The 59,528-nt window shown below is 46.7% G+C and overlaps 1 long non-coding RNA gene across 4 annotated transcripts; it reads right to left on the bottom strand.

Moving 5' to 3' along the window:
- Positions 1 to 6,128: 6,128 nt before the first annotated feature.
- On the bottom strand, positions 6,129 to 37,802 carry LOC135280966 (uncharacterized). 4 transcript variants are annotated; one of them, XR_010347766.1, is made up of 5 exons: positions 37,496 to 37,802; positions 32,078 to 32,202; positions 19,482 to 19,555; positions 16,142 to 16,587; positions 6,129 to 6,381 (listed from the first exon to the last, which is right to left on the bottom strand). It is a non-coding gene; the product is annotated as an uncharacterized LOC135280966 (long non-coding RNA). The 4 variants fall into 4 exon arrangements; XR_010347767.1 differs by lacking the exon at positions 16,142 to 16,587 and having other exon boundaries at positions 6,141 to 6,381; positions 37,496 to 37,796; XR_010347764.1 differs by lacking the exons at positions 6,129 to 6,381; positions 16,142 to 16,587 and adding an exon at positions 9,284 to 10,982 and having other exon boundaries at positions 37,496 to 37,795.
- Between the last annotated feature and the right edge of the window lie 21,726 nt (positions 37,803 to 59,528).

Raw genomic sequence — 59,528 nt, 5'->3', positions numbered from 1 at the left:
TGTCTGACAATCAGAAGTCACTGCAGTATGCTGGCTGTATAGAAGGTGCTCACCAGCCACTGCCCAGACTGTGAGAATGGGCACAGCCAGCACACCATGGACAAGTGATTTTTGTTTCCCAAGCAGGCAGAGCAGGAGCAGGTACACAGTGAGTTTCAGCTTTTCTCTTCCATCACAGTCCCTGCCTGGTGAAAAACACCCTCATTCCCTGCCCTCCTGCCTGCAGAACAGACAGCAGCCCCAGCCAGCAAGGGAATAAACTGTGAACACCTTTTAGGGAATGATCTCATCCTGAACAAAAGTTAAATAAAACAACTTGATAAATCACCCTTCCCCTGTGTGCACGAGCACACAAAAATCCAGAGTCCTCCTGCGAGCTGAAGTGAGCAGCTGCTTCAGGGTTGGAGGCATTTTTAGGGGGAGAGGAGTTTGATTTTCAGATAGATCCTTAAGTGCAGCCTCTAAAAAATCAGCTCCCATCAAGTCACCTTATGTTCAATCCCTTCAACAGAAGCATCCCAAATGAACTTGTCACTTGTCACCATCTCTTCCAAGGACTCCAGAAGGAGAAACAAGACTCTTAAGGCAGGAGAATACTTTTGCACACCTGGCTTGTACTACTTTAAGGAAAATTACTCTCAAGAGCTAATTAAAATGCATTATTTCCCCCCTCTAGCTGTATAGATTAATCTATTTCATTTTCAAAATCTCATTTTTTCCCATCACTTCAAGTATTCAGGAGAGATTACATTATTACAATCACAACTTGGCCTCAGTCCCAGAACATAGAGATGAAGAGAGAAAAGGCTTTTGTTGAGGACACGCACACACACTCACACACACACTTTAGACAAAATGAAAGCACATTAATCAGCTAATAGGGAGGGGGGGAAAATCTAAAGTCTTATGACAGAAGCATCAAAAATGAAAGATTTCTGCTGGAATGTAGTGTCAGTGTAAAAGAAGAAAGACCAGGGAATCTCATGGAAAACTATGAAGCTTTTTTTTTTTTGCCTTTTTTCTTTCTTTTTTTTTTGCCTTTTTTCTTTCTTTTTTTTTTTTTTTTTTTTTTCTTCTTTTTAACTAGGGAAGACCTTGGTCTCTCAGAAGCAACCAAATGGAAAGGACATTTTTCAAGGGCACAGCAGTGGCCCTGGGCAGTTCAGGCCAATATTATGTTCAGGTGAAATCAAGATAATTAAGATAATATGAAGCCCAAAGAGGTTAAAAAACTACTGTTACTGTAGCTAGATAAAGCAGTTTTACTGCACTGAAAGAGCTGTGAGGGAAAAGAAAAAAGAGAAAAACTACATGGTGTATTAAGATGCTTCATTAGAGAGCAGGTACTCAAACTTTCCCTGGAAGAAACAAATCCCCTGAGGTGAAGGGACGAGATTTTTTTGTCAGTTATGCCACAGTGCTTTCTTTAAAATTAACGTAAGCTCTGGGAAGTTCACACAGTTGAAGGAGAGCAGAAGTGCTGTCCCTGCAGGATGCCTCCTCCCAGCCCTGCCGTCCCCCCTCTCTGCAGATGTTTGGGGAGGGGGAGAGGCTCAGGCTGTGGTTGCACATCTATTAATATCACATCTGCTGCACTCTGAGGTTTCGTGGCAGGACAGATTCGATCTGGATCAAGCACAAACACATTTTTGCTGAATTAGCCCGAGCACATGATGTGATGTGCTGCAGCTTTGAGTTAGCTGGCCACATTATGTCAATCTGAAGCTGACACACGGCTCTGGACTTGGCAAAAAGGTTCCCAGGATCAAGGGATGTCACAAAGCTGTCAAATGCATCTGAACCAGGTGCTGAATTTGTACCAGATCAGGAGTTTCCATCACAGGGATCAAGCTCCTTTGATCCACTGCTGGGCACCTTAAACCCAGGTGTGTCAGCTTGTGAGAGCAGCCTCTAAATCCCAAACCCATGTGTGCGAGATAGCCACCATTCCCCAAAACCCAGAGCCCAGAAGTTAAAGAAAACAAACTGGGGCTAGATCTAAGTTTTATAAGCCTTCCTTTTTCTTACTGCAACAAGGGCTGGTTCCCTGTGGGCACAGGTCAAGGCAGGGATGCTGATGCCTTCACTGTGCCCTGACCCCGCATCTCCCCACAAGCCTCTGGCTGAAAAGCTGTCTCAGGGTAGGGGCAGCACATCAGAGCAGTGAGAAATGAATAAATATTATATTTTGTCGGAAGGATTTGGGGTTTTAAATTATATATTTAGCGAAAACACAAATAATTCATGAGTGTTTTCAAATACATGAATAATTCAAGCTGGAACCGAAATAGCTAAATCATCAGGGCCATCATCCTCATAGAGACATCTAGGATAGGTTATTTCAAGTACATTTCACTGCAGACTGGCACGTGCACAAATTCACTAATAAGCAGCTGCATCCATGCCTTTCAGCTCCCACAAACCCCAGCTAGTCACAAATCCCTGACTCAGGGTGCCAGCCCTAGAGCCGAGATGCATCTGAGCCCTAATTGAGCCATGGCTTTAAGAGCAGGGACAGAACCAGTTTGAAATCCCATTTTATAGCTCCTCAAACCACATCTGAACCATGTGGTACATGTGTGGCATTTAAAGAACAAATTATCTGAGCACCATACAAATGTTCACTAATAGCTAACTCCAAGCTCTAGCAACCAGCATTCTTGCCTGCATATTTGTGGCTGACATTGTGTAGACTTTGAGGCATGTATATTTGTTAATTTGAATTCTGTGTATTTTGTGGGCGTTGAGGGTGTAATGCTGAAACCATAACTTCATTGTGAAAAAGTTTGCACTGTTGTGTATATACGGAAATGTGGTATGAACTGGACAGCCAGATACCTTACCAAGAATTCTCAGAACAAGAAAATCTTAGGCTTTAAAGTGATTTTGTGGCATTGAGGGACATGGTTTAGTGGTGGGCTTGGCAGTGCTGGGTTAACAGTGGGCCTTGATGACCCTAGAGGTCTTTTCCAACCTTGATGATTCTATGAGTCTAAGTACCTTTTAATGACAGTTGCCTTTACCTTTGTCTTGACACCAAGAGATTTAACATTTTTTATTACTACTTCTCAAATTTTGTTTTCCAAATTAACATTTAACTTCAAATCCATTTCAATTAAAAATTGTACTTTAAACTTTACTGCCCATCCAACAGTATCACTTAAGGCCTCTCCTAATTTATTGATACAAATTGAAATCCTATGGTTGTGTTATCAGGTAATCAGAGAAATGTTTGGCCTGCTAAAAGCGCAGTAGTTTATAATTAAGGTTTTAAGGTTAAAATGTTTGCCAAAAAAGAATCCTGGCTTCGACATTTCACTTATTATTCATTAATGTGTAACGCCAGAAGTTTATTCCAGTGCATCCATCATCCCACCTCCAGCTTCCCTCCTGTCCTGGCCTTTACACCTCACCTGGTCAGCCTCCTGCCGGGGAGAAATTCAAAACTGAGCCCTAGAGAACTGGGAATTCAGAATTCAGAGTCAGTAGCTGTTGTCACCTCAAGCTCTGCAAACACTAATGCCAGAGAAAACCCCCACCCCATGGCAGGGGAGTGGAACTCTATGATCTCAAAGGTCCCTTCCAACTCAAACCATTCCAGCAGTCCATGATTCTGGGAAAAGCAGCCACATTTACCAAGAGCTCTGTGCAGTCCACGATGGCAGCTCACCCAAAGTGCTGAGGTAGGACCTGGCTGTCAGCAGCCACCACAGTGCATGGACCCAGTGACAATGGAGCTGAGCATTGCTGGCTGTCAGCATTTTGACAAAGAACATTATTCTGGTTCTTGAAGAACCAGTTCATCACCAAGATACCCCCCATGCCAATGGGGACATGGTGACAGTGTGACAGTGACAGTGGTGACATTGGTGCACCCCAGGAGCAGCACCCCCAACCACCCTGTGTGCTACAGCCAGAGCCCTCAACAGAGGGGGACAGGCAGCTTTTAGAGGGCAATAATTAAGTGAACAGCTGTCCCATATGCCCTCCTGCATCCCACTGCAGCAGAAAGTTATCTGGCATGGGTTACACAGCTGCTCTTTGGCCAGAGACAACACGGACAGCAAGAAAAAAGTTTTTGGAAGGAAGCTGTAAGTCTAATATTTCATTGAGAGGAAATGAAGGAGCTACATTGTGGTATTGACTTATATCTGATGGCATTTCACATTCTCTGCTTGTCACCCCAGCTGTGTCTCTGCTTTGGGAAAACCTGGGGCTCAGAACCACCAACAGAAAAGTATTACATGGCAAATGTCTGACACTGAGTGTGCTGGAGGCACTTCCCTAACCCTCTGATCTTGGGACACATAACAGCTCATTCATTCTCTCTCTCTTTTTTTCAGTTTTGTAGGAATTCCCCCATTGTAAGGAGCCCTTGACCTTACCCCCATTCCTTCTGCTACCGCCTGACATCTTCCCATCATCTGTTAACAGTGTGTGTGTCTTCAGTGAAAAGCAAACCATTGCTGGTGCTCTCGGGCCCCAAAGAAAGGGAGGAAGCAAGAAAGAAAGAGAAACCTCAGCCTCGCTGGTTCTTCCCAGAGATGTGTTGCTCCAGCAACTGGAAGTCAAACAATGATGTCAAGAAGACAGAGCCAAGCACTTTAAGTGCAGCGTCCAGTTGCCTCAGCAACTCGTTCTTAAAGTAAGTGATGCAGAGAGGGTTTCTTTTCTCAGTAGTAGAAAAATATGAGTGAGTAAATGAGTGTAAAGGATGTTTGCCTGGGGCTGGGGGTGTTAATTTAGGGGGCTGGGGTGCAGCACCCTGCCAAAGGGCCAGGGCAGGGAGGAGGAGGAGGAGGATGCTGTTCCCTCCCAGAGGAGCGGAGCAGCTGCTTGGAAAGGAATTGCTTTGCTCTTCCTTTCACCAAAGGAAATGCCAGAGAAGCAAACTCTGCTGCCAGATGCCACATGGACACCAAATGTTCCCCACTGGCTCCCCCCAGCCCGTGCTGCTCCGAGGGGAGGGCTCCTGGTCTGGCTTTGCTCCCTCAGCTGCTGCAGACCCATCTGTCCCAGGCCGTGCTGGGCAGCTCACAGCCTTCAGACAGGGAGGACAGGTGCTGGGGGGTGGGGACCCTTTGGCCACCCCTGAGCTTAAGCCTTTTTCCAGCTCCCCTCCGGCCCTTCCCCAGATTCCTGCATGGCTCTTTTGTTTGGGGCCATCACTTTGTGTCTCCCCAAGAACCGAAATCTGTGGCAAAAGGATGCAGCTTTATGATTTCACTCCAAATATAAAACCTCCCCCAGCCCCTCTGCCCCACAAAGGGCGAAGAGGGAAGGTGGAGTGAGAGCTGTTGGTGTTTCTGGGGGACAGGACATGGCCAATTTTGGAGGTGACAGCCAAGGTTTTTGTTGACAGAGCATTTGCTCACATAGCTTCTCACACGTGGAGCACTTAGCTTCCCAGAGCAGCCACCCATCTGTGTGGATGTGGGAGAAGGAGACACCTCCAGCTCTGGTCCCTGCTTGAAAGACACCACAGATCTCCTGAGGAGCTGCTTTATCCCCACGTGCCTGTAAGGAACAACCTGATTAACTCTTGCACTGATTCATCCTTATCCATTTATCTAACACAAACCATTCCTTACTCCATTAGGCCCTTGCTCTCACTGAGTAATCCCCGGTTGTATCATGCTTTGGAATTAGTCTGCAAGGTCCTCAGGGCAGGGATCATGCCTTGGAAGGTGTCTCACAGACTTTAGGCCATTGCTAAATTAATAAGGATGTAATAAAAGTATTAGAGCTCTACCGAGGGAGGCATTGTTATGCCCCAGAGGCAGCATATCTGGTTAACAACCCTGAAAAGAAATGCCAACAACATTAGCCTCTGCCCCTACATCCCTCCACCTAATGTAAAATTAAATAGCTACAAATTACCTATCTATTTTTCTATCTGCCTAGGCAATTAGCCCATGCTCATTACTGGACATGTGGGGATACATCCAGGCTCACCAAGATGGGAGGCACGACACACAACAAGGCAAGAGGAGATGCTCTGAGGCTTCTGCTCCCTTGTAAAACACACCATTAAACCACAACACATTGGACCATCAGCAGAGGTCAGAAAAAACCTGCAAAATCTGGCAAGAAAAATGTCCAAAGAGCAAGCTGAGAGCCAAGGGCAGCAAACAGGCTGTGAAAGTTTTCTCAAGGGTGTGGGCAGGACAGAGAGGAGCAGCCAGGGATGTTTATTCATGTGGGAAAGGCAAACACCAAGCTATAAGCAAATGTGGCATTTATTTGCAGTTAAACTCGTGCATACATCTCCATGAATAGGAGCTGCACCCGACTGTCAGGGAGCCTGTGCCAATGGGGCATTGTCAAGGATAAATCCACGGAACTGCAGCCAGGGTACAGCTGAGCATCAAACAAAACATCCTGGAAGAAAATTCAGGGTGAAGATTTTCAGTCAGCAGCACAGGTGGAACTCCCCTAGGCCTGAGCTGAATTTGGGAGCAGAGGAGATCCCACACCTCCCTCCATGAAGCCCAGAATGCTGCCTCAAATCCAGTGCTTTAATCCAGTTAAGTTCAAGCCCTCTGCTCTGCTTGACAGTAATGCTATATTTTTAGGGCAGGATCAGAGGTCTGATGAAACCTCATGTTGCCAACATAAAAGTAGAAGGAGCTTTAGTTAATCCCAAGGAAAAATGAAGCCCACCTCTTTCACCCCACACCCCTCCTGAAAAGAAAGAAAATAAATGCAAACCCCACATTTTACTCTCTTGGAAGAGAAAATTTCCTGCTGTCCTCAGATGGTTAAAGCATGCAGCTTTAGTGGGCTGCAGAAGGAATAGCAATTACATACCCTTCACCTCTTGCCAGCTTGGGCTCTTTTTTTTTTTTTTTCCTAAATCTTTCAAATGTTTTTGCTTTTTTTTTCCCCCAGCCCTTCTTATGGGGGGAAGTAGTCTCACCCTTCATGAGAAAGGGTGGTTTAGAGGTAGAATAAAATAAGAGAAGGGAGTTCACAGGCTGCTTCAATGTCATTTAACAAATAAAATAAGAAAGAAAATTTTTAAAAAGAGAGAGAAAGGAAGGCCAGGTCTTCAGTGGAGTTAGCCTGGCCATGTTAAAGGAGCAGGTGTTGTACTGAGTTAATTTATCTGGGAGGGGACCTGAGCAAATCCCAGCAGCCCTGCTGAGAAAAAAGCTTTGTATGCTGACACAAAGCCCTCCCTGCTGCAGCACTGTTCTTGCTGTCTTCCCTTCCCTCCTCCCCAGCTTCTCCTAATTGCAGGGCTAATGTCCTCTGACAAGTGCCTCAGATGGTCCAACAACAGCCCTATCACCCATTCCCCATCCCTGATTATTATTATTTTCACAGCCCAAATCCCTGCCGACCTCAGGCTGCTGCTCCTGATTATTCTCCAGCACAGCCCTGTCTGCTAAGGAGCTGCAAAATATTCCCTCTGCCATGCTGAGCACCCGGTTGCTTGGCTGTTGTGACACTGCTGCAATTTCTGGCATGAGGAGCGGTGCAAACGGGGTTCCAAAGATTCCTCTTTTGAGGCTGCAAGCCCAGGAGCCACATCAAAGCCGGGTGCTTGTCTGATGTTTGCTTGGAACGGTGGAGTTGGAGGGAGGGGGCCTATCTGCCTGCCATGCCTGGAATATGTGAGTTATTGGCACAGCCCCCAGCCACACCACAAGCTGTGTGTCAATTAAAACGGGGATCTGGAGAGCAGCAAGCCCAGGCAAGCAGAGATGGGGAGTAAGTTTATTTATGAAGTCATTAAAATAGGTAGATGGGCTTCATATGAGGTCAAGAGGAACAACCTGACAAAATCTTCTGTTGACAATGAAAAGGGAATTGCATAATCTTAGCATTTCTCACTCCCAAACCCATGCCCAGAAACCAGCATTGCCCTGAGATCTCAGGCTTTTAAACAAAAATCACAATTTCCACCAGGGCCACATCATCCACCCTTGATGCAGGTCACTCTTACAAAGCCCAAAACATAGACCAAATATCTCCAGCAGCTCCACTGTGCTTTGAGGCTTCTCTTCTTTTACTTGGAGAACTTTCCTCTGGGAATAGAGGCAATCATGGCAGCAGAAGGGAAGCCAACACCTTCAAGAGCTGATTTTCCCAGTAGCATCAAGACGTGCCACAGCTTCTCTGCTGCTTGACACCAGAGTGAAATGGATGCTCTGGGAAGAGAGAGGGAGCAGACTCTTCTCCCTGCTCTCAATACCTCCAGAAGACGCACGGAGTGTTGCTGGAATAACCTCATATCCACACCACCTCACTCATGGGTCAGAGCACAGCAGCCACAGGAGGAGACAAACAGGGTGGGAATGGGGTCCCCTGGCCATCCCCAGCTGCACACACCCCTTCATGCTACAGGGACAGGGAATTTGTCACTGTGGTTTGCAGGGAGAGAAGGTTCCCATCCGGGAAGAGCTACCTTGCATCAAAGGATTCCTTCAGTGGGAAGGAGAGAGGGAATCTGGGCAGGAAAGATTTCAGGACACCAGCAAGCAGCAAAGGGCATGCCTTTCAAAAGTGCTCAGGGGGGTTTCATTGCACAAGGCAAAAATAAAAGGCACTCCTTTAAAATGCAGTGAAAGGAAAAGCGTGTTGGGGAGGAAGAGGAGGGGCTGTGGAAAGGGATGAGAGCAGCTGGAGAGGAATTCCAGCGGGACGGATAGACAGGCAGTCACACAGTCTCTTAATTATTTAAAAAATAAACTAACACAGAAAAGGACGTCCTGGGGAGGAGGGGGAGGCAGAACCTCAGGGTACCCATCAATTATGCACAAACCAGCTCAGGGACACTGTGGAAAAGGGTCCTGTGGGCACCGGCACGGAAATGTCACCAGAACTGTGACACAGCACGGTACCTGGGTGACCCTTTGTTACCCCTGGCTCACTCTGCTGTGTAACTTGAGTTGGTATCCGCAGGAGGAAACAAAGGAGCACCAAGGCTTGGCAGTGGTTTGTGTTTCTAACTGCACTGAACCACGTTTTCACCTGGCACTCCCCTGGCACATCAGGACCAGGACAGGATGGAGCCCTCCTGCTTTTTGGAACAGTGACCACAACCAACAACTGGGTGTTAAGTGGAAGCCAGCTGCAGCCAGGTTGGTGCTGCCAGATCAAGGTAAGCCAAGCTGCACGGCAGGAGACACAGGAAATTAATCTGTCCCTGCTTTTCCTGACTGGAGCATCTCCTCCAGAGCCGCAGATTCCAAGTTCTTAACAGGATCATGTCACACACACTGCTCCTGGGAGCTACACAACATGATTTTTCTTGGCTGAACAGCCACCTACAATGCTGGATTTCAGATTTTTTTTTTTCTTCCAAGAGTTCCATTAACAGAAAACCACCAAAATATGACAAAGTGGCAAAAGTATTTCTTCCCAGTTTTAATATTTTTCTTATAACTTGAGCCTTGAAATGATATCCCAATATCTTTAGTAAAGCTCTGGCCCAGAAAGTCTGAAGCTTAAGAGGAGAAGAGCCATGTCAGGCCCAGAGTGATAATCCTGCATCCTGTGTACACTTCTATTGTTTCTTGCTATGATGAGAAAATATAAAATATTCCCTAGAAACCAAAAGCATTAACTTGCCTCATGCACACCATCAAATAGACATTGAACAGTAAGAGGTTTGGCTTACAAATGGGTGCTTCTAAAATTCCAGTTTTCATCCTTGTCCCAGTTTTAAACCACAACAAGCTTGTAAGTATGAAGACCCAAAACCTTACAAAATCTTAACCCACCCAGGTGGTCCTAATTCCTTCTATTTCTCCAGCCTTTATTTATCCATGGACAAAATGGCTTTTCTTTGCATTGAGCTACTCCTTAAATCCTACAGAAACATCCAGCTTGCAAGCAAGAGGGGTGATGTGTGTTTGATAGAAACCACCCATAGAAATGAAACCACAATTTTTACGATAAATCAGCAGATGGGCAAGCACGCAGAAACTGTATCTGCCATAATGATTTATTTAAAATAAACAAATCCAGCTGTGGCAAAATAACGAGTTCCCTGCAAATGCACACACAAATTCTGGCTATTTCATTATGAACATATTAAATCTAGTCCCTCAACTCCAGCTCTTGATGATAATTAAATACACATAGATGTACTGTAGTGGATTTGCTCCTGGTAATTTGCATAGCAGAAAATAATTACTCTGGCAATTAGATACAGTGCAACGTGCTGCTCCTTTATGTGCACCACAAATTTCTTCTGATGTTTTGGCATCACCCTTTAAGAAATTAATGAAGGCCCCCTTCCTATTAATAGCATGCTACAGTGGGTTCATGGTGGCTTTGCCTCATGTGTTTGGAATAACTTTTGTCCTTGTTGCTAGGGCTGGTGCTGCAAACCTCTTGCTGCCTTTAAATAGCCAGCTCCTTTGCTGGCAGCAGAGCTTTCCATTTGTTAGCTATTATATTGGTCATTTGTCCAATTGTGCTGCTCTTGTCCAGTGATCAACCACACAGGGCCAGGGCGTCCTTCAGTTCAAGGGAAATAATCAGTTCGTTCCCCTCCTGTCCAGGCTATTTGTCTGTCAAACACAGGGATGATGACCGAGGAGAAAAGGTGCAGATTTGAATCTGTTTAGGTGAGACTCCTCATCCCAGGCTAAGCTTTAAAGCCCCCAGGCTGAGAAAAGAAGTCCCCAGCCATCAGCAGGAGAAAAGGGAAGGATTAGGTAGAAGAGAAGCATCAGGGAAAGCAAAGCCACAGAACAGATTTGCAGGTCTGAGTTTAGTACAGCCAGAAAGCCCGGCCTTTTCTTCTCTAAAGGCATTTCCCTTTGAACATTGGTCATAAAAGCCTGTGAGAAAGCCTTCTCTCCCTCTTGAGGCTGCTGCCTGAGCTACAGCTGGTCCTGCCTGCAACCTTCCCTGCACTTCAACCCTGAGCCTGTGCTGAAAGGGAGGGGATGCCTTAGGTTACTTCCAGCAGCTCCGGGTCTCCAGAGGGTATCACGGCTTCATTGTTCAAAGATGGGAGGCATCTACAATAAATTTTCATTAGTTAAGAATTTTGATATTTGAGAACCTATTTGCTGCCAGTGCACATCTAATAATAAAGGGAGAACAGGGAAACATGAAAGCCAAAACAGAAACAAGAAATGTGTGTGAGAGGCGAGACCATCACCATGGGGAACTTCTCACCCAGACAGCTCCTGGTCCTGCCTCCTTACAACCTCAGCATTTTTCACTGGTGCTGCTGCTCTTGCCCTGCTGCCCCGTGCTGTCCCAGCTTCTCTCAACACTTGCCCAAGAGCAACTCTCTCCCCTGAGCAACATCCGCCCCCCCCATTTCTGTTGTCCTTCACACTTTGATTTTGAGTGAGGTTTAATCTACTTGCACAAACTGATAAGAGAAAAGATGGCCCAGATTTGAGGGTGACAGCCTGGGCAGGGGAGAGCCACATTCAATTCTCTCTGCCACCGACTTCGTGCCTGACCCTGGGCATCCTATTTCACACCTCTTTTTGTCCACCACTGCCTTCTTCAAAGTACTGCTCAGAGATATTTATGTTTTATTTATGAACATCTATTTACTGTTCCAAACACTCTGAACTTGATGTTGGCCACCAGCCAGTTGAAAAAACTCCTGTCAGTTTTGGCTGGATGTTCATCCCTAGGTGAAACTGCAATTCTGCCATCACCCACAGCCAGACTCGGGCAGGTTTCACCCTCCCTTCCTAAGGGCCACGGGCAGCACTGCAGTCTGACCCAGCCCCCAGGGCACAGAGCGTGAGATGAACATGCAGAGGTGCTGCAGTTCTCCCAAAAGGAGCCCCAAACCCACCTGGAGGCCAGGCAGAGCTGAAGGGTGGGACACGGCCACCCAGCACTTCCCAGCACTGAGACCCCCAGGCTGCCACTGGGGCGTGAAAAGGAAGAGGGAAAATGCAACAAAAGACAAGAATAAAAAGACTTCCATTCCAAAGCACAATTAGGAAGAATGCACCCCTTTTTCTCAGGGTTGGGGTTTTTTTTCTTTTTCTCTCTTTGGCCTGGCTCACGGCTGCCTGCAGATCCCTTTCCTGGTTGCCTAGCAGGGCTAGCATTCATGGCAAGCTGAGGTACACCATGGATGCTCCCTGGAAGCAGGCTGCTATTTCCTACCCAGATGTCTTTTATTTCAGTCAGTGTCATTGCTTGAAGAGAAACAATAGCACTTTATTTCCGTGGTTCTCATCTTTGGATAGTCTAGTGACAACCTTGCCTTACCTTCAGCTCTGTTGTACCCTCCATGAATAGCTCATACAGAATAATTCAAAACAAATCCAGAAGGCTAAACCTGTAAATCCTCCCATTCTGCAGGGCCAAAGGGTTATTTTACAAAGCACAAGCACTCAACCTACACAGTTCTGCTGGAGTGCCCTGTAACAGTCAAGAACAGCTGAAGCAATTATCAATGCCCCATCTCCTCCAAAAGGCACAAACTCCAGGGAAGGAATCAATAGGAAAACTTTACAATACAGAGCCCTTTACTCAAGACACATTTAGGGATAAAGCCTTTAAAAGGCAAAGGAAAAGATGCTAGACTAGGACTTGGACTGAACTCCATCCTTGAATCTGGCTGTGCCATGCAAAATGTAAGACACTGATATTTGTTTCCTTAATCAAATTATTTGGAGCCCACTGACAGAACAGGCTGAATAAGAACTAAACCTCTGAGCTATTTATACCTTCCTAATATTTAACAGAATAGTTTTAACACTGAGATGTGCTAGAGCAGACACAGGGATAAAAGCTTCTGCAAACTTCTAACCACAGGCACCACATTTGCAGGATATCTGACAGGAGATAATCCATCTCCTCCTGATCAGTTTTTGAATGGGATTTGTGACATGTCCACTTGTCACAAAGGCAGGAGAATCAGTTTGCTGATTCTTACACTCCTATGTCTCTAAAAACTGCAATTTTTACAAACTAGAAAGGGGAACTATTCTCCTACACCTGCTGGCTACATGATGGATGGAGAGGCAGCTCAACCTCTCAAAAGGAATTGTCTTTAACAGAATTGCAGTGCAGGTTCCCAAAATACTGCCTGAAAGGTGAAGCTTACCCAAAGCTTTCAAATTTAGAAATTTCACCTTCACAAGCCTGTATTTCACCTGAGATGCTTGTGATTTGTCTGTGCCTTTCATCATCATCCAAGGACCTAACACCTCTGCCACATGAAGCACTAAGAACAGGACGTAGAGAAATATTGTGATTATAAAACTGATTTATTGTTTACTCTCACAGGGCCTAGTTGTTACTTCCACTGAATTCAATGGGAGTTTTGCCATCGACTTCAATAGGGTGGAGCAGAGCCAGGGATTTTTGTCTGTTAATTCCTTGTGGATCATTTACAGCTTTCCAAGCACCACTGCGAAAATAAACTTCAGATTTTAAAAAAACCACACGCACACACAACAAAAAAACCAACTGGAGTTAAAATGTGTATAAAGACCAAAAGAGAACCACTGGCATAATATCCCCACAGTATTTCAGAATAATTCATTATTTACTCATTAAATCAGCAAACGACAGCTCCATTTCTCAGGATCAGCAGTGTGTGCGTTTCTCACGCTGGCAATCAAATTATTCACAAGCCATGTGCATAATTTGCTCTTGAATATATATATATAAACTTTAGATATAATGAGTTGGGCACAGAGACATGTCGAAAAGTGAGCTGGATAAGTGACAGTGCTCTGAAGGAGCCAAGCAAAGACATCCAATGCAGGGGAGGGAATGTCTCTTCTGGGTACCTTTCTGCTGTGGTTCAATTGACAAGCTCTAAGATGCCCAAGGTTCTGGTAAGGGACAGAAAGCAGGCTACAGAAAACAACCAGCCACATTGAACAGATAAACAGGGAGCCAAAAAAAAGGGAGAAAAGGTGAAAACTCACGCCCCCCCTATTTCTTCCACCTTTAAGGTGCCTCTCCAATCTTAAGTGACAAAACTCAACATTAGGACTGAATTTGTGCATTTTGCACACCATTGTCACATGTTTTCAGACAGAGCTCATCTGAAACAAAATAATTTCCCTGCAGAAGCATGGGAAATGTCACTCTTTTCCAAATTTTCACCAAAGAGTCAAAAACTACAGCCCTGGACTAAAATGGGGCAATGCTCCTAGATGAACCTCCACCATCTTTCTGAACTAATTCTCATGTCAACTGCTTGGGAAAAGTAGGACTAAGACAAAGGGGAGCTGAAAGCCTGGGGCTTGAATGGAAACTATAAAAGGAACAAAAGTAGCAGCAACAAAACTCCAAGGACTCCTTTGGCACCCAAGGAGGGAGCTTAAAATACAGCCAGCATCTCTCAGCCTTTTTTCCCTATCTTCGTCTAAAAAAAAAAAGAAAGAAAGAAAGAAAAGAGACAGCTCTTCGAAACAATCTCTTTCTGTGTAAGCTGTTGCCAGAGTCTGAGAGAATAAGCCAGGGTTTCTGTGCCAGCCCATTCACATGGCCAGGTGAAAAGAAACTCATTCCTTTACAGCCTGTGCTGCCCCACACAACATCTGCTGAGAAAGTGGGATGGGAAACACCAAAAAGGGGAGAAGAGAACAGCCGAGGCCTTCAGGTTAGAAGGGCAGCCCGTTCCCACCAGGGAGTCCCTCTTTCACTCGCAGACAACTGCTGCATTTGACATTTCAATGGGAACTGAGGCAGAGCAGGAGGGAGGGCGTGGAGGAGGGGGCGGTGGGAGAGCACATAAAGGGACCGGAGTGAGAAAGGCGAGGAGACAAAAATTCTTAATTTTCTCTTTCATTTCTGCTTTCAGGGTATTTCTTCTATAATATGACAGCCAGGAGAAAGAGGAGAGTTTATTTTAAAATCACACAGATAGGCAGAGAGGGTTGCTCCTGCTAAAAACTTCACGTTGAATCAATTTTATGGGGCTTACAGAGCAAAATTTTTTTTTTTTGGTCATCCCTTTTTTTGTTTGTGTTTTCAATGAGAAGGAAAAAGGATTTACATAAAACAAACAAAAAGAATGAATAGCAGCAAACCCTGCCATGGGCACCAACAGTGGATGCTTTTAGAAGAGTTACATGAATATAGTTTCAGTGTTCAGCATTGTCTGAGGGTTCAACAGACACATTCATCCTGGGAAGTAATTCTGGGGTCCTGATCACTCCATACAAACCCCTCAATGAGAGCTGCATGCTTTTTTAAATCTGCTTTACAGAAACTTTCATCCAGACACATCAGAGTAATTTTGTACAGGCTTCAAAGCAGCCCTGTGCCATGAAAGGGTATTATCTCCATTTTACAGAACAGGAAACTGAGGCCCAGAGGGAATCACGCAGGCAGCATCCAGAAATTAATCACTGGCAAAGCCTGGAATAAAACTGGTTCCCTGGAGCACCACGCTCATCTGCAGTGAATGCAGAAATGGCCTTGGCTAAGTAAGAGTCTCTCTGCTGGGTTTTATGTCAAGCCCAAATATGCAAACCAAAAATAATACAAGCAAGGCTCAAACCAAAATAAGGCTCTCATATCTACAATCAGGGGATGTGGATTCATAGAGAACATCAGTCCATGTGCTAGAAAGAACAGAGGAACCTCTCAGGATCTGGAGAGGGGATACCTGAATGGCCAGGGTGGGAAGAGGACAGAGGAGAGCCCAGGAACAGCTTCTCCGAGGGGAAGCTCAGGGAGGTTAGGGCTGTCCTCAGGACAGTGAGGGGAAACCGGGCTTGTGCTTCCACAAATCCAAATGGGAAATGAGAGATTACATCCACAGTTCATAGATCACAGAAAATGGTTTGGGTTGGAAGTGACCTTCGAGATCATCTTGTTCCAACCTCTCTGCCATGGGCAGAGACACTTTCCACTATTCCAGATTGCTCCAGGCCTCATCCAGCCTGATTGCTTTTCCCTGTCAGAATTCCCATGAATTCCACTTATGGTCAGTGAGGGAGGCAAAAACCCACAGAGTTTGCAGGATTAGCACCACGCTCAACACTCAGCACATGCTGTGCAGCAGCCAGGGGTGTGTTTTATTTGCTTGGGACAAGGGTCACACGCAGCAGAGAATCTCCAAAAAGCCACAAAGCCCTCCATGTCGGGGCCATAACTCAGAAGTGAGGATTAAGAGGTTAAAATGCTTTGTGTTCAGCTGTAATCAGTCTAGAGAGAGTTCAGCATCACTTACCCTTTTGTGTGTCAAAAATAGCCAATCTTTGATCCTTCTTGACTGCTGTGACTCAATATTACTTCCTTTCTGTCTCTGCTCCCCTCTAGACACACAGCAGTGGGTTCCTGTTAAAGGGCCAGCTTGCACTGGGACAGATTTAAGGGTGGTGGAACAAAGCCATGGGTGCTCCTCAGCCACCCTGGTCAGGGTGGGATGTGTCATATCCCAGTCAGCAAGGGCAACCTGGGCCTTCTTCCTACCAGCCTCATGGCTCTACCCATGGCTCCCCAAGCTCTGCCGTGACCATTTTCATTTTTGTTCATCACAAGCATCCATAAAAATCATCCATAAGGTCCATCAGAAGGCACGGAGAGAACTTGACAAGTTATTTTGGAGCAGTTTGAGGGTTTTAGGTCGGAAGACTCCCTACAAACACCTCTGGACTGCGTGTCTCTATTTTCCATCTGCAAAGCAGAAAAAAAAAATTCCCACAGAAGCTACTCACACTGAAACCCTGTGGGGAAGACAAAGCTGCAAAGTACCAGTAAGAGGTTAAATTTCTCCCTGGTGCCTCACAACCAGCTGTCAGGGAGAAGACAGCAGGAGATAGGAAAAAATGAAAGTCCTTCTCTAACTATAAATAAAGTTTCCCATATCATTATTGCAGTTATAAAGCAAGTTAGGAAAGTTTCCTATATCACAGTAGATCCCCTCCCCATCCTTCAATCTCCAGAAGTAAATAATCGAGTGAGAACAGAGCACAGCCACCAGGGTCTCTCAGGTGATGAGGACAAGCCCAGAGGACAAATCCATCCACCTCTTAGCAGGTGGGGCTGAAGCCACTTCCCTGTGGCCAGCACTGAGGGGTTTCACTGCTCTGGCTGCCACGTTTTGTAACACATACTCAGACACCAGATATCCATGGGGTAACGCTGAGTAATGTGCTGGCTGCTATCTGCCTCGCTGAAAGGGTGATAAGAGCCAGCCAGAGATAGTCCTGCTTCCCAAATTAGATAGCTAAATGATCAGGCCCTTGGAAAAATAACACCACCAGCCCTTCCCCACCAATACCTTTCTAGTCACAGATAAGTACTGAGCATTGCTAAGGCAATGTTAACTGCAAGCCTCAGCCCCCAGTCTTTAAAAAGTCATGACTCAGACAAGATCATGAAATTGGTTTAGATTTAATGTGACTTTTTTCCATTAAAAAGCTCATTTGAATGAGCTTTGGGGTTTTTCTCCTCACTGCTGGACTAGAAATGGGTTTTAAAACTGAAAACGTGATCAAGAGACAAGTTGCTGTTCCTGCAGCTGTTGGACTTCAGAGAAATATTTCCATTTGCAGGAAAGGTACAACTTATTCCCAGCCAAGAGATGTGGCGACAACGTGTCTCTGTCAAAAGCATTCCTCAGGCTAAGTGAGCTGCCTTCTCTGCCCTCAGTTCAAGCCAAGTTTTTACGCCCTAGTTCATATATATTCCCCCCAAAATAACTGAGACACACAAGTGTGTTAGCTCAAAGCACTGCTTGATGATAAATTTGCTTTGCTGCAGCAGTTGATCCACATATTCACACCAACAGCTTGTGGTGGCTCCCTTCCAACTCAGGATATTCTGTGATTCTATGAACTGGTTTTGGCCAATAATTTCTGGCAGAGGCAGGGCAGGTGCCTGTGTGGGCACTGAGGAGAAGCAATGACACCTGTACCCCCCACTGCTGGCTGATTCAGGGCACCAGAACCAAGTTCCTGAGATGTTTGGCTGCTAGTTTGAAATTCCTTCCACTGCCTGCAGTAGGGGTTGGTCCCAGAAACAATCAGGGAGGGACCTCAGATGGTTCAGGCTGTTTGAAATCTTGTTTGTGTCCAAGGTCCTGTCCCCACTGACCTCTTCACAGCAAGGAACATAGACATGCCTCAAGAAAGCACTGAAATAGGGTGAAGGGTTTGTTTGCGGAGGAAGGAAAAAAAAAAAAAATATGACCCCCACACATCCAAATTGAAAATCATTAAAAATTTGACAGTAAAAGGACCCTGGATGTGGAGTTCTTGTGACACTCATCAGAATATCTGCCTTGGATATAAAATACTGTGGATCCACAACTCCTAAAAGCAATGAGAAGAAAGATCTGGGGTTCATCACTCACTGAGGACCACATTGATCACAAAGCTGAGATCACACTTCAGCAAAACCTTCCTGAGGGCACAGGAACATTCATGCATTGCACTAGTGCTGGTATCAGCAACTCCTGGAGCAAGGACCACAGCTCTTGACAGCAGCTTGGCACCGCTCAATTTTCCATCCCAAAAGGAAAGCTCAGGTTTGCCAGGTTAGTTCTGGGCAGTGCTGCACCATTGGGAGGCCTGTGAGCTGCAAGCACTGAATTTGGAGCCTTCTCTACCTATGGCTCCTTAGTCACACCCAAGAAATCAAGGAGTGGGAGGGGAAAAAAATCAGAACAAATTCTAAATAAAAATGTAAAGAAGTCACCTGTAAGATGTACAAGGGTACCTTGCCTGCTTGCTGCTACAATTAGCAATATTTTCAACTGAATTTAAAGCAGATGAAAGCCCTGAAGGGTAAAGCCTAGTAAAGCCTGCTAACTTTGCCTCCCACCTACCCACCAGCTCCAGAAATAAATCTTGTGGGTTTGGAAACAGCTCTTTCCCCACCTCTAACCACAGGCTTGACAGTCCCCGCCAAGCCTCTCTGTTTCATTAGTTTCTGGATCTTTCACACACACACAAGTATTCACACACACTCCCAGAGCTGCCCACTTCCAAACCTGACAGGTAAAATTATTCCCTCCTTCTCCAGCCCTCCTAATTGCCTCCCTTGGGTTCTGGTGGAGTGCAAACGTCACTGGCTAAATATGAAGTTCATGCAGTGTCACCCTGAGCCTTTCATTAGAGCAATCTCTGTCTCAGCCTCCACACTGCCTCTCATTTCCCTGCCAGCACCCACGTGCAGCCTGCAACCCTCCAGCCCAACTTTAAATCATTATGCCAATTGCCCTCAGCCATTTAAAGATCGTTTTTTCAGGGAATCGTTTGAAATAGTTTGAAAGTGGATGGTGATTTTTTTTAACTGTATTTTTTCTACAGCCCGTAGAAAAAATGTTTTTGTTGTTTTTTCTCTTGACAGCTCTCTCAGAAATTATTGGTAATTCAAGACCAAATTCATTCAATATCATTAAAACAGAGTCATGACATAAAGGTTATTAAGAGCTTTGCAATATTTACCATCTTAAATCTTCACTGCTGGAGGCCTGTGATCACTCCACAGTCTCTGCATTTCTTTTCATTTTATTTTTTAGAACAAAAGTGAATTTCATGGTGAATTGTCAAAAGTGAATTTACCCTTCACAGAAGCGTTGCCTTCACAAGCTGCTGTTGTTTATGTCTCCTGAAATCCAAATGAAGATCCATGCCACCTGCAAGGAACAGCAATGATTTTAATTGGATTGTAGGAACTATCAAGAGATAAATAAGCAACAAAAATAATTAGTATCAGCAAGTTTTTTTTTTCAAACTGGGACCTGCAACACTTGCTCCTGAGCTCAGGATACAAACCAGGTCTCCCCAAAGACCTTTTGAACCTTGTGATCTTAAAAATTGAAGAATCAGCAGAGAGACAGAAGAAACTGCACGAGAATTGGACTTAACCAGAGCAAATGGAAAAAATAAATAAATCTGACTTCTGCTGGCTGTGGGTTACTCAGAAAACATCAGTAACAAATTAAGATTTATTGTGTTAATGTACAGAAAATTTGTTCAGCCTGATATTTTGCAACAGAGTGAATTAACAAACAGAATTAATTGACTAATTCATAACAAAATAAGCCATCTTCAAATTGTTTAGATTAATGATGGTGGCGAGCAGCAATTGTGTTTGTTTTCCTATCTTAAAGGTGCAGATAATAAAAACAAGGTATGCAAACCCAAGAGCTCAAACCTAGGGTCTTGAGGATATATTTGAGAATCCAGAGTTCTCATTCTAATTTTCAAAGTGTTCTTAACAGCTCAGCAGCTTTGAAAACCAGACCATACTCTTCGTAGCCAGCCAGGAATTTTTGAAGTTTATGATTTAAAAGGACATGACAAAAAGCACTGAAAATGAACAGCTAAAGTATCAAAGCACCCACTGATATCCCAACTGATTTCTTTCAGCAGTTGAATCTGTTGGTTGCAGATTGAACAGGGAGTCAAGAAATCCCATTTCTATTTCCAGCTCTTGTCAGTAATGATGTTTGGCAGTGCTAGAAAAGATCATCTTCAAACCCTTCCATACTGGATATCAATTTGTCAGTGTTGGTTTATGGCAGTGAAGCCTTTGCATTAACAATCATGGAATCATTTAGGCTGGAAAAGACCTCTAGGATCACCAACCCAACCCTGAGCCCAGCACTGCCACGTTCACCACTTACCCACATTCCCAAGTGACACCACATGGTTTGTGCACACTTCCAGGGATGGTGATTTCCCCAGCTCACCCTAAACAAAGGCAGAACCAACCCCTGGAGCTCAGAGCATGGACTGGGTGTAGGGACAGGAATTTTCCAGCACCCATGCCCCAGAGCTTGGCCACAGGGGGATTTTACACCCACCTGTGCTCCTGCTGCCACAGACCAGGCTGCAGAATTCTCCCTCAGACTCTAAACCAGCACCTTGGTGACTGCACCAGAGCATTTAGGATACAAGCAAGTCTAATAAAACCAGCAGTAGCAGGTAGCTATGAATTTATATTCCTCCTTTGCATGAAATGCACGACCCTTCTCCAAGAATATGGAAGCATTTTTGCTCCCCCAGACAAATACCTAAAGCTAGTCAAAGGTGCAGGAATGCATACATTTATCCCAGCTGTGGGCTGTATCTGCACATTAAACACCATTTGTTCTGGGTCTGACAGAAAAGCGAGCTGGAGAAAAAATGTGTCAAAGACAAGAAAAAACCCAAACCAGTCAGGCAATGGCTAGAAACTAAAAGCTGATTCCCACCACAGGTGTCCTATTTCCCCTCAGGGCCACCTCCTGCTGGTTGTGTCCCCCTCTCCCCAGATGCTACAGCTCCAGAGGCAGCAGGATGGGATGCACAGCCTGGAGCAAGCCATGCTCCCCTTCCTTTCCCCCTCCTCCTCCTGCTAGCAGAGGCAGACCAGCCACAAAGCCACTTTCCTCCACCACACCTTACTTCTTTCCCCATCCCAGCTGTGTAATGGTGCTTAAAACACCCCAAGAAGATGCTTTTCACTGGCACTGATGAACACATGCAGGACACTGCAATTAGCAGCTGACTCCCCACCAAGGATAATGAATGAAGGAGAAAAAGAAGAGAGAAGAGGATTTGCAGCCTCAGGTGTTCAGGCACTTCAGGATAAAAAAAAAAAATCCTTGTCCTATGTTTCTGAAAGGTTGGAAAAGGTACAATTTTTACAGACACAAAGGGAGACACAGCTGGGTCCAACATGTCTGTACTCATCCCTTTCTTGTAAGCACCAGGGGAGCAGAAACCTTGCTGCAAGCTGGTCCCCACCTCCCAGCACAGGTTTTCCCTTCCCTCCTTGCTGCAGTCACACCTTGGCCACCCTGCTATGTGATGCCCAGCCCCAGCAAACTGGCATGAGCTGCTGATACCTCCACAGAGGCTCTGGAGCACATCCTTCCCTTTTCTAAAGAGAGAGACACAGCCACGCAGTGATTTGGAAAAGCAGAGGCACCCAAAAAACCATCTAACTGCTTTTGGTTAGTAATGTGGAAACAGGAGCCTGGCCAGCTCTTACAAAATACACTTTTGACACTGATCTCCCAAACAGGAACAGACTTGTTCTGGCTGTCTCTACGTGTACACACACCCACACACACAGATGTGAGAGGAGAGCTCAGCTGCTCTGGGCTGCAGCCACCAGCACTAAGCCAGCCTCCATCCCCAGCACCCACCACTGCTGCTGGCAGTGATCCCTCTCTGGATAATTCCTGGGAGACCAAACTGCTGGTCCTGCCACCAGCCTGGCAAAGGCTGGTAGGACCAGGAAAAGCAGGGAGGAAGGGATGAGATCTACATCCATCCAGCAAGGCAGATGAATGATTTGCCCTTCTCAAGAGCTCTGAGCACTCCAAGTACAAATCTTTCAGAGTTTGTGACAATAATTCCCTCCCCTCCTTCCTGTTAATAAAATATAATAGCAACTCTGAGAATAATGGCCTATTATCTGAAGGCTTAAATGACAGAGTCATCAAAAGGAAGGTGAAATATAGGGCTGGGGAATCAGCTGGGGTGGGGAGTTACAACTTCCCTGCATGGCACGTGGGCAGAGCACGACAGATTTAGTGGTTTCTCAGAGAAAAAAAAGCACAAAACATCAGTGTCTTACAATTTAAAATCTATCAAATGCACATTTTGGAATTGTTCTCAGTGCACATATGTCAGTTGTTTGCTCAGCTCAGAGAAATGCCCGTGACCTGCCATCCAAGCCTGTGGAATAATCAGGTTGGATGCATCCAGCTCCTGCCCCTCCTACACTACAGCTGTCACGAGGTTTGCAGGATCTGCCACCTGGAAGCCAAGGCACAGGTGGCAGCAAGGACAGCAAGGATCATGGAGAAAGTACCATGGAGCATATTTTGGTCTCTGCCACTGTCAGGGCAGGTGCAAAATAATATTTTTAAAGATTTTGCCTCCTAGAAATTGATAGAAAACTAAATTCAGCTGAAAAGGTTAACTTTACTTAAAGGCTTAAACTCAACAAAAACTTAAAAGTTTTGAGACCAAAAATTATGTCTGACCTTTTTTTTTTTTTTTCTGTCATTGAGGGGGTGGAGGTTTGGAACCAAACTATGACTAGTCTACATTTTATTTTCCATTTTTTGCTACTTTTGCAAGAATTTGAAATTTAAGAAATGCTGTGCAAAAAGTTAATCCTTTTACCCTTTTCCTTCTAAGCATGCTGTCCTTCTTTCTTCTCCTCTTACCTTTTGTCTGTCTGTCCTTTTCACTCATCCAAAGGTTGAATTCTCCAGAACAGTCACTCAGTTACACAACCACTAACAAAAAAAAAAAAAAAAACCTACAGATCCTTCCTTGCATCCAGTCTCTAATGCAAAAACTGCTTATGGCTTAATGATGCTCTTCCATGCTTCATTAGCTTTTACTAGTGTGGAAACCAGGTTTCAGACCTGTCACTGGAGCTGGGTATAGGACAGCAGGATGTATTCCTGGTTTCCTCAGTGTCCAACTTTCCTCCAAGTTGGGCTCGTTGCCGTTGATTTTGGAGGTGTCAGAAACATCACCCACGGAGATTTTCAGTGATAGGAAGCTGCTGATTTTCTGATCCAGCCCCAATTAGCAGCTGCCTGATAATTGTTGACATTGGAGAGCTATGAAGCAAATTGGGGGCCTTGATCCAATGAACCATAAAAATAAATAATAACCATAAAACTACATCTGTGCTGTAAAACCTCCCACAGTGACTGCCAGTAACGACCATGGTGACTTGAGACCCTGCCTGGAAGGGAGAGCTCTGCACCTTGACAGGGACCAGAACCTTTCTGGCCATCTCTGTGGGAGGGTGAGGGGTTGAGCAGGCAGTGAACCCCCTCTATTATCCTGCCTTGCCCCAAGTGTAACCCAAATCAGGGCTGGGATGTTGTGGGTAGATCAGCCATTGTGCCTCTGCCCATGGGGTCTTTCACAAAGGCAGGTTTTAAGCCTTTCTACAAAGTTCCAGGAATCCTCTCCTCAAGCCTGAAATGACCTATTAAATGTGGTGGCAAATCCAGGGAATACCTTTGCATTTTCTTTGAGCACATCTCCGAAACAAAACATGACCCCACACAAAGAGATTTTTGCTTTGATTCACCTTTCCCATCACCTTATCTTCCCTATTGCTTTTGCATGCATAAACTATTAAAAAAAGAGCATATCTGCCAAAATAATTTTCACATCAGAACTTCCTGAGTTATAATTACCTTTTCCCAGAAAAGCAGCCTGTGACAACTCACTTGAGTCAATCTCTGCTTGTAAAACCAATCTTGATCTTTGCCAACCCCTGGCTGTGGCTGGTTCTTAATCAGCCACCAGGCAGGGAGCAACTCAACATTCATCTAAAATCTGCAGTTCTGAATAACATGGAAATCTGGTCTTTTCTTTCCATCCCTGAGGCCAATCCTGTGCAAGCTGGTGGGGACCAGAAAGGTTTTCAGGGGCTTATTTAGGGTCCAGTCCTCCACCTCTGTGCAACAAACTCCCAATGCTTTGAATGGCAGAGGAGAAGCCTGAAAGTTTTCTTAGTGCTGCTCTAGCTTGTACAAAAGGGAAATGTTAATGATTTCACTGCCTCTACCAAGCTTAACACACCAGAACAGCAAGGAGCTGGGAGAGCCCAGGCAGAGCTGACAGAGTATGAAGCTGTCATCCACAAACAGCCTATTGATGTTTTCTCCAGAGCAGCCAAATTAATACAATACCAAGTCCTTGCCCATGTTCTACGTAATTAATTCAACACTGAGATGACATTTCATTTAATCAAGACATATCATATCTTCTCTTTCAGCTGAAAGAAACACTGAAGTTATAATGAAAACTGGTCAATATATCAACTAATCAGCAATTTTTTTCTGTATTTCTGCTGGTCCCTGAAAGCCAAAAAAGAGCTGATGCTTTCCCTTCTTGATCTTCTTACTCCTATTGAGATACAGTATTCAAACAGACATGGAGATTCTCAGAACAGAGGAGTTTTTCATTTTTGTTGCATTTCACAGCAGAATCGGCTACATTTTTTCCCCCCAACTAAAAGTGTGTTTTCATGTAAATAAAAAACAGAATTGTCACAGGAGAGCTGACCATCTGGTCCTGCATCCTGACTCTGATGGGGATCAGCCCCAGCTGTTTCAGGGAAGGTTTGTTCCCAGTCCCTTTCTGTAACAAACCAGTTTGCATCCCAAAACAGGAGGGCTTCCCTCCTCTTTGAGGTTTAAAAGGGAATTTGCAGCTTTCCAGATGTTTTGGGGTTTGGTTGTTTTTTGGGGTTTTTTTGCATTTTACAAATAATTCCTAAATATTTAGCACTGTGCTTCCAGAAGGGGACTGCAGTGAACGAGCGTCAGCCAGCTTAACAGGTATGAGGTGGATGGCAAAAGAGCTGACTCTTGCACCCCCAAAGTATTTCCAGCCTTTAACAGAGGCTTCATGCTATAGCAGATATGTCAATATTTGCCACGTCTCAGCCAAGACTTGATAAGTTCATCTGCCTTCCTGCCACATGTGGAACATCCCAGCCCCTTTCCCAGGGTGTTGCTGGAATTGCCATTCTGGTCCCCTGACGAGGGAAGGAACTGGAACACTGCACTCCTGCAACTTTGCTTCATGTAAATCAAATCACAGCTGCAAAATTTGGGGACAGAAAAAAGCGAAGAAACAAAAAACATCCAAAAAAAAACCCCCAAAAAACCAACAAACCCAAAAACTTCCCACCACACACATCCAAAATGTAAATACTCCTGGCCTCCTCCCACTAGTAAATGTCACTTGACACTCTCACATCAAACCTGTCATCAGCTTGAGCATTTAAAGAAAACCACTGCTGGGGCCGGCCTCACAAATCTGTCCCCAGCACCAATTTACAAGTAACCCCTCTATATTAATTATTCCTAAGTATGCCACAATGACACATTAAATTTGCATGCTGAAACCTAGTTAAAGCCTGAACAAGCCAGGACCTCTGAGAAAGCAGTGCACAGAAGAGAAATGTATTGTTTTAAATAACTACCTACTGCTGAGCAGGGGCACAGAACATATTTGGAAGCAGTAAAATTGCTGGAGAGAAGCAAGGATGCTTTGAAAACAATACATTTGGGTCCTGCTAACACTGGAACAAATGAACAAACATATATTGAGGTTGGTGTGAGGTGGTTGCAAGCATATATTTGCATAGTCTGATGGTCCCTGGAGGTGGGAGTTCTCTCTGCCTTGGTCTCAGCAAACCTGTGGAAAATGCAGGTAGCAGAAACCATTCCAGGCCCCCAGAGGCTGAGCAGTTGCAGAGACTATCCAAAGCTCAGTGAAGCTCTAAATCAAGTGAGCAAGTGCTGGCCCTGTTTTGCTTTGCACAGACCTTCCCACAGTGCTCCAGGATGATTTTACCTCATAACAGACACCATCAATGCTAAGCAAATCACTTGCATAATTATGTGTACTTGCACAGTGCCATCCACTGCAGCTGAGGTCACTTGCTTATCATCATTATCCCAATTTTTTCATCAATGGAAACGTGTATTTTTATTTGTGATTCATTCTGTAGCAGTTGTTAAATGCAGTGCCATGCCAGGTGTATTTTTAACACTTGCTTTTATTGCCTCAACATGTTTCAGATAGGGTGGGAAAGGTGTCTGCCTGCCTTCACCCTTCCCATCACATGGGATGTTGCTATTAATTATAACTTGTGTCATATTAATCACGTGATATTATTATTTATAAAGCAGTCCTCCACATACCAGTTATAAAAGGATCAAATCTTATCATGCCTTGATGAATCAGAGTTCAGTATATTTTAGGTTCCCCATAATCAGCTGGCAAAGGCTTGCTTCTAAGCAAGATGCTGTTTATTTTTAGGTTAGTAATGAACAAACACCAGGAGTCCATAGGGGAAATAAAGAGCCATTTCTCTGGGAAACAGAGTGATCCTGGAAGCAGCAGTGTGGGCACAACACCTACTCATTAGATCACACCATCCAGCCAAAAAAATGGAATTACATTCAAGTTTGGCCTCACTGACCATCCCCCTTTGTGTCACCAGGATTCTTCCTCAGGGCACAAAATCCCAGGCTCATAGATTGGAGCTGCACAACAAAAAGGCTGGCAGGGGATGGAGAGGATCCATTTCATTAGGTGATCTCTGAGAGGGATTGCAGGAGGTGATGGGCTGATCCACCATTGGGTAGAGCTTTACACAAGCCACAACAATTTGGGAAGGTGAGGGAGGAAAGAGCCATAGATGCCACTTTGTTAGCCTCAAAAAACGCAGTGTGAAAAGCTGAAGTGTGACAAGGAGGGGACACTGAGGAGCTGCACACTTGGCTGCCAAAGCAGCAGTCCCTGCAAATCAGGTGTGGCAGCAGCTCAGTGTCCCCAACTCCCCAGGGACTGTAAAGGGCACAAAGCCTTTGACCTGCAGGTCACTGCCTCCAAACCCAGACAGATTTTGTGAATGATCAAGAGTGATTCCCATCTGTGTCTTTAAGTAAAACAAATAGGAAATTACACTCTTAGCTGACAACAGCCACCCTTCAGTGCTCAGCTGCATGATTTCCATTAGCAGCCCTGCACCTTGGAGAGGAACAGATCCTGCAGTCCAAGTGAGACATACTGGGGTCACCATACCCAGCTCTCTATCAGCAGCCACAGCCATGAAATGCTTCCCTGGAACCAGCTCTAGTATCTACACAAGTCTGAAATCCATCATTAAATCATAATTGAAATAAATCCAGGGAAAGACCCCATCCAGTCAAGCTGGAGCAGAACTGGGAAGCTCCTTCCTCCTGGGAATGGGATGTTTGCACTCTCCCAGCCCACAGCACATCAGCCTTTATCCTGCAACATCATCAGGTCAGATCCTCCAGCACCTGCCTAAATAGAATCATTGCAGTTGGAAAAGACCTTTAACATCATTAAGTCCAATCTTCAAAAAGGGAGGCAAGGTGATGGCTGTGTCCCAGGAACCTGGCTCCTCCAAGAGCATCCTAAATTTAGGGCTTATTGCAATAATCATGTCCATTAAAGTTACTCTGGAACCTCTTGCTGCTCCCAGCAGCCCATGACTCATCCCTCAGAGAAAGACACAATTAGGAGCATCTGTCAGTAAAGCCACTGAAAATGACTCTCACAGCTCTCAGTACACATACTCTGGTCCAGAGCTTTGGCAACTCTGGAGTGTTTGGGAATTACCCCCAGCAGCCTCCCCCCCAGCTTGTTTATCCAGCAGGAACATTTAATAAGGAGCCTGTTAAAAAGGCCACAGTCACAGAGTATTCCTTGTCTGTCGGGCAATCAGGTTGGGTTATGGTGCTGATCATTAATTATTGGGCTGGAGAGGGGGGAAGAAGGGCTGGCTTAAATTAAAAGCAAAACCAGAGCTCATTAGGTACACAATAAACATGGAATAAAGACAAAGGCACACAGCTCCTCCCTGCAACCACACCTGGCACCAAGGGATCAGGGCTCCCCTGCCAATTCACACTGCTGCTGTCTTGGAATAGTATTCCAAATTCAATTGCTTGAGAAATGTACCCACCCCTTTTTACCATCCTTAATGTTGCCTTCAAGACCTCCTTGATTCCAGAGATTTAGCATAGGATTAGCAGATTCTGGGGTTGGCATGGTCTCTGGAGCCCTTTCCTCCACCCATTCCAAACAAATTTGCCACCACTCACTCGTTTCCAGCCCGCACAGGTGCAGTGCAGGAAATTCCCTGGTTACAAAAACAAATTAAACTTTTTCCCCCAAAGCCTTCCAGGAAGAAGCACTGCAGAGCACAGCAAACTTTTGGCACACCCAGGCTTTTCAGTGACCAGTCCAGCAAGGCCATTTGGCCAAAGAGCGAGTTCAAGCTCACCTCTGGACAACCCTTACACAGATGGAAACCTCTGAGTCAAGCCCAGGTTCCCTGGCTGCTCTCCCCACCCAGCCAAGGAACCCAGCCACTTTGTCATCCCCCTGGAGCCCCTGAGTACTCATTTCAAGCTTCCCACCCTGTTCTCCAAACTAAGATGGGATCCTCCTGGCTAATTCCAACAACAACAACAGCAAAACTCTTCAGCAGAAGTCCCAATATCTTGGTGTGTGAAGCCAAATTTCACTCAGTACACGTGCACACCCCAGAAGACCCTGAGGGAGATCTCAAGGGAGATCTTTGCTGCCTGACCCCAGGAGGAGCTGCAGCATTCCTCAGGTCAGTGCAGAGTGCCTTTCCATCATACCACCTTTTCCCAGGGCTGCAGGGAAAGGAAAAAAAAAATTAAAAATCAATAAAAGTAAAATCACAGACAGGTCTTTTGTCTCTGAGCTGCATGTCCCTGTGCAGCCAGAGGTGAGCAGAGTTCAAAGGGAAGGATTTCTATGACTGCCTTGCCAGACAAAGCTGAGATGCTTTTGCCAAGGTAACACATAAGAAAGAGATCAGTTTCCCGTTCTACTTTTACTCACAGAAGAAAAACCAGGTTGATTTTAATTAATTTTGTTCATGGAGCTGCACTCCCTGGGTAAAGCTCATAGAAACTTATAAGGTTAACAGAAGCAAACCTGTGAGTAGCTCAGGTAAAACAGAGCTGACACCACTGTTTCTTATGGGTTCTTGCTTGAAAAATAACCACAATTCACTGCACACCATCAGCTTGAAGAGATCACGTTCCTCCTAGACACCACTGCCTTCTGCCCTGCCCATACACAAGTGTCAGCAGAGACAAATCTGAACCAAAATTTAATGAATCTGGCTAATTCATTATCTGAAAGACTCATGTGTTTCAGTTTTGTTTCATCCTGACTTTTTTTTTTTCCTTCCAAGCTGAGCACACCAGATGGCCAATACCACTCTCATTGCTAGCTACTAATCAGCCACTTCCATATGATATTTGCCATGAAGAATTAATACAATTAGGTCAGGATGTAAAGACATCATATTATTCATGGCAACAAGCCCAGATTTACTTTTTATTCCTCCTGCCACTGCCTGGAGCCCAAGTGAGGTCAGAATCCAGGTCCATTTGCACTGCAGGAAGCTGGGCTGCTCCAGGTCTCCTTGCACAGCACTTCTGCAGATGCAGCTCTGGCTTCCCTTCCCTGAGAAATACAGTCAAATTCAGTTTCAAAAGGAATCCTTGCTAAAATAGCTTCAGGTACACACCTAACCAAAGGATGATGCCCTTGTAACACTTCTCAGCTGTGCTTTTCAAGACTCAGATTCCCTTTTTTTAACTAGTCACTACAACAGATGCAAGAAATAGTGATGGAGAATTCCCAAAAAGTGATGGACAGAATTCTGCTGGCCAAACCCTCAGAGCTGGGAGATCACAGAGGAGGGAGAACTATGCCATCTCCTTACAGCCCATCAGGGTGCTCCTCCCAGACTGCTCACCCGGAAGGGAACAAGTAGATCAGCTATTTGTCACAGCTTTGTTATTTTTCTTTTTAAACAATTGTTGGGTTTTTTTCCTTCCTTTTGTTTCTCATAACTGAACTGAAATATAAATAACTTTTCCTCAAGCAAAGGTTAGCTCAGTGGCAGGACCCAGATTTTTCTGGGAAGGATAGTTGCTCTCTGTTCCCTTCTCAGGGCACATTCCCAGTTCTCACCCACAATGCATTTGATTTTCAGGGTCCTCTTTCTTGTAGTTTAAAGCTGTGAGCAAAAGTGGGATTGCCCAGTCACACATGGGAGATCAAATCTTGACTCTTCACTCTGATAAAACACCCAACAATGACTCTGGCCAAGTTGGTGGCTTTTTTTCCTGTTCCATAGATTCCCTGCCCCTATCCAAAAACTCAAGCCCATAGTGGGGTAGCCAAGAGGCCAGGACACCTGGTGAGCCCCAGGCAGGGCTGCCTTGCCTGTCCCAGAGCTCATTCCCAACAGGGATTTGCTGCTTCACCCTGAATCCCCCAGGCAAACCCTCCCCAGCACCAGGGATGGCTCTGCTCCTTGCAGTTCCAGACATCTGTGTTTACTCCACGACCCATAACAGAGTTGTTTTCCCTGGAAAGGCTCCATCACTGCCTTTCTCCTGCTGCCTACCATGTGTCCATTTCTTTATATATATATATAATTTTTTTCCCCCAAAGAAAGTCTGGATGCTGCTATTTTCAGCACCCTCCCCATGTGCTGGAGGCAATTCATGCTTTGGGACACATGGCAAAGACTGCAGAAATATTTCCTGTTGGTCCTAGGAGAGGCTTCCCTAGCAAAAACACATTGCAGTGCTTCAAAGACCCCATTCCCCATGCACAGCCCAGCACTCAGAGTTTACTTTTGGCACTACACAAACCAAAAGCCCTGTGGAGATCCAGAACGCAGCACAAGGTCATTGTGTCCTCTGCAACGTGATTTCTGAGGCTAAATACTCTCCTTGTTACCACACAAGGGGAGTATCACCTTCCTGCCTGATCCCTCAGGGAGCACGCTAGCCAAAATTCACTGGGCATGGACCTAAAGCCCACAGCTGTCTCTGAGCAGGCAGCTCAGCCACAGCCTCCACTGCTGGCCCATGTCCTGCTGCCAAGCAGAGTAGGGAAGGCATGGTCCCTCCCAGGACTGTCAGCCTTCACTCCTGCCCCAAATACACTCATTTTTTTGCTATGTGACAGCAGGATGACCTAGTTGTCATCTCATCACCTCCCTGCAGCAAGACACTAAGGGGCACTAATTCACTGACCAGGACCAACCTCCTGAACTAACGTCCTTCAGATTCACATAAATCCCTTCTTGTGCTCTCCCATCTCACTTCCTGACCCTGAGGGACAAAAAGATTCATTTAAAGTGTTTATTATCATTATTATACAGCAGGGGAGAGAAGAAGACTAAGGCAGCAGTGGCTGAGTGGAACATCCCAGCTGGGTGGATGAGGGGTGGCAGGGGGGATTAGGGGTCTGCAGGAAGCTTGCAGAGCAGCTCGTAGAGGGGGACAGTGCTGGATCCCAATGAGCCTTTCCAATGTGGAAGCAGAAACTTTTTCCCTTCCTAAGGGATGAGATTCCTTCTGGCCTGCACTGAGGTTTCCCCAGTACCCTGGGTGAACTGGGAGTTGCTTGGCTGGGACTGGAGCCCCAGAGCAGCACGTGTGTGCACCATCACCCTCCCTGTCCCAGGAGCAGGGAGGGGGTCAGCCCAGGAGAGGGGCTTTGAAGGCTGACAGCCTCAGGTGTGAGCCTGTGACTGAGACATTCCTGCAAAGCAGGAGCAAAAGATTTGTTACCTGGAGAGGGCTGACGCTTGACGAGTGATATCTTCATCCAGCTGTCCAAAAGCTGCCTGCAGGCAGCTTCTGCTTCATCAGGGCCAAGAGCCTGAATTCGAGACTCAGGAAGGTCCTTAAGACATCTGTGAAAGAGGGAGAGGACAGAGGGAAAAAAAAAATTATCTGGGGAAAGGGTGCCTCTTGTGTTTCCGTGTCAGCTGGCGTGGAAGGCTCGCAGAGCTCCCGCTCAGCGTGGGACCTGCAGGAACGTGTTCCCCTCCTCAGGAACTGTCACTGATCTGGCAGCCAGCCCTCCAAAGGGGGATGGCCAGGCAGCCACAGCTCTGGCAAACAGAGACGGTGGGATCTATGGAGTCATCAGCATTTTTCTGATTTCCAGAAATTTTTTTTCCTCCACTGGTGAGGAATGCCCGGACAGAGAATTCCAGGTGAACAACAAGCTGTATTTCTGAGGAACCTGTCCAAGGCTAGTCACAAGTACTCCACGTATGGCTAGATGAAAATCAGAGGGAGGATTTTGGAAGAGAATATTTGGGTTCATTTTGGCAAGGAGCAAGAGCCTGAAGGAAAGCCCATTGTGCACGAGGTGGACTCCTGGGTGTCATCCCACCCACACTGCTGGAAGGCCCTGCAAGCACAGGGAAATGAGCACATTACTCTGTGCCCTGCTCCCCTTATCTCTAAATCCAGGCTGGTTCATTACCACCACATTTTTAGAGTCAACACATGAGGTTTAATTTATTAGTGCCCATAAAACCTCTTGCATTCCAGGGTGGGAGTTCTCTGCAGCACAAACCTCACTGCTGCCAGAGCACGCCTGTCACTTCTTGGTGCTCACCAGACCACAGCACGGCACTTCACGAGAAGCACCAAATCAGGGTATTTTACCAGGGTGTAGTTCACTTCTCCTTCCTCTCACATGGCTTTTAGGCTTCATAAAACACACCTCAGAGAAGCCCCTCTCCCCTCCATGCAGCCACAGCAACAAGACTTGGCACTGTGCAGATCCAGCCCAAATTGTGGCAGCTCTGCTGCGGGTGGGAACAAGAGCAGTCCCCAGTGCTGAGGGGCTCCTGCTCATCCCAGTGGCTGCTGGAGATCACTGGGAATGGGATGGAAGCTGCTGATAATTCACAGTGCTTGGCCATCAGATGGGAACTGTTTTCTGTGTTGCTCCTCAGCCAGCCCAGATCCCATCACAGCCAGGTCAGGCCAGACCAGGAGCCCTGGGACACCAAAAGGAGCCAAGGAGGCTGGCCAGAGACAAGGTGAGAGACACCAGACAGGCACTCCCTGCCTGCTCTGCTGAGGTGGAGCTGTTCAGGAATACTTTCAGGTTTGGCTAATCCTCTTTCAGAAACACATTTCAAGCTCTGTTTCTGAAGGTCCTCGAGGCAAGACAGCTTCAGCCCTAAACCTCTGGCTACAGAGTGAAACTTAACCACGCTCAATTTACCTCCCCACCCGAGGGCATGTCAGTCTTAGGCTGGCTTCTGGAGTTTCAGGTTTATGGCTCAGCAGCACAAAAGACAGGAAAATGGATGATCTTGCATCTTGGCTGAAAGACCCAAGGTCAGAGGGGTTTTCCTAGTCTGCATCAGGAATTGTAGATGGTGTTATGGGAAAGGGGAATTCCATTTGTTTGCAGCACCAGAGATTCTGGGAATTTTCTTTCCACTACATCCCACCAGTCATTGTCACCACATGGGGAGATGCAGGAGACCAGAGCAGGGTAAAGATGCATGAGGATCACATGAAGATGAAAGGAATCAGATGCAGCCTTGTGCTCTTCACTGCCAGTTACAGGTCTTCTACTCCTGAACACCCCAATTCTTCCCCAGCAAACACATTTCCACTTGATGCAGTGCCCTGAAAGCCATGTCTGGAGGCTCAAGCAACCCAGAGGACCTCAGGATTTGCACAAATCCCCCCAGCCAGGCTCACCACAGGCCACAGCACAGGGGTAAAAGGCTCCACATATGGCTCTCATTGCTCTTCCTTTTATCCTGGTCGTGCCCAGCAGGCAGAGAGCTGCAGGAGGTGGGGAGAAGGAAGAGGGCTGGGAGAGGGTTAAACCTGAGGGAGGCAGGGAACAGCCTGGCCATGGGTTTGTAGCACAGCCAGCAAGAAAACTGGGGGACTATTGGGGGACTATGGTGACTTTCAGCTCCAGGTCAATAGCTCAAATCTGGTCCAAGTCAGGGACAGAAAAGGTATTATGTGAAATTAATTGCTGCTCTCAAGTCCAACTCCTAGAACATTTGTGTCCACTTCAGTAAAACTTGCACCAGCTAAAGGCCACTGGGGGACAAGGGCACAGAAGTGAGGGGTGGGAAGCTCCTGCCCCATTCCCAGATGGAAACTCCCCTTTGGGGCCCATCCTGCTCTCTCCACTCCCAGAGCTATTCTTCTCACACCACACGTGCTTTTGCAGAGAAATAACGTTGAGATTTCTCAGATTCACATACATCAAGTCAATAATTCAGAGCCATGAGCATGCCTATCATGATGCTGCAATCTTTCTTTTCTGAGGAAAAATGTATGAGATAACTGGATGGAGTTAGACATGGAGATTTATAGGGCAGGGACAGACTTTTTGCTCCAGTTTTTCACTGTCATTAGCACAAATTTCCCTCCCCCATGAGCACAGGACTAAGAACCCATCACTGCTCTGAAGCATGGCCAGGCAGCACCACTGTGCTCCCAGTGAGAACCAGTGTTCCCTTCAAAGAAAGAGAAAACTTCTGAGGGAAAGCCACTCACTAAGATGTTTAAAACAGAAAGTGAAATATCAAAATACTTGAAAAAAATCACATTCATGGAAGAAATGACTCAGCTGTTTAGACAGAGCAGGAAACTATCAGACACAAAGGAAAACAAATTGTCCATGTTTGGCAAACCAGCAGTTCACAGCAATTGTGTTCTAGATGGTTCCTCCACTTGGGACTAGGGGAAAACACACCAAAACCTGTGTTAGCTGTTTCTGGAGAGTCTTTAGGGTTGTCACAAGCAGCTGTACATGTAAAAGGACATTTTTGTTTTCTTCCTGGACAGTGTGCTCCCAGCCAATGGCTGAGCAATGACTCCAAGCACTCCCAGGATTTGCTTTCCACCTGTAAACTGGACAACTCACAGCTCTGCCCACTCCCACTCAGGGCAGGGCTGCTCTCGTGTCCCCAGGACAGAGCCACCCCCAGCTAATGCTCCCCCATGACACACTCCAGCTCCCTCCTGCCACCCAGAACCATTACCCTCCTTAATTCCTCTGTCCAAAATGACAGCAGAGGTCTCCGCTGGGAAATGCTGCCTGTCCCTGGAGTTCCAGCCGTACCTCTCCTGGCTGCTGCCTCTCCCAATTAGGAGCAAATCTGCCTCCTGTCAGCAGCAGTTCGTTCTGCCCCTACAGCCCACCCCATACCGGCTCCCATTTAAAAATAAAAGATTGCCTTTTCTGAGCTGCTTATTGCTGCCTGCGCTGACAATAACTCTGTGGAAATTGGTCATTGCCACCGCTGATGGCCATTAGCATGCTGACCTGCTTTGACTTCGCCATCAGCTTTGAATATCAAATCAGTGATTAACGACTTCCAGTAATGACCCTGCCAGGAGCATCCCTGTGTTTCTCCAAGAAGGTACCCTCTGAACTAGATCATTACAGGAGCTTGTCATTTGTCAGCAATTTAAAAGCTGATAAGTCAGCAGCAGGCACGGGGGGATGAGGCTATGCTGCTTTCCTTGATGTTTGTTGTGCTTTTCCTTTTCCACCAGCAGAGACAGATAAAATTCATATGGTTATGGCCAGCATTGTTTGCTTAACAGCACCTCAGAGAATAAAATGAGGAGAATGACTCCTTGCTTGCCCCCTTCTGACCCTCTTTCCAAAAGCCTCTGATATTGATCATCTAAGGCTGGGATTCAAAAAAGCCACCTTAAGTCCAAAATTTGTTGTGCAGTTATAGCTCAAAGACACAAAAAAAAATTAAAAAAATTTAAAAAGTAGTGTCACACACTATTTCAACAAAAATGGATTTTTCCAACTCCAAAAATATTGCCAGGCTAATTCTGACAGCTTAGGTGTCTATGTTGTGTTAAACAGCATCCAGCTCCCTCTGTGCCAGCTTCCCCAGCACACAAGGGTAAAACCAGGGCCAGTCCTGCAGGTGGCAAAGGTGATGCAGCTCAGGAGCAGCACTGACCAGTGCAATGCACAAAGCCAGTACTGCTGAGCACAAAACACAGCCTCAGAGACAGACACACGTTTGGTCTGCCCAGGTACCTTGGCTGATAACAGAAAGACAAAGCTTTCACAAATCCTGGGCCAGAAAACCCTGTCCAAGGGTTTTAAAGCATCCAGTCATCCCTTTGATACCTTTACTGGGCTTTCTAAAGAGCTCCCTGGAGCTGCATCAAGCCCAAGCCCTGCAAAGAGCAGGTGAGCCATGCTTGGAAGCTGCCTTCACATCTGCCAGTGCTTTATGGTCCTGGAGAGGAAGAAAGATGAAGAGGGGATCTTCTAATGAGGTTATTACCAGGGTCTGGCACTGCAGCAAGTCTGTGCAATGCCTGCTGCACTCCTTCCTCCTACAGGAAAGGAAAAGCCTTTGTGGGAAGGATTTAAAGAGCTCTGACTCAGACACCAAAGGTGCCACCTCTCAGTGGACAGTCAGGGCCATGGAGCAGTTTGGCAGGCAAAGGAAAAGTTTCAGGTATTCTCAGCAAACCAGCAGCAAAATAAACAGCAAAGAGTCTTCAGCATCAGATGTGCTTGTGTGTTTACAGCCTGAATTTACCTGGCAGAGTAGAGCTAATTTAGGTTTGTTGGACTGTTTCTGGTGCAGAGCCTCTCCATGCCTCAGTTTCCTTCTTATTTACAAAGGGTTAACTGACTCCAAGGCAGCCAGAAGTTCCTATTTCCTCCTATTTCCATCTATTCCTGGTAATAACCAGGTCCCAGGAGGAAGGAAACCATCAGGCAGAAGCCATCACTCACATCAGCATTGCCAGCAGGCCCAGAGACACAGAACAAAAAGCTGCTCTCCCTGACCCCTTTTCCCCACACAACATTGACACAGAGTCTGACACAGCAGCGAGCACAGAGCTACCCCAAGCTCCAGGAGACACCCTCATACAGGGATGGGCAGATCCTCCTGCAGGCCCCCGGAGTCCCCACCTTCCATCACAGCAGCCCCTGCTCACAGCTCTGCACCTCGCAGCTGCCACCCAGCAAGGGGGGACCCAGAGCCACAGAGCCATCTCCTCTCGCCCTGGGCTTCCACACGCTCCTCTCCCAGCCCCACTCGCTTCCTGGGAAAGAACCTGAGCAGAAGAAGAAAGATGCAGCTCTGGTTTTTCCTTACAAGTAGTTGTGCAAGCAGACACCCATCAGGAAGCCCTGCCAAGGCTCCCTTCTCTTACCTGCTTTTGGAAAACCTCCTTCTGGGTATTTTTGCTTGTTTCATTGCAACCTCGACCCACAACATAACTCTCTTGGTTCTGTTTTTCAATTCTTCCACTTGCCTAATAGCACATTTCCAAATCATGACCAAAAAACCCAAAACAAACAACACCAAGCAAACAACAACAGAAAAAAGAAATCGATAACCAAAGCCTTCCCCCCTTCCAACAACAGCTATTTCCTTTTCCAGCCTCCCTTTAGTAAGTTCGGTGAGGAGCCAGCTTCCTCCAAGGCTCCCATCAGAGCTTCTTATCAATTAGGGTAATTGGCACCCAGCTGAGCCTATCTCCCAGTTGGGACCCATTAACACTCAATCAAGACAACCCCGGGCCCTGCTCTCCTCCCCATTCCAGCTCTCCTCTCTATCTGTGCACAAAACCCTCTGGAGGCAGTGGGGCTGTCCATCCATCCCGTCTGGAAAGGCAGGGATGGTGGTAATGAGTGTAATGAGCAGGCAGTGCTCGTAGCTGCTCTCCAGCACCGGGGCCATGCAATTAGCCTTGCCCCCATGTCACAGGCAGGGAAAGGTGGAGATCTGGGAATTGTGGGGTGCCCCAGGCAGAGCTGCCTTGCTCTTGGTGGCATCAGGTGGGGGATTAGTGCCTGGTGCCCTCTGCTAAGCACCAGCTCCAGCATCTCATGCTTGTCAGAACAGCAGCTCTAATTTCCATGGCCCTGAGTACACCTAAGTCACCTTTTCAAGGGCTTTCTTCCTTTTATCTAATCACAAGGGTCAGAAAGCAAATAGCAGCTACCCGACAGGAAACAAAAGAGCTCCATAATCTTCTTTAACCTTGTGCTTTCTTTAGAGTCTGGATTTACTTTGCTTGGCTGTTTGGAACTGATGTCCTGGGACACTTTCAAGCGGTTGTACGAGGCAGAGGGCTGGCCCAGGTGTTTTCTGTGTCCTCTGTCAACCACTTCCATAAAGTCCCCCAAGGCTACAGCCACTCTTAAGCCTTGTAGCCATGAAAACCAGAGAAACCAGCTTTCTTCTCCCCTCTCCTTGCCATGAACCTTCTTCCCAACTTCAAGCTGTCAGCATTGTGCTGACCATCCCTGAACACCCTTTAAATCTCCTCTCAAACCCATGGGCTCACATGGATGGTCTGCATCCACCTGTCTCTTCCAGGCCGTGTCTTGCCCAGTTGTTCAGCCCTGAGCAAACCAAGCTGCCAGGCAGCAGCACACGTTCCACCCTTGCTGTCCTCTGTGATTTATTCCCGTGCCACACATCTCCACACAGCACACCAAGGTCTGGTCTACTTTGAACACATATAGTGAAAATATCCATGTTGGCGTTTCCATGTGTGTACAAAAGCAGGGGGACAGGGAAAGGGAAATTTGTCACATGACCTTGCAGCTCAGAGCCAGCCAGAAAAGCATTTCTGCTCCCTTGTTTCTGAAAATAACCGGCGCACATTTGACTTCAAAGTAATAAACAGTACAGACATTTTCCAGCCATATTTTTATCACTGTAGGAGAACGCAGCAGGAGACTGGGTTAGTGAACCAGTTTTTCTCTCTGCTGCTCATGTTCTGGATGAATTGAAGCAGTACTTCCAGAAAAATTATCTGTTCCCAGGAGAAAATCGCTTTTCTTTGCCCCTTCCCTTCCCTGAGGTTCAGGGAATTCACATCTCCCATCTCCCTGCTGCTATCCAGCCCACAGGAGAGGGAGGGACTGGCATTGCTCTGGGAGATGGGCTCTCTGCCTGGTGCATGGATACCATCTGTCTGGAGTGTCTGAAGTAATTTACTTCCCATTTTGAGGTGTTTGAGCTAATGATACTAATTTATGTCCAGCATATTAGACTCCTAGGGATTCTTGTTGGGCCTGACCTTCTGATCACTCTCCTATTTAAGCCTGACTGTATTCTGCTCATGTTTTGAGACCAGCCACGTTATGCCTGAAGCCCTTAATGACTGTGCTGTGCTCTTGTGAGCAATCTCCTAATTGACTGCCCTGCAGTGCCAGATGCCAGAGCCCACTGACAGCATCACCCCACGACTGGTCAGTCACAACCTGCCTGTGTGCACCATGCCTGGCATTCCTGGGGATGCTGTGAAGGGGATGTGGGTGTGCTCAGGGTGTCCCAAACCTGCCCAGCACACACAGCAGTGAATCCTGACATCAGTGAGCTCATTCACAGGGAACAGACTCTCCCCTGTATGATCTCCCTCAGGAATTCTGCACCAAACTGTGGGTCAGGGAGTGCTAACTCAGCTGAGGAGAAATGCCTTGCACAGCAGATCTGGGACCTCATCTGGGCTCTGTGGGCTCCATTATTTCCATCCCATAGAGATAATAACAAGAAAAGATGACTAAAGATATGGCCACACTGGCCTGGAAGTAAGAATCTCCGGAGATCTGTGGCCATCCTCAACATTCACTCTTTCAGCAATCTCAGGAAAGATATTTAACCATGCCCTCTCTGGTTCCCCTCCTGCAGCACAGCTCACCAGTCACACAAAAAATTGTGGCAGTTCAGGTTGTTCCTTGGGTGACTGTGAGCAATGCACCCCACCTTGCTCCCTCTGAGCTGCCCTGCATCAGCCTGGGAGCCTGAATCTCCCCACCTGGCACAAAAAACACAATTTATGGCAAGGAGCAGCATTTTCTAAGAGTTGTGCCCTAAAATTGAGCCAAATAGTCATCCAACCCATCTGTAAAAAACACAGGTTCTACATGAGGTTTCCTTTCATAGACCAGGGAGGAACAAGTCTACACTTTTGGATGGAAAGTAAAAAATTATTTATATTCTACTCATTAGAATTTTATTTTTTTTATTAAAAAGAAAAAAAATCATAGCGTCACCTATTGCTGAACTGCAGCGATTTTTTAGGAAGAACTTGGCCAAAAAGGCAGACAAAAATACCTCGCCCAGTTCCTCCCAAGGGAAGGAGCAGGTGAAGGGGCCATCCAGCACCACATCAAAGCAGAGCTGCCCGCTTTGTGAGCGAGACCCGTTTTGTGCCGCTAACAAGTGGGTCCCGTGTGGAAGAGGGACACATTGATCCTCCAGCCTGCTTTCAAGGCTGCGGCAAAACCAATCAACTTGATGTCATCGACGGCCTTTGAGACGCTGAGCAAGGATCCCGGAGGGAACAATACAACCTGGAAAGCCCTCCTTCCTTTCAGCCTGCCCTGCACTTCCCCTCCGCCTTGTTCTCCCTCTCCTCTTTATTAAGCCGCTTTTGTGCGCCTTTCACCCATTCTCTCCAATAGTGAAAAAGTCCAAGCGAGCGAATCTCCTCCTCCTCCCCTTTTATTTTTTTTTTCCCTTTTTCCCCCTCCCTTTTCTCTCATCCTTTTTCCAGGCGGTGCTGGCGGTGGGGTCCCTGCCACGCCGCTTTGTCGGCATTGTGCTCGCCGGGGCCGTGCAGGTGCAGCGCGGTTTTGTCCGGGATTATTAAGCACGGGATAATTAGCCGGAGGGAGGGAGGGAGGGGAAGGGGCATTGCACAGAGACATTCATTGCACAGAGACATTCGGGTTCCGCAGGAGCCGGGATCTGCCCCATCCCGGCTGCTTTCTGCCCCTGCTGTAAGCAGGAGGGATTTTGGGAGGCAGCATCATCGCCTCCTCTCCGCTTGGGGAACGCATCTCTGATGGGGAGGATAAATTGCCATCAGCTCTCCGCTGCGCTTCCACACCCCGGGAATGGTGAAATGACATATTATAGAATCACAGAATAATGGGGTTGGAAGAGAGCTCTAAGATCATCGAGTCCAACCTGTGTCCTAACACCTCAACTAGATTAGAGCACCAAGTGCCACGTTCAGTCTGTTTTTAAACACATCCAGAGATGGTGATTCTACCACCTCCCTGGGAAGAACATTCCAGGGCTTTATTATTCTTTCAGTGAAAATTTTTTTCCTAATATCCAACCTATATCTTCCCTGACGTAGCTTGAGACTGTGTTTGGCTCAGGAAGCTGGGGAAATGCAAAGTTCTGTAAAAGAAACACAAATAATTGGCACATAAAACACCACAGACAGCCCTGGGTTAGTGAGTGAGGGTCTGCCCTGACTTCAGCAGTTTTTCTTTGCAAGCTCTCATGAAAATAAATCTATAACACACACCATATGCAGTTTACGTGGCATTCGGTCTGGATATTTGTTTTGAAAGACAAGAGTCTACCGTTGGTTTCATTTGTCACTAAAAATAGAAAGAAGAGGCATAAAATTAGCAAAAATGGGAAAATTTGACCCAAACCCAGGATAGGTTTAGCAGCAATTCCACAAAGCAACAGATATGTTTCACCCCAGGTATTGCTGCGTGCCTGCTCCGAGGTGTTTGGCACCAGCTGAATCCAGAGCATCACTGGAATACCCATGGAGCAAACCCCAGCGATGGCCCAGGCCCAGGAGATGGGCACAAATCCCCGGGAGCTGGTGGAAACAAAAAGGGAAGCTGTTGGGGATTGAGGACTCTACATCCCCTCGGGTGCTCCGACCTGGCATTTCCAGGGCGTGAGCCGCTCCTTATCCACACCTCCCGTTTGTAAACCCAGCCAGGTCAGAGCAAATCCCGTGTTGATTTAGCAGCATTTTACATTTACTTTGGACTGTCACGTTGTGCTGGTGTGAATAACTGCATAAGTGTCAGGCAGTCAGGGGAGCAAAGATGTGCAAGTAAAGCAAAATAAACCGTACAAAAATCTGGGAAGGAACAGTTTCAAAAGGTCACTCAAATATTTTTGATCTGAAGAAGTTAAGCATCTACATTAAGTCTGGGTCTAGGTGACAGCTGCAGGTATTTCTCCTCCAGTCCAGGTCAAAATTAAAAATCTCATCTTTTATTTTCCCCATCAAGCAAAGGACAGTTCAGCAGAGTCCGTGTTTGTGGGAGTTTTCCACAAAGGGTTTCAGGCAACATAAAATGTTCCTGGCACCATTTTCAGCTGTGTGTCCCAGAGACACTTAACTCTGTACTTAATTCAGGTTTAATAGGCTGCGATCCTATTAAATAAATACCAGCTGAACTGATTATTTAATATGCAGTTATAGCTGTTTTAACAGCCATGCAATTGACTGTTACATCTCAATAAACGTATGTTTTTCATCGATCACCTAGTATTTTATTTCACATCCCATAATTTTCCTATATAACTCTTGGACTTTGAAAGCATCGCCGGGGGTTGCCCCAGCTCTCCACGCTGGTCCTGTTTGCAGCAGGAATAGAACAAGAGCTGCTGCCTTTCCAGGGCCTCACTGCAGGTTAGGTGACTCCTTCCCACCTCTCCCTGCGTGTTCAGGTGATGTAAAATCCCTCTTTGCATCCCTCCCAGCCTTGTCCAGCTGCTCCAGGCCGGGGTAACACAGCTGCATCCCTCCACCCCTGCGCTGGCCTCCCCGCAGGAAGTCAGAGATCATTCTGCTCTCAACAGGCTGTAAAGAGTTTAAACCTTCAAGAGCCTCTAGAAACGTATAATCCGGATTTCATCCTTTAAAATTCATAGTTCCTCACCCACTGATGCTTCCCGAGTGATATTTGTGCTCTCCCCTCTTTGCCTGCAGCTCTTCCCAAGGCGTTTACTCAGCTGAGTGGCATCTTCATCCCGGTGCTGTCAGGCATTTGGAATGATCATAAGATACATAAATAAGAAATTGTTTCTAAAAGCTGCATCTCTTTGCAGCCCGGCGAGGGGAGTAGCAAGCTGTTATAAAAGCACATTTGCTGAGGTCTGACAACTGCACCACAGAATACACACGGGTTGTGTGCAGGGCTGGTTTACCCCAAGTAATCCCTTGCACTTCTCCAAAGACAATGTCAAAATAAAAATGATACATATGCACATTTAATTACCTGCTGGTGTTGCTATAAACAAAATGGGTTTTTTAAGAGGTACATTTTACAAAGGCTTTTAGCCCAGCATCTGCAGAAAGTGCAGGCAAAGCAATTTCCATGTATTATAGCAGTGGAATTTCCATGTTCCAACAGAAATTTCAGGAGGACATGGCAAGTAGCAGGTTGTTTGTCTGATTTGTGTATGTCACTGTAAGGTCAGCGAGCCTGAAAATACAAATGTGATTCGAAAAGTGTCAGGGATAAGAATAAAAAAAGATGTTTTGCACTATTTAGCGCTGCCTACCCTTTCAGAATAAAAAAGACAAACCCCTCTACATTCCTGGCTGTCACAAGCTGCACTTTCCTATTCAGATCCCAGCCCACCAAAGCCAGTAGTTATAAATGCTCAAGAGCCAATAAACACTCCTCAGGATTTAGCCCTGGAGAAGCACACGATAAGGAATAGACAATTCTTTGTTATTACCATACGTAGCCCCCTCCTTAAAATGCCCTGACACGATTTCTCAGGCAATAAATCAGCTTTCTTCTGCTGATGTGCTAAAGCCCACCTACATACCATAAAAGCTTCTTTTTCCTCTCCACATTCAATATCCCTGTGATGGCTTTAATCAAAAGCAAGAGCACGTGCATGAGGAGAGAAAATGCAGATCTTGCATTTCTGAGAAATAATTCTTTTTGCAACTTAATACTCCTCTGAGCAAGTGGAAAAGTCCCATCCTCACCCAGCCAGCAGAATCTTTATTTGCTTTATATTTTCCTGACACAGTCACAGCTCTGCACTGTTCCATCATATGGTAGAGGTATTAATTCACTATTTCCTGCATTATACAATCCCCACTTCCTTTCCAGTTTTCTCACTATAATGATGCTATAATAAAAAACAGAGGTAATAATGAAGTTGGAAAACAGTGTAATTTCTAGCTGGCTGGAGTAGAGCACAGCTCTGGAAGCTGCCTTGATACTGACTTATTACACGAGGTTTTGAACAGTGTCTGAATGACTACAAGTGAACTGCCTCGAAAATCTGCCAGCACAGCGTTACTGGATCTGCAGAGCAGCGCACCAAGGACTGACTCACTGATGGACAGAGCCAGGTAGACCAAAGATTCAGCAGCTGGGGGTTGTGTTCAATTCTGACAGCAAAATTCCCTCAAACAGGGCAGATTTTGAGGTTGGTTATAGCTGCTGTGTGCTCCAACACAGTAAGGAGTCCTAGAGGCAGGGATGGCCTCTGCTCCCAAATTCCTCCTGCTGCACCACCTGGGTACTGCCACATCCCTGGCACGAGCTGTGCTCCTCCTGATTGCACTGGAATAAACAGGATCTGAATCAGGACATTAGAATGAAGTTTTTAATGAGCAATTTGGAGATAACATTTCCTTTCAGCACACCCAGAGACACACCTTTCCCCGTAAGCTCTGCCCCTCATCTGATTTTCAACACTTCATTCATGCATCCATAACAATTCCTTACACAGTTGCCTTTTCCCAAAAGAAGTCCTCATGACATAAAGATACTGATCTTCTGGCTGCCTGCAGCTTCCAGAACACCTAACACCAGGGGAAATGGCATTTCACAAGCTGGATGCTCCTGGGAAATGCAGAAATACCAAGGAGACAGCTTGGATGCTTCTCAACCAAGCAGAAGAAATACCCTGTGCTCCCACTGCACAGCCACAGGAGCAAATGTGAGGAAGGGAATGTCACCCCCATAAATTGTGACAACAACAGCTTCTTGTAATCAGCTAAATCAAGAATGGAGAAGTTTGGCAGGTACCAATGGAGAAGGCTGTCCTCAGTGCCAAGGACACAGTTTTTTCAAGGTTTCTGCTCCAAGGGCCCCTCAAGCTGCACCTCTGGGCTCACTCCCATCTTCCATCAGCCCCTTCCAATTGCCTCATTTTATGCCTCACTTTCCACCATGGGAGAGCAGAGTCAACCAGGACAGGCCTGGCCTTACCCTTCTCCAGCAGAACAGTGGGTTTGCAGAGGAAAATTCACCTCTTCAGCTCTGCAGAGAACAGGATAGAAACACAAACTGTGGGATCTCTTTTATGGACACCAGCTGGAGCCTCCCTCCAATGCAGGGGTTACCCCTTCACTACCCACGAGGAAAGGCTGGGCAGAGATGAAGAGGGAACAGGGGCTCTTGCCAAGCTCTGTGAGCTCACACTGAGCAGCCAGACCTGTACCTCATGCAGAGACACAAAATCCTCGTGCGGAAGAAAGCGTGAGAGCAAAACTGCTGTTCTCATCTGCCTGCCATGAAACAGGAGCCTGCAGCCCAGCCCTGCCCAGCTCCTGCAATTACATAGAGCTTTGGGGGCAATAAACAGCACCCAGCTGGTTGCAGCACAGCCCAGAGCACTTGGGTTTCCGTGTCTGGAGCTTTTGCAAGCTTTGCAAGCACGGATTTAACAGGAAAACACATTTGCACAGGTGAAGTTGAGCTGCAGCTGGGAGGAAGTGGTGGATGGCTGGATGGACAGAGTGCACGCTGTGGGATGGATCCAGGGACACTGGATCTCTCACTGAGCAAAATGCTGCTAACCCTGAGTGCCAGCACAGCTGGAACTGAGCTCCTGGGGAGCAGGAGGGCTACAGTGTAAAGAAAAGTGGCATCCTGCACCCCCTCCCCACAATAAAGGGGTGCTGGGTGTCCTGCACCCCTCACCTGGCTGTCACAGGTCTGTGCCCCTGCAGAGAAAATTCCCCGTAGCAGAAGCAGATCCCAGACTCAGCTACTCCATGCATTGAACAGAAATGCACACCATCCATCTTCCCCCTGAAGGGAATTTCATGCCACCACTTCTGCTTTTTGATCCAGTAGCTGTCACCTGAAACAGCCAGTGCTTCCAAGCACAACCACAGAGACAGTTGCTTGATGCAGCACTATTCAAAATTGCCCAAACACATGATGGATACAGTGTCTGAGTGTTTTGACCTTCAAACCTCTCCCTCAGCTTTTCCATAGTCTGCAGTCAGATATGATGGTTGTTTCATTTATTTGGGGTATGTGGGCAGAGATAGGTGTCTGTTGACTGATGGTATCAGGTTGCATAATTTGCTTTTAATTTATATCTGTCCTCCCAAAGTGTCTAGTGGGGAGAATAAAATAGATCTGAGGATAAAAGCGATGGCTTTGGGGCGGGAGGGATGTACAGAACACACAGTCCTCTGCTCCCCACACACGTCAGCCTCTGCTGAACACCTGAACAGACATTACAGCTCCTCTGGACTTCAAGCAATCGTGTGAGCTAGAAAATTATGCCTAAGTGGTTAGAGCCTAACTAGAACTGGTTTTGGAGCAGATATCAGAAAACAATAATCTGGGATTGCACTAAACTGCAAGCCTGTGCTAAAGGGATGCTCAGGTGAACCAAGAGTCAAAGAGGAGGAGAGAGAGGAGGTGTAGCCAAGCAAGAGAGGTCAGAGACAGGCTCAGTCACACCACACATCCTGTGAACTCCTTGGCTTTTGGGAGGCAATGCCAGGCCCTGGGCAATGAAGCCTGTCCTGGACAGGGACAGTGGCTTGGCTGGGAGCAGGGACAAGGACAGCCTTGTGGGGAAGCAGAAAGTGGCCATGGGGCAAAAGGAGCAGGAGCAGGACCCAGAAGGACACAGCACAGGGCACGATGGAAAGGTGAGAGCAGCTGGTGGGATTGCCCAGCACTGTGCCAGCCACAGGGACTGGCCAGTGCCAGGCCTGCCAAGATTGGTCTGGAACTCGTTCACCAGGCAATCTTCTTGAGACTTTGATTAAGACAAGAATCTCTTCACTCCACTCGTCAGTGCACAAGTTTGTTGTTTCATTTACAGCTCCTTCTACTCTGCAAACACGAGAGCAGCTTGTGTTTGCAGGGACTGGCAGAACGTGTTAATTAATCCTGAGAATTTTCTCAGCCTTTGTAGTCACAGCTGACCTCTGCATCTGCAGGAAAGCATTTTAATGCACTTATCACCAGATTTCACTGCAGTCATATTCAGCCATCCTGCCTCTGGCTTGGCCCTCTGGAAGCAGGCACATGCCATCTCTGCCCTCCCAACCTACCCACACCCATCAGCAGCTCAGCTTTCTCCACATGAGGAGCAGGGTACAGGCACTGCCTGGCACCTTCACTGTGTGGGCACCTGTTTGCACGGGCATATGAGTAACATTAAATGGAAGCACAAGGGTAAAGGATCTCTGTTGGTCCCTGCCAGCATCCCTGCCTGCTCACAGGAAAAATATCTGTGCCTTTTGCAGCCCAAGACCCTCTTATATGACAGTGGTGATCAGCTGACTCTTTCTCTATAGTTGCTATCTAACACATAAAACATGTACCCAGATTTAAATTGTCCCCGTGCACAAAGCAGCACTGGTGCATTTAACCCCCCTGGATTCCCCTCTTTGCCATTCAAGGCTTCCCTGGACTCAGGACTCAGTTTATGACAGGCAAGAGCCCTTAATCATTCACACACTGAATTGTCTGAATCCAGTGAAGACGAGGAGCCAGTACGTAAAAATGCTCCATGTAAGCCAAATGTTCATCCAGTTTGATCTGTTTTTAATGCCTCAGCTCACGTCAAGTCTCAGCTGGGATCTGACAGCTTATTTCCACTGACTGGGGTAAACCCAAATATCTCAAAGAGTCAGGGAGAAACATTCAAAATAATTTTAATAAGAGTGCTGGTCACTCCCAGCTCCATTGCTCACATTGGAAGGAAGGAACACTTTTTCTTATTTATCTCCCACTGTTTGCAACCTGGTCCTGAAGAAAAGCATGGGCAGCAGGGAAAAAACATCCATCCCAACATCCAAACCTCTCCATGCCTCTGATAACTGACTTGACTCACAGCCTCATTACAAAGCACAGCAAGACTGTGGGCAAAACTGAAGGGGAGTCTGAGATCAGCAGAGAATTTGAGCTCCAGAAAGTAACAGCTGCTTAGAAATAAAGCAATTTGGAAGTAAAATAAAATAAAATAATTTAGCAGTCAAACAACATAAAGAAAGAAACAGTAAGATCCAGAGTGGGATCAAAACCTTTTGAATGTCAGAACCTTTTGAATGCTGGAATTTGAATCCTGATCCAGCAGGTGAATGAGCCATCCAAGGGATGTGGCTCTGTGAGAGGGTGGGCAGTCCCAGGAGCCAGGACAATGCTCAGACAGAGAACAAAACTGTAATTTCAGCAGAGCTAGACAGAAAGTCAGACTGGGTCATATAAAAATGATCTCTTTTGCTCTTGCACTCGGTGAGTGTTGGATCCCAGCAGCAGGTGAAGGACCCCCAGGCTTTCAGGTTTGCTCCATACACAAGTGAGTCTCAGGAGAGCTGGGATGGGGTGAGCCAAGCTCTGTACCAAATTAACTTGATAGCCAGAATTTGGTTATTCAAAGCTGGCAACTGTGGGAAACCCTCAGAGACTTCTCCCTGGGGTATCTGCAGTAGTTACCTAGAAACCCAGGCTGAGTTTTATGAGCAGAAAATATGTTGGGAGGCATGTTTGCCTCATCTGCTTTAAAAAAGAGCTATTTTCCCCTTTTCCCTACCCAGCAATTTCATTAGTTGAGAACTATTTATGGGCTTTAACTACCCCTCTCTTTTTTGCAGCCTGGATTTCCCAGCCTTAAGAACATCCCAACCCCTTCGACTTCCAGCATTGTGGCCTCACCCAGAAGCAATCTGTGCAAGCTTCCATGGCATCCACAGGACTTTGTGTGAATGAGAAACCCTTTGTGAGCCTGATACCTCTGCATGCTGTGCTGAGACCTTAGAGAAAACTACTCATGAGACAGGGGAGGGGTGGCTGGGAATGGTTAGGGGTGAGGGCAGCCAGCCCATGATTGAACCCAGCGAGTTTTCCAGTTGATTATCCTCTCCTTTTGTCCAGGATGGAGATGAGATTTCTTTGCAGCCTGTTTGCTGACCATCACAGAGCAAAGAGCCAGCAGCAAGCACTGGCCTCTCCCTTCAGCCACCGGCTGTGCCTTGGAGTGATTTCCACAACTTACAGCATCGCTTTAACAAAGCACAAGGGGGGCTCAGTGGCAGGGAGGGAGGCCAGAGTATTAGCCTTTCACCTCTGGAGGCCGTGGCTCAAACCCTGGCTCAGGTTACCAAGGGAAGTGGCTCTGATGCTCCTCCCTCCCCAGCAGATGTGCTGCACACCGCGCTCAGCATCCTGCATCCCTGCAGAGCATCCCCGGGCTGGGCTCCACTTCCCGGGGAACCTGGCCAGACTGACAGTTTCATGGCTACAAATTGCCACTGCAAAGCCAGCAGCACCCAAGGATGTGAAGGTGAAGGCAGGCTGGGAAATATTTCCCCATTTTTTTTCCTTGGGTTTGCTGATCTTTCTTCTCCAGTCCAACTGGACCAGCTAAAAATTTACTGACCTTTTCTCTCTTTGGCATTCTAAAACTCTGTGTGGGTAAAAATATAGAAAAAAAATAGTTTAACTACAACCTAGCTAGGATCATCACATTTCTGTGGGGAGCTTTGCTTTACATGGGCTGAGTTGCTGGGGGATTTATTTCTTTAATTACATCAGAAACAAGCAAAAAGAATTGATTCTGAAAAAAAAAAAAACCCAATGCTGGACTCAAAAATCATCTCAAGCTCCTCAGACTGTTCCTGGAGATAAGGCTGAGCTTGGCACTCAGAAATGTACTTTCAGAGAGGAAATTTTTTCGCTATTCTTCCTTATATTTAACCATAGCCACCAGCTGTGAATTTTTGCAACAGCCTTCTGGGAACAGTATCAAGGACAAAAATACAGCTTTGGAGATGAAGGTAGAGCAGTTTAATGAAAGTTTAAGAAGTGACTGCCAACAGGAGAGATGGGTTTTTAGTTTTATCTGAGATGCAGCCTGCTTAGGGATCTGACATAAGTTTAAATTTTTTGCACTAGGAAGTGCTCTGGTTTGGTTCAGGAAGAAGTGAAGTTGAGATGCTCTTCCAAACCAGCTGACCTCCTGGCAAAGAGAACATTTTACAGGGACAGCAGGCTTCTCAGCACTTCTAAATTTCCTGCTTCTGACTTAAAAAAAAAAAGTGAGATTGCTGAGGTTTGATTCATGGTGAGGTAAACATCCAGATGCTTTCAGGTTGGATGGGGCATTAAGCAACCTGGTCTAGTGGGAGGTATCCCTGCCCATGGCAGGACAGTGGAAATAGGGGAACTTTAAGGTCCCTTCCAACTGAAACCATGCTGTGATTCTCTGTGCAAGTCCCAGTGAAGGATGGGGCAGGAGGACAGCTGGAAGTGGGCTGCAAATTGAGTTACCAGAGAGGTTCACCCATTTTCAAGGCCAGACTCATTGGCCATGCACAGGATCAGTCCCCACACTTGTGTCCCAGGAGAAGCCAATTAATCTCAGGTAGATCAAGCACAACAGAGGCTCATCCCTCCACCAGCACACACCTCCAGGGGTTTAGTGACCACTGCCCCTCATGTCCTGTGCCAGCTCAGGCCGTACACAGCCCACTGTGGGTGCTCCCAGCAGACCTGCACGTTGGATACAGACAGCCTAGAGCCAGCCAGTGTGAGCACAAGGTCTGAATTGGGGGCTCTGGGCTTTTGAACCCACCCATCTGTCCAGTGAGTTTTCCCTGCTCACATCACTGCTGCTTTGCAGGAAGCAGGGACCACCATGGCTGTCCAGCAGACACGACCCACTGGTGCTATTTGAACTTTAGGTATTTCTTTTCCCTTCATGGAAGGAAAAAAACAAATACAAGGCCTTTTGCACCTGGTGAGGAACGGCTGTTTGTTTAGACAGCCAAATGAAGTCATCGCTGAGACACGATGCCCTCACACCCCCTTCAAAACTCACTTGCCAGAAACCATAATGGAGTGAAATGACCCATCACCATCCACAGCTGTCTGATACAACCACGAATGTTTCTGCCTCCTCCTCAGTCTCCTCCAACCATACAAAAGCCAAACTTATCATTGCCATTTAGCACAAACAATAAAGTCATCTCCCTAGAATGAAAAGGAGGTGGAAATTACTGCACAACCAACTTTTCCTGCAGACTGCCCTGTGAACCTTCTAATGAAGGCTACAGCACCCGAGCCTGCCCTGCTCTGGGGTCTGGCCAAAGCATTACACCAATTCCCCAGCCCAAGCAAAATTGCCCTAAAGAAGCTCCACACTCTAACACCTCTCCTCAAGACAAATGGAAAACGAAGCGTTTTTAATTTGCATTTTAAAACAAAGGCTGCTAATATCCAGACCATTAACTTGGCTATGAGGCTTTCACAGCAAAACTTGTTACCCACTGTGTGCTTTGTTGTCACTAAGGTATATTAAACACTATTAATTGTGATGCCTTGCTATTATGCTGTTTGGAGACTTGCCACAAGCCCGCTTCCGCCCAACCTGTATTATGCTGTGAACCTTGGAGGCATTTTAAACATCTCCTGCAAAATTCATGAATGTGAAAAGGAGCCTGTCTATGCTTCCAACATCTTGAGGGGCTGGGGAGCCTTCCTGAAACCCAGCTCGGTTCAGGGCTCATCCTTAGCAGCTACTACATCTCAATCCAAGCAGCCAAGCCCCATCTCAAGCCCTGATTATTACCAAGGCCCATATGCACCTTCCTTCTAATGAATATAGGCTTAGGGACATCTCATGCATTATTTACCAAGGTGTGCTTATTATGATTGCAGTGATTTAAGGCAGTTTGTTACAGGCACAGCTCTGAGTGATTGCGATCAATAGAAGGAACGAGAAGGAGCCAATCTGCATAGAACAACAGCCCTGGTCCTCAGGGGCTGTGCCTCCCCGCTTAACCCTTCCCAACCTGGCACAAAAGACACAGACACAAAGAGTTGGATCCCTCCCTCTTGCACTCCCCACTCTGCTCAGGGGTTCTGCAGCTCCTCCAGCTGTTTGCTGGGCAGGATCTGCTGCCAGAACATTCCTCATGGCATTTAAGGTGCACCTTGGATGTGGCTGTGCTCCACTCATTAGCATACCTCATGCCCCCTCCTTGAGGCCCCGCATACAAAACCTCCATCTCTTTTCCCAGACACCAATTTAGAAAAAGTGGCTTTTGCTGCCAGCTGGGGAGATCCCAGGTTCAGCCCCTGAGGATGGCTAGGGCAGCAGGTATGAAGCAATTACTGCAGACAGGTAGCTGGACACTGATCCTGCCTGCCTGAAAGCTGGTGAGAGCTTCCTCAGCTAGAATGTAAAGTGGTTTTGTGACTTTCCAAGTTTACAGACTGAGAGCTCAAAACTCTTTGCGCCTGATACCTCCTAATGTCCAGAATTATGGTTCAGCCTTTGCTCTGTGCACCCTGGGAGCTGGAGCAGATCTCTGGGCCAGGCAGGGTGACCCAGTGACGTTGCTGCAATGTCCCACCACAGCAGCACGAGGTCCCAAACTCCAGAAACTCCTTCCCTGTAGCACAGAGAGCAGGTAACTCTGACCTCTGGGCAGGGCAGGAGTGTGGTTTAAGGACAACCAATAAACACTGCTGTATGTTTATCCAAAACTCCTCACAGGAGGTGACTCTGGAGATGTCCTTGCCCACTGAGGACACGACTGGACTCAGCTCACTTCACTTCTCCATCGGAGCTTTGGATCGGACCCGGCACACGGGAAATACATTCATTACTTCCAAGGGGAAGCAAACAGGATGTCTGGACAAAGCACCAAATAAAAGGCTAATGACACAAATGGATATTTAATACAATGACTTCCTCTGATTATCCTATAAGGAAACACTTCAAATGCTGTCCATTTTCTACATCCTGCATCACTGCAATGTGCTACAGAGGCTGGGAGGGTTTTCCACACCACACACAGGTCAGGTGCCCTCACCTGCCTGTGCAGACAGTTTGGTACATCATGTACAGCCTGCACAAGTGGCTCAGAGCCCTGGGGAGCTCTGCCAAGCAGCAGGATGGGAGCACTCTTCCTCCTCACCATCAGTGCTCGGCATCCCCAGCACAGTGAGAAGGGTGACAAGGCACTGCTTTGGTGCCTGATCACCTCACAAAGAAATTCCCAGTGATGCAGAGCAGACCAGAGTTACCTTTCCCCCTCCCCTCTATCCCTGGGATAGCCAGCAGAGCACCAGGAGCTGGGGATAACACTGCAGTGCAAAGCACTGCCTGGGTCCAGCCCCCAGAGTGGCTCTGCCAAGGTCTGTGCCACAGCCTGAGCCATCCCCAGGGCACTGGACAAACAGAGTTTATACCAAATCCCTGCTTAGATTAAACCAAGACAGGGTTTCATTAGCACGGCACTTGTTCTGCTGCTGCTGAAATCTCTGGAGAAAAGAGAACTGAAGCCTTTTGCTTCATAGCAACTGGAAGGAAGAGACAAGAACAAAGTAGTTCAGTTAAAAAAAAAAATTGTTTCCAGAGTCACCGTGACCTGATGATTGCTTTGGGTTAAACTAAATCCAACCCAATTGGCCAAGAGGCCAGAGACATCAATATGTAGGATTAAGCTCAGATTTCTTTTTGCTGGCGAGAGAAGCCTGAAAAACTTCTCTGTAGAAATTACCTTTCATTCCTCTGTAATTTTTGATGTGAAAAATTCAAGTGAGAATTGTGCTTTACATGGTTACTAAATAGCAAAATAATGACACCATTAGGAACACAAAGCTGAATGCAGAAAGTTCCTTCCTAGTTTAAACTCATAGGTTTTGTTAACAGTTATTTCATTCCAGTGCCTAGCCAGCACTTTGTTTAAAAGAGGTCTTTGTTAATATTTTGATTAAGTTAATAAACATTATTAGGCAAACTTGACTCTACACAGCTAAGGAAGACCTCCTAGCAAAACCAGAAGAGAACATTTGACAGTCCTAGAAATTCTAAGATAAGGAAATACACAGGAAAAACAAAAAGGAAATTCCCTCAACATCAGTAGTCTTTAACCATTCCAGCAAAATTAAATACATAAATTAAATGAAGTCTAATTAAACAGCAAATTTTATTACAGGCTATTTTCAAGGCACTGTTCTTCTAATAAAGGAAATCTATAGTCTGGGGAGGAAGAGGAATACTTTCTAATGTCTTTTGAAGTCTGATTTTCTTCCAGCAATTCATACACCATTTCTGGGTTAATTCCACTGGAAAAAAAATGAAAAGGAAAAACCAAACAAAACTAAAACCCCTTTTTCATTTCTCAGCAACATCCTTGGGATATAACTTGCTTTCCTGATGCAATAAAGAGAGTTGTGACCAATACAGCCGTTGCTGGCAGTAATCAGACTCTGGTATCTTTGTACATGGTGTGAATTATAGTTATTTCTGTACCAGTGATGCAATAGCAGCTTTCTACCCATCTTGAGTTGTTCCTAAGCTCCAGGGAAAGAGGTTCATTCAATCCCATCTTTGCTGTACAGCTGCTTTAGGAAAGAAGCCAGTTAGTGTTCCATCCCAGGCCAAGAAAAATAATTTTTAAGGATGAGATAAGACAGAATTTGATCCTGTATTTACAGCCCCCATTGCAACAAAGGCCAAGCCAACAGACCTGTGGGAAAGCCTCTCAGTCTCACAGAGCATCAGTGGCACCAAGAAATGCTTGCCCCAGAGTAATGCTCCTCCCAAACACCTTTCTGGAGCAGTCAAGGGATTAACCAGTCTCATTATTTGATAGCTCAAAGCTCCCTATTGATTCCCAACTACTGCTGACACTAAGGAATCACAATTAATCGTGGTCAGTTTTCCTGCTGGGACAAAGCTGCTGGCAGCACCCCTCAGCAGGCAGAGCTGTGGTCCCATCACCTGCCCACACAGCCCAACACCAACGGAGAAACCAAGGCTCAAAATCAGGAAAACACCTTCAATCAGATTCAAGGCCACCTCCTTCTTCTCCCACAGGAGCCCTAGGCTCCATCACCCCCTCCAGCCTGGGAAACAACCCCCTCCTGCCTCAGAAAGGAGCTGTTTCCACAGGCAGCAGCTGATGCTCGGCCACTGACTCGCGTCCAGCTCCAGCTGCTGGCGGCTCGCGGAGCGCAGGAGGTGAAGTGTCACTGGGGCTCAGCAGCAAGATGGGACCTGCCCTTCTCCAGCTGCATCCGTTGTGCTCTTGGGGCCGGGCCAGGCTCGAGACAGAGGATCTGACGGGTGGAAAAGGAAATTCTGTGCATTCCTCATCCGTAGCCTGCATGCCAAGTGAAATGCAGCGAGGAGCAGCCAGAGCGGAGTGCTCGTCTGAGGGTTGGGAGAGCTGCAGGAATTGCAGTGTTTTAAAGCTCTGCTGTTGAGCTGGGTCCAGAGGAGCCAGGCTGCTTGGCGTATGAAATCATTAGCCTTCCAGTTGTACTGCTGCAACAGGTGAAATATCAGGAGGAATGTAAATCCCGGGATACAGCCTCCAAATATTGAATTCTGGCTTAGGAAAAACACCTGCCCCAAAATGTTCTGAGCATGTGATTTTAATTTTCTATGACCTTTTTACGTTTCTCCTTAGCCAGGCACAAAAATATCCTCCTCAGAAAAATTTCTGCCTGGAAATGATGGTCCTTTTTCCCCAAGTCCTTTTAAAGGGAAGAAAACTACTTGTCTTCTAGAAATATGCTGCTATGAACAAGCAGTTCATGAACTGCCTGTTTGGTGGAAGGAAAAAAAAATCTTGTTCTGCATGGGGAATTCTCTCAATGCTCATCCATGCACATCCCAGCTATATTCTGAGCAACCTGATTTCGTGGAAGGTGGCCCTGCCCATGGTGGTGGAGCTGGAACTGGAACTGATTTTAAGGTCCCTTCCAACTCAAATCATTCTGTGATTCTATCCTAACAAACATAACTGTAATGAAATTAAAACACAACAGCAGGAAAATCCAACATAAATGCAGTGTGACCTTGCTAATTAACAGTTTAAAAAGTTAGCCTGTGGTTGCCTTCTGCCTCCTACCAGTGCATTATTAATTTTGTAAATGGAACTCTCCCACCAGCAGAGTCATGGCTGCTAATCACAGCATCGTGATAAGTGCCCTTTAGTGCCCCATCTTCCTTCAGAGGGTTTTTGGAGGGACTGTACTCCACCCCCACAAGAACACAAACTCCTTTTCATCCCCTAAAGCACTGTGTGGTTTGCTGGGTAGTTCCAGATCCAGTCACATCCCCTCAAGAACTGTCCACCACAGGTAATTTTGGTCCCATGGTGTAGCTGGGGATCTGTGGGGATGAAGAACATAAAAACACACCAAGTATATTCCTTTTATAAGAAATGTTGGAGAAGGGACTGTTCAATATTCATGTCCAGGGGTGCCTGTCAAGTATCCCATGTCCCAGGGCACAATGATCCTTGTGTGATCCTTTCCAGCTCAGGACATTCTAATATTCTGTGTGCACTCAAACCTTTAAAACTTTCAGCATGAGGGAGCTGGAGCCAGCAACACTCATGCCTTGGGGAGAGAAGACTCACCCCTCCTAAAACATAACCTGTGCCTTCCCACTCCAGCCTGGCAGCCAAAATATCAGCCAATACCACTTCAGCACCTCACCCACTCCGTCCATGGCTGCTGACTTTGATGGGCCAACAGCTCTGCTCCAGGATGGCTTGGACAGAGCTCCCAGTCAGGTTTGAGTCCAGGCATTTCTGGCAAATGCACCTCTGATTCAACAGCTACATTGGGTTTGGAGCCCTGGCCTTTGAAAACACACCAGCTCAGCTGAAATCCCTAGGGAACAGAAAGGACAAGGGTGCCAACAGCCAAAGGGAAGCAAATTGCTCAAAGACTCTTCCAGGAAGCTGGATCATGCTCTATTGGCATTGGCCACACAAGGTTTTCTTCACCACAAAAACAATGTTTCTGCCACTGCTACCACTTATTTCGCTGCAGCACTGGGAAAACACTCCTGTCTTTGTAAATCTGTTTCCTGAAAGGGTTCATAAGCCTCCCACTTGTACCATCCAGTGTGGGACTCATTCCAGGCGTGTGGCTCAGGTGCACTCAGTGGTCACCTCTGGTTGTGGCTGTGTCACATCTGCTTGGAGGAAGGTGCAACCCTCTTTGGACACCTCTCCATTACTGTGAGCCAGGAAGGAGGATGAACTTCAGGATGGAGAAGCCAAGAAAAGCAATATGTGAGCCATCATTATTAGGGAATTCTCCAGAGATCTTAGTACCATACCCACAAAACTTGAAGCGCCTAGAAATATAGATGTACACTTCTGGTGTACGAGAGGTATAAATTATCACCAAGCAGCTGATCTAAAAGCACTTCTGCTTCCACATGAGGAACAGTTTCAGGCTGAGATGACTCTGACTTGAGCAGGTCAAGCTGGGGGCATTGTCCCACAAGAGAAATGGGTCACAGATCAAACATGCAGGAGGTATGTGATGGGGTTGTCACTGACACTTTGTCCATCAAAGAGCTCAGTTAACAGCTGTACCTGATGCCAGCAGCAATGTACCAATGCTGCCTAAATGGCTTTTGGTGTTTACACTTGCTCACATGGATGCTTGCTTCAGCTGGATTTGTTTTACTCTCAACATCCTTCCTAAACCATGCCATCAGTGCTCTCTACAAATTGAAGAAAGTCTCCTTTCAGGGCTGATTTCTGCCAAAACTGCTCCAACTCAAATTCACATTCCTCTAGCCAAGATGGCCAATGAAAAACTTTGGGATAAATACCAGCAACGACTTGTATTTCTTGGGTAGAGCAGAAACCTCCCCAGGCAGGATGACCTACATGCCCGTAGGTGCAGCAGATGGAGCTTGTGCTGAGCTGGCACAGGGCTTGCTCTCTTGTTGAAGGACAAGTGACACAAGATCCGCAGCTTTTCTTCCACATTTCTTCACAGGAAACAGTTGGGATCCAGGAACAGCCTTGCAGCACATGTGCTGGGGGTAAACAACTGCGCTGCTTCTAAAACAGTGCAAACAGGGCTACAATAACACGGACCAAAATCCTTGCCCTAAAAGGGTTTTTCCAGCCCTGTGTCCTGCGGTCCTGTTCCTTTGACCTTGCCTTTCTAACATTAACACATACCACACATTTTTCAAAAAGCAACCAGCAAAATGAGATATTTCACTGCATCTGATCCTCCCAGGGAGAGATGAGAACAAAACCTCCTAATGCACGTTAATCCCATCACCAGAGCACTGCTGAAAGATGGCTGATACTTGGGATAGGAGCACTGGCAAGGGATAGGAAAGCCCATATCAAGGCTCCCACATCCCACCCCAGCAGTGGCTGGGGAAAATACTCTCAAATATAATTTTTTCCAGCACAAATAAGTTGCAGTAAGGCTCACAAAGCAGGCAGCACCATGGCTCAGGCTCTACCATCTGCCTGTGTAAGGTGTTGCATCAGGCAAGGGGTGGCCTGGCAGTTTTTGGGTGATGGGAAGCAAACCTCACTGCTCTGCACATTTTGGGTCAAATTCCCTTCCCAGCAGAAACCCTTGGGTCTCCATCTCAGAAAAACTCAGAACAAGACAATTTGCATCCATGGGAACCTTAGCCACTGGTCTGGGGGAGAAGAGAGCCTCTGGCAAATCCATTGAAATACAAACTGAGCCTGGATGAAGGGCGAGACCTTCAACAGGAGGAAGGGAGAGTCAAGCAGCAATTTCCATCCTGGGGCCGGGGCAGGTGGCAGGAGCAGCAGCCGGGCTGAGCACAGACTTGTTCTCATTTTTGTCCTTTGACCTTCTCCCCTCAGCAGCTGAGCCTTGTTTACTGGCATTTCGCAGCCCATCTCCTGTTTCCATTAACCCTCGGAGAGGCGGGAGGCAGAGAAAGGAATGGGTTTGCACGCTGGGTGGTTGGTGCTACGTGTGAAGGGCAGTGAGCTGCTCTCAGGACACACCACGGGCACAGATCTATCCATGGGGGAAGCACGGGGACAGCAGCCTGGCATGGGCTTGCTGCTTTGCCTGGTCCACAGCACACTGTCAGATAAGTGACAAGCAGTTAAGAGGACTCTGGAGCCACCAGCTTTGCCTCTGATGCTGCACATCTGGGGGCCTTCACTCTTCTGACAATTAGACAGACAGTGTCAAAACTAGCCCTGCTTTGCCCTCAGGCTGTGTTTATTCAGCACAGAGATGAGAGATTTTCAGCATTCCTCCACCGAGCCTGACCTTGTAAGAGAATAAAATCTGAAGGATCTGTCCCCCTCAAATGACACCGTGGAGACTTCAATGCTCCTGAACAGCCATGCCTCTTGGGTTAAATCCAAGAGTTTAACATAAAAACAAAGGGAAAAT

The sequence above is a fragment of the Passer domesticus genome, chromosome 14 (assembly GCF_036417665.1).
Source record: "Passer domesticus isolate bPasDom1 chromosome 14, bPasDom1.hap1, whole genome shotgun sequence".
In the NCBI taxonomy this organism is placed as follows: Eukaryota; Metazoa; Chordata; class Aves; order Passeriformes; family Passeridae; genus Passer; species Passer domesticus.
This window is presented reverse-complemented; position numbering and strand designations above follow the sequence as displayed.